The sequence below is a fragment of the Sturnira hondurensis genome, unplaced genomic scaffold (genome assembly GCF_014824575.4).
Source record: "Sturnira hondurensis isolate 20B ecotype Veracruz unplaced genomic scaffold, ASM1482457v3 Scaffold0006413, whole genome shotgun sequence".
In the NCBI taxonomy this organism is placed as follows: domain Eukaryota; kingdom Metazoa; phylum Chordata; class Mammalia; order Chiroptera; family Phyllostomidae; genus Sturnira; species Sturnira hondurensis.
In genome coordinates, this window is record NW_028079044.1 from 13,931,479 (window position 1) to 14,003,567 (window position 72,089).

The following is a 72,089-nucleotide window of genomic DNA, read 5'->3' on the forward strand; positions in this document are numbered from 1 at the left end:
GCCACATGCACACCACAAGCATGTGCAATGTTTCTACCAGGGCGAGAGCTGAGCTAAGTCTGTGGCTCACCCTCCACCTGGGATTCCAGGAACCTCAGCATTCCTGTTGGAGCAAGAGCAGCTCTGTAAGGGAATGACTTTAGAGTCACCTAGAGAATTTTTAGTACAACTGTTGTAGCAGACACCTAAAGAGTAGAGTTCATATGGTGAGAACACCAATGGGTCTCCCTCTTTGAGGAAACCTCTGTTGAATAGATGGATGCTGGCCTCAATCCTGGACCTGGCCGTGCCCAGCAGGCTCATTTCAGGAGCTAATGCCCACTCCCTGGAAGGATCAGAGGACTTATTTGTTCACAAAATTCTTTGGGCAGTTGTGCCTCCCTGGCCTTATCTCAGATGCCAGCGTCACAAGGACCCCTCCACAGGTCCACCACGAGAGCCTGGGCAAAGGCTTTACCTTCACTTGGGTGCTTAAACGAAGAACCAGGAGTAGAAAGACGTTAATTCACTGAATCATTATGGAGGCCTCCAGTGTTGGGGGTGGGGAAGAAGAGGGGAGACACAGATGATTAAGTGTGGGGATGCTGACTTCTCTGTGCTTGTAATTTAGAAGAGTTGTAACAGAAATTCTGAAAACTCAAGTCTTTGTCTCCTGGAGAAGGGTGTACTCACCCCATCATGACTCTCATTTATTATGTGTTAAAACAAATCAGTATGGTTTAACATGTAATCATTAAAAATAATCGTTGTAAAGAATGCCTCATAGCCTTTGTCAGGACTCCTGCGCTGACCGCTTCCCATAAGACACTGCACGATGACGGGTCCTCACCCTGGCACTGCTGTCCTCAGGTGACCTCTGGGGGTGAGGCACGCTGGAGGGGGGTTCCATTCCCAGTCTGCTGTCTGCTAGCTGGGTGGCACTTCCCTGTACTTTCTGGGGTAGGGAAACTGAGGGAGTGGCTTGGGCAGCTCCTCCTGATGACAAAATCCATGGCATTTCAAGAGAGACATTTTGGAAGGAAAAGCTGCTGGCCCAAGGGGAAGAGACTGAGCGCTAGAGAAGGTGACACCTAGATTCCTACCTCCTAAAAAACCTGGCCTTGTCACCTGGAATACTTCACCGGAAGCAAGGCTACTTGCCAAGTCATCAGCTCCCAGACTGAGGTTGTATTGCTCATTACCTAGCAATTATCAATAGTAGAGTCCCCAACATGTAGGTGGTGATCAGTGGCTGGTGAGCAGCAGCACGGTGTGGCCACCAGCCAGGCAGGCAGACTGGGAACAGAATGAGGAACAGAGGTGGAGGTGGGTGCAGTGCTAGCTGGCTCTAGCAGTGCCCACTGGTGCAGGGCTGGATTTGGCCCATGGGCTGTAATTTGCTGGTGTCCACATGCTGCCAGGTAAATGGTGCACCATTAGCAGAGCTAATTAAGAGATTTGATCCAGAATCAGATGAGCTAAGATTTGAATACTGGCTTCCTTGTCTATCAGCGGTGCCATTTGCACAAGTTAATCTCCCCAAGACTCAGTTTCCTCACTGATAATATGATGCTCTTAAAGGTGTCTTTCACAGAGGATTGCTGGGAAAACTAAGTCTTGTAAATCTTGGTGTCTTGTACATTGTCAGGCCCTTGTGATATGTGGGTCGTGTTGTAAAAATGGCTGAAGGTTTGCTGGTTTAGGGGATTCCACGTCAACAGGAAATAATTTATGTGGTAAGATAACTAAACAAATAAAATAGGTTAAGATGGACTTTTATCCAAGTTTTCTTAAATTATTATGGATAATAATTAGGTAATAGTTGAAAAAAATAATGGTTTGGTAGAGATTCCTCAGAGGGCTAAGGACCGAAATATCAGCAATGGAAATCAGAAACTTATTGGCTAAAAATGCCATCCGTATTTTACAACTGCTAAGTAAAGAAATACAACATCTGGTCAGTGTAACACTCCACCTAGAGCCACATCCCATCATCAGAGCCGTCTGATATTACCCATAATAACACTTTACATGGAAGGAACCAAAGGTGAAGTTTCTCTCCGTCCCTACACAAAGTCAGCACTGGGCAGGCCTTCGTGACCCTGGGCGGGGCAGCCACACAAGTGTCGGGAAGGCCCCCAGGGCACAGGGAGGGATCTGAAGCCAGAACTTAATTAAGCCTTGAACCCCAAGCTAGCCTGAACCGGCTGACGTGCTGAACCTCAGAGTCAACCCCGACACCACCGTGCTTTGTTGGCCTCTCATTTGGGGAAGGGATGTGAGGTGGGATGTCATTTGGACACGGAGGCTTCTGTCTCCCTCTTTCACACGAAAGGGCCCTTGTGATAGATCGCATTGGGCCCACCTGTCTGCTCCGGGGAACTCTCCCTGTTTAAGGTGGGCTGTTAGCAACCTAATTCCATCTGCTGCAATCACCCTCTGTAAGCATCGTAAGATGAATTTTTTATTTAAAAAACATGTCTATGATAAGTATCTGAAAGTGAATTATTTATTTTGAAAAAGCCAGGTGGAGGGGAGCAACAGTGCAACCCACGTCGGACCCCAGATGCACTCTCTCTTTGATGCGGCTGTGAAATAGCTTCATTTCCATCAGGCGCATTTGCCCACCATCTTTCAGAATGAACCTAAAATAATAAGATGTCTGTAAACCATTACACACTTTCCTATTTATTATTTTTATCTGATTTGGTACAGCTTAGGAAATGAGATAGTTTATTCTGGAATGGCATCAAAAATGAGAATAACAAATATTTGCACAATGCTCGCTCACTGCCAGGAGCTGTTCTAAGTGCTTCACTTCCAGGCCTCCCAACAAGTTAGCAAAATGCCCACCCAATGGCATTCTGAAAACCCCAAATTAATAATACAGTTATTTGCATATATCAGTATGGAGAGATACGTAAGGTACATTAAGTGGGAAAAAGTCGCGTAAGTATCAATAATATAGGTGGACCAAAGTTCAGGTTTTCAGGGACCGAAGGAGTTCCTGGGACTCAGGACTTTCTGTTTTAAGACCCCAAAAGCTGCAAATGAGGACAAGATGATGAACCCAGATAAGGAGATTCCATGTCTGTAATAATAAAAAAAAATCTAGTCTATCAGTTATGATGTAGTTAGCGGCAAAACAGAGAAAACCCTGGCTTATTTGACCAACAACAAAAATATTTACCATCTTGCCCTTACAGGAAGTCCATAAGCAACATGTCGCGTTGGTCCTCTGACTCTCTCTCAGGGACACCTAGGTGGCAGTGGTTCTGTGCCTCCAATTCAGGAAGGGCAGTGTCCCGCACAGGAGAGGCTGCCTCTGCCTGGTGACCGGAGGAGTCTTTCCCAGAAACCCCCAGCTGACTTCTCCAGTCTTATGGGCCAGAATTTCATCATGTGCCCTTTCTTGATTGGAAGCTTAACTAACAGTTTGAATTTCTTCAACAAAATGGGTTGTTCAGAAGAGAACAAGAGTGGGTGTTGCATAGATAGTCAACCACATCTTTTATGTGTACATTTTTACATATTGAAAATATACATACATTTAAAAATTGTGTGAGAATATACATAATGTTAATGGTTATTTGTGAAAGGGAACTTGTGCTAGTTAAGACATGTCATTTTCTTTAGTTTTTACAATGAGCCTGCAATATTTTCATAACAGGCATTATTTTTTACATTTAAAAATGAAGTCATTCAGCCGTGGCTGGTGTGGCTCAGTGGATTGAGCAACCCATGAACCCGTGAACCAAAAGGTCACCAGTTGGATTCCCAGTCAGAACACACGCCTGGGTTGCAGGCCAGGTCCCCAGTTGGGAGCCTGTGAGAGGCAATGATTGGTGTATCTCTGGCATGTAGATGTTTCTCTCCTTCTCTTTCTCCCTCCCTTCTCCTCTCTCTAAATTTTTTTAAAAGAAAATTGGAGTCACTCAGAATTGAATGCAGGAACTAAGGATTAATTTCACTCAGGACGTGGGCCAGTGTCAGCAGAGAGAGTAAAAGAAGACTGTGCCTGCGGCAGGGAAGCGCCCAAACAGTGAAGCAGACACTGAAAAGCCTCAGATGAACCAGTATCTGCATTGTCGTCAGAGGGGTGACCCAGGGAGTGCACGATGCATAGCTATTTATCTATTTAAAATTTGCAAAGGAAAATTTGTAATTCTGAGTGTATATAAATAGGTTTCTAAATTTTAAATTACATTAACAATTTTAATCTAAGAATAGGGATGATTTAAAGAAATCTTGAGGTAAGTTTTGGGATTTTTTAATGTAAACTGTATCTGTCATTTGGAATGGGGCATTTCTTTGACTTAGGCTAGAATTTCCTATACTGTGCTCCATAGAAATTTAAAATGTATTCCGTGAAAACAAGTGATGGTGACACTTTTTTTCTACCAAAATTTATTGTAGAAAAACATATATTCAAAAAATCAAATAAACAAATGTTGACACTGTAAAAATATAATTTTATAATAATCTACCTAATTTAAATATATAATTAATATTACTACATTATAGTAATTATATTAATTAACCTATCTATATAATACATAATTATAATGTAATTATATTATATAATTAAAATGTAATATATCAATTATATAATATTATTATTATTATATAATAATATTTCAACCATATAATAGAATTACACAATAGTAATTATATAATTGTATTATAGCACATACTTATTGATTATGTAATAGCCCAGAACAGCTGGATTATTAGCACTCTCCAGAGGACACGGGCTCTGTCCTGTGAGGCTGGGGCAGCTGACCTTTATGCTCACGGTGTCCATCCCTGGATGGCCACAGTGTCCACTCTCCCTGCCGTGCTTACCAGCAGAGCCCTGCTTTTGTCCTGGGCGCCCTCACCCAGCCCTGAGACTTGGTTTTCTCAGGTCCTTTGCAGCTAGAGTGCCCACCTAACAGAGTTTGGGTGAGATGTAAGGGAATGTGTAGTAAGGGGACCTCCAGAGAGATGTTTTCCTGGTGAAAGGGAGAGACTGGCTACTTCACACCTTTTGGCTTTTGTTTTTGTCTTTCTTTTGCCCAAAACACATATTTGACACCTGGAGCTACTGCATCCAACTCATGACCATGAGAACAAAAGCCACATGCTGAGGATGGTGACCCAAGGAGCCAAACAAAATTGGGATCTTTGATGACATCATAGTGTCACTGTATCAGCCTTGGCCTGCTCACTGCCACATTCCTTGGTATGAAGGAATAAAGTTAGTTAGTTAAGCCGTATTGTCAGATTCTTGTCACATGCAGCCAAATGTGATCCTATGGCATACCCAAGTATGTCATCTATTGACTGGTCACCATAAATGTCACATACTTTGTCGCCTAATTGTAGCATTTGTTCATGATATTAAGCAACACTTATTCAATATTAAACAATAATTCAACACTAACATGTTTCACTTTGTGGCCAAAATAAGAAAGCTTTAAATGAAAAGCAGGGTCTTGGGGTTCTAAATGGTGTCTGAATCAAACACAGATACAGAATATTTTAAAATGGAGACAAGAGACCTGAGCTTTAACTTAGAAGAAAACAAAATCTAGATGCCTACTGCCCAAGACAAAACAATGACCACTGTTTGGAGAAGCCTAATTTAAGAGGACGCTCCAGTCCTTCGACCCTCTGCTCCCATGCATCTGGACGAGGGGTGACTTTTCACAGCCCACTGTCCTGAAAGCGGAGACTGGAAGCTGTGTCTGGCGTGCCTTTCAGCCACGGCAAGGCTGTTACTAATAGAGATGATTTTAAAAGACGCAAAGTATTTAACACATAAATATATAAAAGACACAAAATATTGTACCAAGGGTATATATTATCAGTATGACTTACCACTGCTGATGTTGACTCGGCTCCTGTGCAGACATAACCATTCCTCATCTACTGCCAAGTGCAATCCCTCTGCCTTTCACGTCAAGACAGGGATCTGGTTCTAGTTCACAACAGTCGTGTCCCCAGTTAACTTGGATTTGAGCAGCCTAAACACAGAGGAGATTCGAAAGGGAGATGTATGACCTTCACACTGGCCCTGGGTGTGGGAGGAGGGTGCAGGGGTAGAGATTAGTCGGGATGATCTGACCGCTCCTGCAGCAGGCCAGACTAGCAGAGAAGGCCTGCTGAGGGCCAAGGTCAGGTGCTGAGCAGGCCACTTGCCCAGTGCTCTTCCTGTTCACTGGTGGTGATCTTTCATGGTGCAGCTTAGCTTTGCCAGCCCCCTCTCTTCTGGAACTGCCTTCCTGTGGGTGGGGTCTCGTTGCCCAACACTGACAGAGGCAGTAGGAGACCAGGAAAGCGAGACCAGAATCCGAGGGGGAGGAAAAAGGAAGTAAGGGATTAGATCGGACAAGTTCACCAGAAAATGTCTAAGCTGCTTCTCTGTTACACTGCAAGGTTTTGCTGGACTCTTCTTTGCAATATTCCAACAAAAATTTAAATTCTTTTTCCTCAGATGGAATTTGGATTTGGAGTGGTATTTCCCCTCCACCCACCTTTATTCTGACACATGAACTCAGGCAAGTGGCTGAACTAGACCACATAAAATAATTTAAAAAGTATGTTATATAATTATTATTTTAGTTAATATTTATTAAACAGTCTACAATGTATCAGGAGCCCTGCTACTTATTGTCATGTACACAGCACATTCTCTGCAATATGATAAGGCTGTTAGCTCTGTTTTCTAAAAGACAAAACAAGGAATGGAAATGGTAAGCGACTTGCCCAAGATCACACAGCTAATAAGTGCCTGGGAAGGATATAAACACAGTCTGACCTCTCACTCTATATGCTGTGCCATTTAGGAAACCACAACCCCATATGGCTACACAGTCCACCAAACCACCACATTATACAGCCGCACTGTCCAACAAGCCCCTCTACAGCCCAGTAGTGTCCGTAGTGCTCCCAGCAACTTGCATGATGGTAGGAATAGGAGGATGAATAAAGCAGAGTGCTGGCCAGAGGACCTCACTGTTGGTTCACTTATTCTCAGAAGTTCCCACGTGTCCAGCAGCAGAATCGGGGTTACTGGGAGAGTTGGCTGTCTAAAGGAGACCTCAAATCAGGATAAAGAAGTTCAGCACGTGGTGACTTTGAGACCAGAAACAAATGGCATGGAATAGGACCATGATCTGAATGGTCAAATGTTGAGTAAGTATTTCAGTCCCAATCCATCAGAAAAGATGTAATCAAGATGAATTGTATGCCAGTCAGAATACTGCTGGCTATGAACAATAGGAGGGGCTAGACATTAGCCTGGAGGCAGGTCCCAGAGCTGGAGCAGCAGGTGCCCGAGGGGCCCCGTGCCATGGCACCCCTCCGAGCCACCGCGAGGAGCAACAAGGGAGGAGGGCAGTTGGTTGTGGTTTTAGCACTCATGGGTGTTATTGCATGGGAAAAAAACACCAGGTGTTACCCGTGTTTTCATTAATATTGAGATTGATTATAAACCTATAAACCTATTTTTTCTAAAACCTGTAAGCTTAACATACAGATTTTATTTACTCATGTCTAGTAATTTCTGTGTTAAAATGAAAATGCTAACTCCCACTTTCCCTTCGATTTATTCTCACTAAGCCTATACATTTGACAGATGCATATCTCCCTAAATGCTGACTGCATGGACTAATCAAGTTCCTTTATTTATTTTTTTTAAGATTTTACTTATTTATCTTTAGAGAGGAAGGAGAGAGGGAGAGAAACAGCAACGTATGGTTGCCTTTTGTGCATCCCCTGCTGGGAACTGGCCTGCAGGGAACCTGCCTGCAACCCAGGTATGTGCCCTGACTGGGAATCGAACCGCGATCTTATGGTTTGCAGGCCCGCGCTCAATCCACTGAGCTACACCAGCCAGGGCTAATCAAGTTCCTTTAGAGATTTCAAACTACAGTCACAAATATGTGATTCTCCCAAGAACTTTAAACACTAAACAGCAGACTTATAAATCTGAGAAGTAAAATCTTCCTCATCAATCAAGTGACTCATAAATCGAAGTCGATTTACAAATTTAATAAATACATCAGATGAACTTCATCACTTAAAGCACCATAAACCACACACCATACCCAAGCAGCACAAAAACTTACAACTTGCTATTGTACTTACTCAAGCACAATTTACACTAAAATACTGATGCTGTCAATTCATTCCTTCATCCTAGAATCACAAATTACTCATGTAACCAAGGGGAACAGAACTTACTTACTGTACCAACTGAGGTACCAACTTACTGTACCAACTTACCGTACCAACTGAGGTCGTGGACTCTGGCTATTGGAGGTTCCCCAGGCCTCTGCCCTTGGTTTCTGGTTTTCTCAATCTGCACTCACTTCCTGGTCATCTCCTCCAGGCCTATGGCTGTAAATGCCCCTGTGTGCCTATGGCTTTCTGTTGTGTCCCCCTATCTGTAGTAGGGATTCATGCTGCTCACCCCTATTTCTGGTTTTTCCTCTTTCTAGGAACACAGGAGAATCGTACTTCCTCATCTCCTGAGGTTAACTGTGGTCACGGACTTATTTCAGCCAAAGAAATATGAGTGGAAGTCATGGGCGACTTCATGATGGAAGCATTTTGTTGAGGGGCTGAGATGCTCTCTTTCTTCCTCTTTACTGAAATAGTCCAGATAGTGGAGCCTCTATTAGTTTGAATTCCAGAGAGAAAATAACATGGAACAGAGACCTACATGTAGGAAATCAACTTTTATTGTATTAATCCAGTGGGATTTTTCAGTTGTTTGTTACTGCAGCCTAGCCTTGCCCATCCTGAGTAATACCCATTGGCCTACACCTCTCTGCTGAATTGCAGACACAGATCCCAGATGTAACTCAACAGCTCCACTGGGATATCTAGACATTTCAAACCTAACAAACACACAACTGAACTTCTTATTATCTTCCTAAAAACCCTGCTGCACTCGACCTTCCCCACCTGGTTGGGATGGCAGTTTCGTCTTTCTAACTACACAGGCCAAAAACCTCAGCTTCATCCTCGTCTCTTTTCTTTCTCTCACCTCCTATATCCAATCCATGAGCAAATACCTTTGGCTCTATTTTCAAAACATATTCAGAACTGGGAAGCCACCACTCCTTCCCTCCTGTGCCGCCACCTTGACCCGAGTCACCATCCTCACTCACTTAGGCAGTTACAATAGCTTTCCAACAGGTCTTGCTGCATCTATTCTAGTATCCCCTTTACAGCTTATTCTTAATGCACCGACCATTTTAAACCAGCCTAGCCACCCTCCAAGCTGTGCAGCAGCTCTCTGTTTCCCTCAGAATAAAAGCCAAAGTCTTATAATGACCCGCAAGGTCCTGCACCACATGGCTCTCTCGACCCCACTCTTAACCCACCTCCTGTTACCCTGCCCTTCATCCATTTCACTCTGGCCACATTGACCTCTTTCTAATCCTTGACCACGCCAGGTACATTTCCAAGTGAGGGCTTCTGCTGAGGCTATGGTTTGTGCCTGGAATATTCTTTATATATATATATTTTTTTAAATAGATTATGCCATTACAGTGTCCCATTTCCCCCTCTTCATTCCCCTCCACCCTGCACACCCCCTCCCACCATTCCCCCCTTTAGTTTATGTCCATGTGTCACAAGTTCTTTAGATTCTGTATTTCCCATACCATTCTTGCCCTCCCCCTGTCTATTTTCTACCTACCATCTATGCTACTTATTCTCTGTACCTTCTCCACCCTTCTCCTCCTCCCACTCCCCTGTCGCTAACCCTCTATGTGATCTCCATTTCTATGGTTCCACTCCTGTTTTAGGTGTCTGCTTAATTTGCTTTCGTTTGAGGTGTGGTTGTTAATAACTGAGGTTGCTGTCTTTTTACTGTTCATATTTTTATCTTCTTTTTCTTAGGTAAGTCCCTTTAGCATTTCATATAATAAGGGCTTGATGATGATGAACTCCTTTAACTTCACCTTATCTGAGAAGCACTTTATCTGTCCTTCCATTCTACATGGAAGGTCTGCTGGATAGAGCAATCTTGGATGTAGGTCCTTGCCTTTCATGACTTGGAATACTTCTTTCCAGCCCCTTCTTGCCTGTAAGGTCTCTTTGGAGAAATCAGCTGACAGTCTGATGGGAACTCCTTTGTAGGTGACTGTCTCCTTATCTCTTGCTGCTTCTAGGATTCTCTCCTTCATTTTAATCTTGGCTAATGTAGTTATGATGTGCCTTGGTGTGTTCCTTCTTGGGTCCAACTTCTTTGGGCCTCTCTGAGCTTCCTGGACTTCCTGGAAGTCTATATCCTTTGCCAGACTGGGGAAGTTCTCCTTTATTATTTGTTCAAATAAGTTTTCCACTTGTTGCTCTTCTTCTTCCCCTTCTGGTACCCCTATAATTCGGATGTTGGAACATTTAAAGACGTCCAGGAAGTTCCTAAGCCTCTTCTCATTTTTTTGAATTCTTGCTTCTTCATTCTTCTCTGTTTGGTCATTTTTTTCTTTCTTCTGGTCCACTCCATTGATTTGAGTCCCAGTTTCCTTTCCATCACTATTGGTTTCTTGTGCATTTCCCTTCATTTCAATTAGTTTAGCCTTCATTTGTTCCTCTAATTTGTGACCAAAGTCAACCAATTCTGTGATCATCCTGATCACCAGTATTTTGAACTGTGCATCTGATAGGTTGGCTATCTCTTGGTCGCTTAGAAGTATTGGCTCTGGGGCTTTGAGCTGTTCTTCTTCTTGAGCCATAATGTTTTGGTTTGTTTGTGCCTGTTATGTATGAGGGGTGGAGCCTTAGGTGTTCACCAGGACAGGGCAACCAAGGTTGCTGAGTTGTGACTCTGTATGTGGGAGTGGGATCAGAGAGGGGCAATTGAGTTTGCTCTGCTCTCTCTAGGATTTTGGTCCCTTCTGCTGCTTCCTGTAAGCTAATTAGGCCCCCCTGGTGCCGGCTCCTGGGTGTGTGGGTCTGTGCACCCTCCAGGACCCTGTGGGTCTCTCCAATGAACTCTCTGTGAGCCTGAGAGCCTCTCCCAGCACCTTGACCCCCGAAAGATTTTCCAGTTGGTGCTTTTAGGCTTTATTTCCCAGCACTGGGGCCTTGGGTTGTGCAGTCTGTCTCACTGTCCGCTTTTTCACCTGGTTTATCCGCGCACAAATGTGTGACCGCAGTCAGCCAGCCCCCATGTGCCCCCACTGGGTCTGCCCATAGCCACCCCACACCTAGGATCTACCAGCTGCTGCCTGCGAGCCAGGGTCAGTCCAGCCACTTTTTCCTGAGCACGACCCCACTCCACCAGCTGCTGACTCCACCCCTCTTATCGGTCTGGATGAATAGTTTGTTGTTGTCGGACTTCTGTACAGTTCAATTTTCTGTCTGTTTTGGTTGCATTTTTGTTACTAAATCTTTGTTGTCTTTAAACTCGGTTGTGCAAGGAGGCACAGTGTTTCCACGTATGCCTCCATCTTGGCCGGAAGTCCTATCTGTGCCTGGAATGTTCTTTCACCAGACAACCTCTTCATCTCCTCCAAGTTTTTACTCAAACTCCACTTTCACAATGGGTCCTACAAAGTTTGAAACTACAAACTACCCACCTCTGGGTTTCCTTATTCTCTTTACCCTCTTCTATTTTTTTCCCCATCATATTTACTGCCTTCTAACCTATTATATAACTTACTTCTTTATTACGCATATTGGGTACTGACTTCTCCTAGCTAAACTGTAAGCTTTATAAGAACAAATATTTTTGTGTTTTTTTATTCACTGTTCTATCCCCAGTGTCTTAAATAGTGCACATAATAGGCATTCAATAAATATTCATTGAAAAACTTGGTTGAGTTGCTGAATACATGAATCACCATGTGGGATGGGCACACAGGATCAGAGTTCTCTTTCTAGGCTGATCTTGTCCCAGGCAAGTATTTGTTGGACTAAGCTGGATTCTCACTGTCTGGGTTTTACTGATGGTGCTTAGATTATGACTAGAATCGGACTGGGGTTGCCACATGCTTGCATTAGCATGAAGAGCATTTTCTGCAAACACTATTTGAAACTCATAATTGTCTTTCCTTGAATGTGCTATATTTTAGTTGCTTCTTTTGAGTATTATTATGTACTCATGTTTTCCACAGAATTTTTTTGTTGTTGTTTTCAATGCTCAGGTTGTCACAGTCTGGCCAATGGGAGTCCCAGAGATCTTGACAAGAAGTTTTGCTTTTTTACAACAATAAGATGTTCTAAACCATTTCTACTTTCCATGCTCCAAAGATAGAGCCCAAAGTCCACAACCCTCCAAGAGTCCCTGGTTCCTTGTGGTGGAAAATAATATTAGAGACCAAATTCTAGCAGCTGTAGGGATCCCCACTAGCTCACCCTGGGAACACCAGCAGGGGCAGCATCACCACTAGAACACTTTATGGACGGGAAGATGTGGAGTGTCTTTAAAAGGTTTCATGAGACAGGGTGCAGTCAGGAAAACAGCAATCACACAGGGGATTTTCACTGGGAGAGAGACAAGGCAGGCAATTGATTACAGAAGTGTTAGCTGGTGCTCTTTTCCTTCCTGACTGCTAGGAGATTGGCTGCCACCATGAATGACACTGTCACTGTCTGGACCAGGAAGTCCACACGACCAACAGACTACCCTGGTGCAAACAAATGGTCCTCAGTGTCCTTCATCCTGGGAAGGCAACAGTCCCTGAGGCAGAAGTTCAGGAAAAACTGGCCAAAATCTATGACACAGATGTCATCTTTGTAATTGGATTCAGAACCCATTTGGGGGGTGGCTGGACAACCGGCTGTGACGCAGACTGTGGTTCCTCAGATTACGCAAAGAAAAATGAACCCAAACACAGACTTGCAAGACGTGGCCTGTATGAGCAGAAGACCTCAAGAAAATAGCAAAAGGAGCACAGGGAGAAGGTGACGAAATTCGAGGGGGCTGCAGAGGTTACTGTTGGTGCTGGAAAAACTGAGCTGGAGACGGGACAGCAGAAGGAGTCACAATTTTTCAGTGACTTTATCTGCGGTGAGTGTGCATGAGAGAATTAATAAACTAAGAACAATTTTTAAAAAGTGTGAGCTGGGGTAGGGACAAAAAAAGGAATGCTGAGGTAAACCAGAGATTACTAACTGAGAGATTAATAACCCAGCATTACCTTTGGGTTGGGGAGCAGAAGGGCAGAGACAGAGTTATTAGAAACCAGGACTTTAGGGGAGGACCCAGCAGGGCAGGCTCCCGGACCTCTCTCCACAGTTCCAGCTCCGTCTCAGAAGAGCTCTGGCTGCTGAGGAAGGTGTGGCCCTGCGGACATGGACGCCCCGCAAGGGGCCGTATAAGGTTGCAGCTGGAACTGCAGAAAGAAGTTAGAAGCTGGAGCTGCAGCTACCTCCCGACAGGAGGTAGAAACAAGAAAGAAGCCCTGCTTTCCTTTCTTCAACCCTCGTGTTTCCCGCCAGTGCCTCCCAGAGCCAAGGAAGCATCTGGCAAGGCGTTGAGGCAAATGTGGCTCAACTCCAACACCACAGAGCAGAGAAGGGGGGTCCTGAAGGGGGGGCCACAACAGTTGGACAACCAGCGCAAAGGCCACGAGGGCACCCAGACTTACAAATTAAAAACCAGCTTCTTCAAGTCTTTTTTAAAAATTCTTTCTCTGTGATAAAATATTGCCTGAGTTACCAGTTTCTTCATGCACCATATCATTTCTTATTAGTTTTAATATGATATGAAATATGTCTGTACATTATATAAACCTGTGTATCTAAATATCAATATAAATTAACGGACAGTATTACACACTAATATGCATTCATATTTTACCCAGAGTCTGGCCTGGATTACTCTCTCTTTCTTTTATTGTGGTAAAATATGTACAACATAAAATTTACCATCCTAACCATTTCTAAGCACACGGATCAGTGGTGTGAAATACATCCACACTGTTGTGCAACCCGCCTCCAGAACTCTTTTCATCTTGAAAAACTGGAAATCTCTACCCGTTAAACAACAACTCACCATCCTTCCTTCCCCATCTTCCGGCAACCACCATTCTATTCTCTGTCTCTACGAATTTGCCTCCTCTAGGTAAATCTGTGGAATCATGCAGGACCTGTCTTTGCAACTGGCTTATTTCACTCAGGATAATGTCTTCAAGGCTCATCCATGTTGTAGCAGGTATCAGAATAGAAAGCTGAGACTCATAGGGGAAAAGGGGATGGACTCACATGAACAAGTATAAAGGACACATGGACAATAACCAAGGGTGGGGGGTGGAAATGGGAGGGAGGCGGGGAGTATGGGGGGGCAGGCAGGGAATATAAGACAGAAAGCTGTACTTGAACAAGAATTAAATAAAAAATTATTTAAAAAAAAATAGAAAGCTTTCCATCATAAGGCTTTTTAAAACTGTTCTGTGTACATACACATGTACCACATTTCATCCCATCATCTTTCAGTGGACACTTGGGGTACCCCTATCGTTTTGGCTGTTGTAAATGATGCTTCTATGAACATGGGGGCACATTTCCTTCCTATTTTTGACCTTCATTCTTAACCATGTCAGACCCAGCACCTTCTTTCATCCTTAAATGAAGCTCATAAATAATATTGCCTACCTGACACATCATTTCGGGAAAATCAGTATAACAAAACAACATACGTTTTGCTGGAGCAAGTACCCAGGAATGATCGCACAGAGAATACAATGACATAATCAAGTGTTTACACATTGCACACAGTTGCCACAGCCACAGCTCCAGGCTGCCCCGGAGCACTGAGTTGGTGATTCAAATACCACAAGTGTTGCTTGGTGGCATTACCTCCTAGTATTGGTAACCAGTACTTAGTGATTTGGAAAAAGTGATCTTTCTTCAATGTCCACAGCAATTGTGATCTTAGAATTGTAGGGGACTTCCACCAAGATGGAGGCATAGGTGGAAACACTGTGCCTTCTCCCACAACCAAGTTTGACTACAACAAAAGTTTTGGAGAACTAGAACACACCCAAAGACCAGAACACGGAATTATACGGAAGTCCGACAGCTACGAACTGTTCAACGGGGACGATAAGAGGCGGAACCAGCAACAGAGCTGGGTCGGCAGGACAGATCCCCCGACCTAGGCGCTAGGCGCTCGGGCAGCCCAAAGCCAGTCGGGGTTCAGGGCAGACTGACTAAGGTCGTACATTCACGCACAGTGAGACGGACCACGCAGGCCCCAGGGGACGAACCCAGTGGTGGAGGGCCGACAGCGGTGGCACACTCGAGTGCAGTGGAACGAAACGTGTGGGCCCGGTGACAGTGGTGGCTGCGGTGCCGGTGGGGGTCGCGGCAGCAGGTGGCGGAGGGAAGCCATTGTCCCTCTTTGACCCCGCCCCCACATACAACGTCACAACCCAGCGACTGAGTTGCCCTGCTCTGGTGAAAACCTAGGGCTCCGATCCTGCTACTTAACAGGCACAACCAGCCCAAAAGATGGCGCAAGAGGAACTCAAAGTCCCAGAGCCAATAACCCTAAGCGACCGGGAAATTGCCAGCCTCTCAGAAGCCCAATTTAAGACACTATTTATCAGGATGCTCACAGAATTGGTAGAGTACAGTCACAAATTAGAGAAACATATGAAGGCTAAACTAATTGAAATGAAGGGAGATGTCCAGGAAACCAATAGTGATGGAAAGGAAACTGGGACTCAAATCAAGGGAGTGAACCAGAAGGAAGAACGAAACATCGGACCAGAAAGGAATGAAGAAATGAGAATTCAAAACAATGAGGAGAGGCTTAGGAACCTCCAGGACATCTTTAAACGTTCCAACATCCGGATTATAGGGGTACCAGAAGGGGGAAAGAAACAGCCACGAGTGGAACACTTATTTGAACAAATAATAAAGGAGAACTTCCCCAGTCTGGCAAAGGAAATAGACTTCCAGGAAATCCAGGAAGCTCAGAGAGTCCCAAAGAAGTTGGACCCAAGAAGGAACACACCAAGGCACATCATAATTACATTAGCCAAGACCAAAATGAAGGAGAGAATCCTAGAAGCAGCAAGGGATAAGGGGACAGTCACCTACAAAGGAGTACCCATCAGACTGTCAGCGGATTTCTCAAAAGAGACCTTACAGGCAAGAAGGGGCTGGAAAGAAGTATTCCAAGTCATGAAATCCAAAGACCTACAGCCAAGATTGCTTTATCCAGCAAAACTTTCATTTAGAATGGAAGGACAGATAAAGTGCTTCTCAGATAAGGTCAAGTTCAAGGAGTTCATCATCACCAAGCCCTTATTATATGAAATGCTAAAGGGACTTATATAAGAAAAAGAAGATGAAAAATATGAACAGTGAAAGGACAGCAAACACACAGATATTAACAACCACACCTAAAACAAAAGCAAACCAAGAGGACAGCTAGATCAGGAGTGGAACCATAGAAATGAAGAACACATGGAGGGTTAGCAACAGGGGGGTGGGAGGAGGAGAAGGGGGAGAAGGCACAGAAAATAGCATAGACAGTAGGTAGAAAATAGATAGGGGGGAGGGCGAGAATAGTGGGGGAAATATAGAATCTAAAGAACTTGAGACATGTGGTTATAAACTAAGGGGGGGAGAATGGTGAGGGAGAGAGTATGCGGGTGGAGGGGAATGAAGGGGGGGAAGAGAACAACTGTAATGGTATAATCAATAAAATATATTTTAAAAAAAGAAATGTAGTGTATACTTATTTTAGGCAAAAAAAAAATGGATACTTCTATGTAAACAGAATTATGTCTTGACTCACATAGTTTTTTTCCAGATGATTTAAAAGAGATCATTCCCCTTATAGGACACCATTTAGGACATTGAAAATTTCCAAAGAACACAGGGTGATTGGTTGTGCAGGATGGTCCAGTGATTTGCAGGACATCTAGCATCTTGGGACCATGCCCACTACATGCCAGTGGCACCCCTCGATCATGATGACAGCCAAATGCCCCTAGACATTTCTAAAATGCCCCCCTAGGAGGCAGTACCTTCCATATTAAGAACTGCCGTTCTATAAGTAAGGAGAATCTCGGTGCCTCTATCAGTTAAGCCTCACCACAGTAACACTGTGTACCAATGGCTGCCATGCGAAGAAAACAAACACAAAAAGCCTCGCAGACTGATCAATCCAATTGGCCAATTACTGTGCTCTGAAATCCACTGCCAAGTTCGTGCCACAGCCATGCTTTACACAGGTTGCTCCCGGCCAATGTGTGAGCACAGTTGGGGACACTTCCTCGGACCTATTTGTGAAAGCCTCGAGACTCTTCTGAGAACTGACTTTGGCTGGAGATGACCGGGCACTCTAATGAACCTCCCTTAGACAGCGCGTCAGCCTAGGACGTTTCTACTCAATCTCCCCGCCCCCTCCCCACGCTTGGGGCAAGATTTGCGTTGCCTTCCGAGCTCACCGCTGCCTCCCTCTTTTCTCTCACATAGGTATTTCCTGGATAAAATCCTTGTATGTTTTATGCTTCTTAGGGGACTTAAACTAACACAGCAACAAAGAACCATAAAACCTCCAAGGCACGCAACGACAACTTTCTATTGCTCACATTCAGGGCGGAGGTGGTTTAACCAGACTGCTCTGTTTATCTTCGCTGGACTTGCCCCCATACCCTGGGCTCACTGGCTGAGAGTTGATCTAGGATGACCTCCGCTGTGATAACGGAGGACGCAGCTGGACTCCACGTGTCTCTCTTGTGCCAGCAGGTCAGCCCAGACCTGCTCTGAGGGCAACAGCACAGGCACAGGAGAAAAGCCCAATCCATGCAGAGGCCTGTTTCACACCTCCGCTCGACTCAGGTCCGCTATGTGCATTGGCTAAAGAAAATCATATGGCCGAGCCCAGGCTGAGCTGGAGGGCCCTGAAAAGTAACCTGACAAAGGGTCAGGACGCAGGGACAGAGGAAGTAGGGGACTATTTCATAATCAGTCACAATGTCCATGTGGTTTTCTTATTAGTAAAGCACCACTCTTCCTTAGTTCTTTTTAACTGTAACTTCTCTTAATTTTTTCTATAATCACAACATTGTAGAGTCACTTATTAATAGTGAGGAAGTCTAAAATTCTGAGTATTTATCAAAAGACTCTGAGTTACCTACATGAGGCTATTTAAATTGAAAAAAGCCCTAGCCAATGTGGCTCAGTTGGTTTGGGAGTCGTCCCATAGACTGAAAAGTCGTGGGTTCCATTCCCAGTCAGAGCACATTCTCAGGTTGCAGGTTTGATCACTGGTCAGGGCGCATGCCTACAAGAAGACAACCAATCTATGTTTCTCTCTCACATCAGTGTTTCTCTCCCTCACTCTCTTCCTCCTTCCTTGCTCTAAAAGCAATGAAAAAAAATGTCCTCAGGTGAAGATAAAAACACAAGTAAATTTTTTTACAAAACTGAAAAAAAAAGACATTACACTCACTGTCAAGTTAAAGCCGTTTGCTCCACCCTGCACGACCCAGTGCTTTTACCTCCTGTGACAAAGATTAGAGCAATTACGGATAACAATCAACATTCTTTGTACCTGAGAGTCATTTACTGAATTTTCAAACTCCTTCCATACAAAAGTACACAAATTAAGCCTCTATTAATTATTAAATAAACCTGAATAAATTCAAAGCTGTCTCTGTGATAACACCACTTACTTGCAGGCCAACATATTTTCTTAAGTAAGAAGAAGAGCTGTCATGTCACAGATGGGCAGCCAGGAATCACCTCCATGCCCGTGGCTGCGGGCGTTGTGTGTGAGCGTCACTGCCACGAGTGTCCCAGAGGAGAGGGAGTGGAGGACCGCAGGTTTAGCCCACATGACCTCTCCCCGCTCCAAGCTTCCAGAACCCGTACTTTTCTGTTAAGTTTGCTCAATTCTATTGTAAAGTAAAGAACAGAGCCTTCCCCTACCTTCCATCATTTGTTGTCTCTTAAAAAAAGTAATGTTTTGTGACCCTGAAAATGTTTTAGCCTACTGAAAAGTTTCAGGCTTTTCAGCCATCTACTCCTCACCCAGTTCCACCAGTCACTAACATCGTGCTTCCCCCATGCATCACTCTTTGTAGTCACAAAAACTTCCCTCCACGGAGCCCCCAAGAGCCGTGCACCAGTACCACATCACTTCACCCCTTACTACTTTTCCATTCTCCCCCAAGGGCAAGGCTATTGTCCCGTTATGCAGAACACTGTTGCCACACCTAAGAAACCCAACATCAAGTTCAACAGAGTGCACATAAAATTTCCCTACTAGTCTCAAAAGTATGCTTTCATTGTCTTTTAATCCAGATTCCACTGCATTTGGTTATCATATCTCATTCATCTGTTAGCTAGAAGAATAAAAAGCATATGGATGCCTGGGTCCTACCCCAGAGTTACAAAAAAATTTTTCCCAGGTTGGAGCCCTCAAATCTATCCTTTTAAAACCCTTTCTAGATGACCCTGATGAGAGTCAAGTTTGGGGACCACTGAATGCTTCTCATAAGGTTAGTTAACTTTGCAGGAGTCCTTGGCTGTTGCCCAAACAGACTTCAGTTAATCCTTGTGCTAGGCGTAATAAATTTGGGGTAGGAGGACTATAACTCATTACAACTGATATTAATTTTTTCTCTATCCTTGCCAATCTCCCTCCCTTCTAATTCCACCTGCTTCTTACCTCTTAGCACTGTTCTTAGTAGAAAGGATTTGATGGACAGGCTTTGAAGGCCTAGCCCTAGGCCTTATCTTGGATTTTTCTAACTCTATTAACTTAATGTCCTTGGAGATACTTTTTGATTTAATAATCTTGGATGGGGAGGAGGCGAGAGGGGAGAACTGGCTTGTTGAAAGGCAGGTTCCTAGGCTCTCTCCAGGCTCAGAATATGCTTTTTAATCAGCTCCCCAGGTAATGCACATTCCCCTCTTCTGTGTTTTACTGTAGGAGCTTTGCGAAGTGATTTACTTTTGCAAAGCAGCTCAGTAAACATCTGGTTGTGTCATTGAACCAAGTCCCACTCTTAGAACCTTTGCCCACAAAACACAGACACCAAAGTAACTCACATTCCCACTTTTTCACGCATGTCTTCCGATGCTCCTATACCTCCAAGTCCTCTCTTAGAAGAAAATGTCAGGCAACAGAGCTTTAGCTCCTTTCTGAAACCATAGAGATAGACACCTTATTTCTGTGTCATCCTGCCTTTTACTCCCACTCTGACTGAATTCCATTTCGTATTGACTCCACGTGTTTTTCCAAGTGTATGCCTGACCATTTGGCTCTAAGGGCATCTTCAGGGCCGCTCTTTGCTTTTCGGCCAGTGGGGGTGGCACTGAAAGGCCTGGAGGGACAGTACGGACGACGACGTCACCAGCACTTTGTTTTCCGTGGGCCACTACCTGCCGCAGTCCGGCCGCAGCTCATCTAAGGGTCCTCAGGTGAGAGTAGGCATCGGCGCTGGGTAACAGGCAACTACACAGCTCAAAGGCAGGTGAAGCACTGTTCCGTTTATTGCAAGTACAAGCTGATTTTTTATATTTTCATTTTTGGCATAGATTAACATTTACAGGTGTACAGCATGATCAGTTAAGCAGAAAAAATCAATACAAAGGTAACCAGGAAAATACGAAAGTTCCCATAGTTTCAGTTATGTTAAACAAAAGTTATTTTGACCAGGAAAACCATTAATCAGACAATTTGAAATAGTTCTATGTATACAGTTTGAATGTCTTATTGTTTATTAAAGTTCTCAGAAATTGTCATGGGCAACAGGTACGCTTAGACCGAGCAGAGGTTAGGAAATTCATTATAAGCCTTTGTAATATCTAACTTAGCTATCTATCTTGCTGTCTAAAATGTTTTTTGTATACTGAGGACTCTGACTCCTTGGTAGTTGTTTCTAAGTGCTTAGTTTGTAATAGCTAACCAGCTTCTTCTGTTTTTATGCCTGTCTAATTCTAACTGATATATATTCCTATTCAAGGTAAAGGAGGGGCTGTTACTCTAACAACTCTTTAACAATCAGGGGCTATTTTCTAAAGGGGTTTTTGCTATTCTATGAGGCAGTTCTGTGGGAATACATATTTTTCCCTGAACTGTTCTTTCTTGGGTGGCTTTCACAGGAACAAATAAGTAAAGTACGATGCCTTAATTCAGCCAGGGTGATATTGCTTAGGACTTGAGCCAACTGTTGTTTTTTCTCTGAGAGTGGTCATTAATTCTAGGAGATTCCAAATGATCAGAAGTGCAAAGGTTAGAATACTAAGAAACAGTAAGAATAAAAGCAACACCATATATCCATTAATGCCACGTCCGTCCTGCTGGAAAACGCTTCTGTGAAGCCGTCATCTCCAAGTCGTGACCGTGTCAACCGACATGGTTAGAAAATGCTTCTGTGAAGCCTTTGTCCCCAAGCCGTGACTGTGTCAGCCGACCTGGTTAGCACTGGACGTGGCAACTACCTACTGAGTTGTCAACCACAGACAGAAAATTGAACTATACAGAAGTCCAACTACAACAAACTATTCATCCAGACCGGTAAGAGGGGTGGAGTCAGCAGCTGGTGGAGTGGGGTCGTGCTCAGGAAAAAGTGGCCAGAAAAAGACCTTCTTTACCACTTTGGATTTTCACTCTACTTGCTCTGTTTGCTAAGTAATCTGATCTACTCGAAAAGCAAATATTATTTTTAAAAAGTTGCATTGCATTCTCTACGAAGCTGTGTTTTGCTAACATGGAAAGAAACTGAAGTTTAATCTTTTTAATATATTTGTTAGTTAAACTGTCTGTTGGCTCAGTAAAGATAAGAAGTGCTCTAGCATCCAAATGTGCCTGTGGTGAAGGACACAATTTTTTTTCAGACCATTCATGGCAGAAAACAATTCCTGCTGATTCTAGTGATGCCACTAGGGATACAGCAACACGATGCGGAAGATATCACACTGTCACCAGATGTGAAGTTAGAACTGAGACACAGAAGGTCAGCATGCACGTATAATAGAGACCCCCCAACAATACACAAGCATATTGGGAGTAATGAACAGTCACTTTGACAAGATAAGAAAAATACCATTCTCATCACCTCATTAGTAAAAAATCCAGAGCACTGCTTCAGTGAGGGAAACTGAGTCTTCGTGATGGACGGTGCAGCCATGGTTTTAAGAACATGACTGAGCAATGCCAGAGCAACTTCCTAACAGAGTCATCCAAAGAGACACGAGAGCAAGGGCACTAGTGGAAGCCGAGACTCCTGTGCTGCTCTGGTCCAGAACGTGTGCACGTTTTAGCTTTAAGGATGTAATTGTGGATCAAAGATGGCTGCACCTTCTTTACTACTCCTCCCTTTCAGAGGTGGAGTCTAATTCTCCTACCCTGAATTCTGGTTGGCTTTAGTGACTCACTTGACCAACAGAATGTGAAAGAAGTGATGTTCTGGAAATTCTGAGGCCAAGCAGAAGAAGTCTTGCAGCTTCCAGCTAGATTTCTTAAAACACTGACTCGGAGGGAAGTTGACCACGAGGTTAAGAAGTCTGACTACACTGAGATCACGATGCGATCTCGATGAGATCACTGTGAGAAACCCAAGGTAGCCAGAGAGGGAGGGGGAGAGGCCAGCCCCAGCTGCTCCAGCCACACTAGACCAGGTGCCAGTTCTATGAATCAAAGATTCACGCTGGATCTCGAAGCCTCCGTAGATGCAACGCAGGAAAGAACCAAGGAATCCAGAGGAGAGCCAGAACTGAGGCCACAGGCACATGGCCCCAGTTCAGCTATCCCAGCCATGTCCTCTCATTAAACCATTAAACCCCAGCCGAGGCTCCAGTCATCATGAAACGGAGGTGAGACCCCCTGCTGTGTCCCCTCTGAATTTCTGGCCTACAAAACATAAAAAGAACATGGCTGGTGTTTTATGCCACTGTTTTTTAGAGTGGTTTGTTATGCAGTAATAGATAACTGGAGCAGATGTTGAAGAGAGAATTTTTATTACTTAGCTATTGCCATAATAATGCAGCATAATATTTGATTTTAAAATTTGGTGAGTTTCAACAGCATTTATTTTTCTCACTCTTGGGTCTGTGCATTGCCTGGGGTGCTCTCCTTTAGGCTGTTCTGGTGCCCAGCTTACAGGAGAGCACCCCAGGCAATGCACAGTGTGACCACTCCCACTTTGTTCTGGTGCCGGGCTGAAGGGGAAACGTGTATTTAGGGCATGCTGGGTCACATGTATGCTGGGTCACATGCATGCAGGAGTCCAAGCACAACTCTGCAAAACCATTTTGACACCTCTGCTTTCTTCATAGCCACTTACTCTACTGGCCAAGTAGGCTGCATGGTCAAGCTCAAAGTCAAAGGGGTAAGTACACTCCCATCCGAGTGAGAAGATGAAGAGAAGAAAGACTTCCTGAACAATACTCCAACCTAGCGAGAGCTTCAAGCACCAGATAACAGTGGTGAAGACAGCGAGTGGTGTTAGACTGGGCTACATTAAGGTATGTCTGTAATTCAGTACTTACGCATCTGGAACCCTGAGAGAACATATACTAAGTGTGTGGGTGAAGGTGTGTAAGTACAGGGATCAATACTTTTATTGTGCAAATATCCACAAACAGGAGGCATGTAAAAACTATGAAAAGGCAAAACAAACATAGTAGAAGAGCAAAAGGAGAGGAATTTATAAAAAGAAAGCAGAAAATGAAACCCTCTACCACTGGTTCGGAGGCCAGGAGCAAACACCTGTTTCCTGGTTTGTCTCACATGTGGGCAGAGCTGCTACAAGGCAGTCAGTCCCTGAAGGAAGCCCCAAGAGACCAGCTCCTCTTTAAGATGAGGTTATGCTTGTTCTATAACAGATACAGTCAGCATGGCATGCGGCAACCTCAAACACTGCTCTCCCACTCCACACCACCCTTGTGTCCACTGAAAGTGCCTGTAATGCAGAGAGTGCCCTGCTCCCAGTTGAGAGTTAACTATTAACACAGCTCTGGGGTGCACAGAAAGGCACAAAAGGCTGTGGGCAGCAAGCAGAGTTGGAGCAAAGGGAATTAAGGAAGACCTCGGGAGAGAAGTGGTTTCTAAACTGGGATTGGATGCAGAGGCAAGATGTGGAAGTAGCACTCAATCCCATTTTCGTTGTGTATATAGAGGTCACAAGGCTGGAGAGTGAGCTGAGGTCAGATCGTGGTGGGTCTTGGATGCCAGGGTGAAAAGCATATTCTTAATTCACTGGGAGCCACTGGAAGCTTTTGAACAAGAAGTGGCATGAAGGAGTTGTCTTCCAGCATTGTTCTTTCCTGATCCTTTAGTAACAAAACTTCAATCTTTAAAAATTTTCTTATTGTATTTTTTCCATTACATTTAACCACCTTATTCCCCCATCCAGCACCTCCTACCAAAACCCCTCGATTTTTAACTGGGTATAAGCCTGTGCAAAATAAAGATTATATTTCCTAATATCTCTTGCAGCTAGGAGTGGTCATATGACTAAATTTTGGTTAATGACGTACCAAGGAAACAGTGTATACAACTTTTAGGAAGTGTTCTTAAAGCAAGAGGGAATTATTCCTTTTTTCCCCTGTTAGATGGAAGCAGAATCTAATCCTAACATGTAAATTATTTATTAGGAAGATTGGTCTGAGGCAAGCAAAGTGTAAGATGGTTAAAACAAGAGGAGCGTTGGAGATGGGGAGACTAGGAGAACAATTCCATGGCCAAGATAAGAAGTGAGGAAACAAAAACTGTGCCAAGGATGGTAGCAGTGGAAACGCATGGGAGGAATAGATGGGAATACAGTGTCTGTGGAGTTTGGTAATTGATGAGAGGAGACACTACGGAAGGAAGAAGATTCAAGGTCACTTTGAGATTTTAAGCAAAAGTGACTAAAGGTCAATGATGTTGGTAACAGAAACAGAGAACTCAGGAAAAACAAGCAGGCTCAAAGAAGGCCACCAGGAGGTCAGTTTTTGACTGGTGAGTTGGGGTGCCTGTGGACTGTCAGGTGTAGATGTAAAGCAGGCAATTGGAAGCTCATCTCTGGAGCATGACTTGAGAGTCCTTGCACAAAAACAACCGTCAAACAGAGGGAGTTGTTGGTTGGCAAAATAGTACATCGCTAGGATTTCCTCCTTCTTCTGTGCACAGAGACAAACACACTGCATCCTTCAAAACCAGATAAAAATATGAACAGCTCTTCACATGACATGTCCACCCTGCCCCCAAAATAACCCCTATAAGCTCCAGCCAATGACTGGCTGTCTGGCTTCAAGTAATGCAAACCCTCACTACCTCAAAATTTGGACAACTCCTTAAAGTTCCTTAAGAAGCCATTTTGATTTGCACAGATCTCTGTCATGCCATGTGTTTAAGTGACTCCTTTACAGCCAGACATCTATAGAGAAATTACCTTCCTCTTTAATTCAGGTTAACCACGTGTAAGAAGACTTCCCTTTCACAAACGTCTTGAAAGAACAATTCTTTTCAAAAACAGAATGAGAAAATACACAAATCTAATAAATGTGACAAAGTAAAACGATTCTACAGAGCTTTCTCCTATATCTGCTGAGACCAGACAAATGTTAAATAAAAGCTGGAATAAGCCCTGGCTGGTGTAGCTCGGTGGATTGAGCACGGGCCTGCGAACCACACGATTCGGTTGGATTCCCAGTCAGGGCACATGCCTGGGTTGAGGCCAGTTCCCAGCAGGGGACTCACGAGAGGCAACCATACATTGATGTTTCTCTCCTTCTCTCCTTCCTTTCCTCTCCAAAAGATAAACAAATAAAATCTTATAAATAAATAAACAAAAGCTGGAATAAAAAGGGTGTGAATTCAACATGAACAGTAAGGAACCGTCTTCACAGGCTGGCTGAAGAGCGGTCCGCACTGTATCCTCGAGACCGCTGGGGGACGGAAGAGGTTCAGATGCAGTGATTTGTGTAATTCACCTGAGGTCGTGTGGTAGAAAGGCACCTGGAAAAGGGGTGAGAGCTGTTTCCTCTAGAAGAGTTTTGCATCTTTACTGCAGAGGAACTCAACCTACCCTCTTTGGAGTGCGCAGTGGCGAGGCCAGGCCCTGGGTTTCGTGGCACCGCGGACCCGAGTTCTATTTAGAGGTGTCAGACCCATTAATGAGCATCCGATAAAGCTTTTCTGATTCATCTATTCATCCATCCCTCGATCAATCCATCCACCCTTTGTCTCTGACCCAGGGCCTGCGCTGGGCACCCCGGCGTGCTACAGCGCGTGCAACCCCACAGGACTTTCTGGGAGGAGGGGATTTTATGCAGGAGGACACGGCGGGAAGACAACCCTGGGGCCCCTCACCGAGCTGTGGCCCCTTCGCAAAAGAGATTAGTAAATTGTCGGGCCGACTCAGGGCGGGGCGGTGCCAAAGCACCAAGCCTGGAGGAAACCCTTCCCCTCCCCTAATCTAGACAAGGAACTCAGCTGCGTTCCACATTCTTCACGCCCCTCGGCCGGCCCAGAGGCCATGGCTGGTGCCCACGAGCCGGAGCCGTCCCTCAGACCGCGCCTCCCAGCGGCGGCCTTAAGCCTCTGTCCGTGGGGGTGGGAGGCGGCAACAGGCGCAAGGATTGGCCGGCTCCACCTGCGCCCCGCCGACTCCGGCAGCGCCCCCAAACCGGTCTCTGTTCCCAACGCTACTGGGGCCGGGAATAGGGGTTTAGGGAGCTAGGGCGGGGGGCGGGGGGGGTGCACGGTTCCTGGGCGCTGATTGGCCAGAACCGCTGGGGGCGGGCCAGAGGATGTGGAGAGATTGAGCCCAGACCGATCCCGCCTTTGCGGCACCTTGCTCACAGGAGGCCCCGGCGTTGCATCATCTTCAGCCCGCGGCTGCTGTAGGAACGCTAGTCGTGCTGCGATCCACTTAGTCTGAGGCTTCAGCCCGCTCTCCAGCGCCCAGACTGGGAGTCTCCCGAGGGCCGGCTCCCAGAACACGCCCGGCACGGCTAGTGAACCTCGCCAGCACCGCCTGAGCCATTCATTGAGAGCCCAGCCTTTTATTAGAGCCCAAGTCCCTTATCTCCTTCAGCTCCGAGTCGCGGGCAGCGCCATGGAGAAGAGCAGCGAGACGGAGAAGAGCACCGAGACAAACGGCTACCTAGACAGCACCCAGGCTGGGCCTGCAGCGGGGCCTGGAGCGCCCGGGACCGCTGCAGGACGCGCACGGCGCTGCACCGGTTTCCTGAGGCACCACGCGCTGGTGCTGCTCACTGTATCCGGCGTGGTGGCAGGCGCGGGCCTGGGCGCGGCGCTGCGCTGGCTCGGGCTTAACCGCACGCAGGTCACCTATCTGGCCTTCCCCGGCGAGATGCTGCTACGCATGCTGCGCATGATTATCCTGCCGCTGGTGGTTTGCAGTCTGGTGTCGGGCGCAGCCTCTCTGGATGCCAGCTCTCTCGGGCGCCTGGGCGGCATCGCCATCGCCTACTTCGGCCTCACCACGCTAAGCGCCTCGGCGCTCGCGGTCGTTTTGGCGTTCATCATCAAGCCTGGGTCTGGCGCTAAGGATCTTCAGTCCAGAGACTTTGGCCTGGAGGAGTCGGGCCCCACTCCGGTCCCTAAAGAGACAGTGGATTCTTTCCTCGACCTGGCCAGGTAACGATCCCCCAAATCAATGTAGATCCCCCAAATCAATGTCAGCTCTCCAATACACTCCCTTTTATTCCTAAACACACACCTTCATACACTCCTGAGAGTTTATTCTAATGAGCTACTGGTGGCCTTTAACATTTTTAAAATATCAAAGTAACATCTGGAGCCTTTGCGTGCTGACCACACCTTTTCAAACATCAGTCTTGCCGCACCAGACAATCTAAAGGAGCGGGGCCACATCATTTAGCAAAAGACAGTCCTACCGTTTGGTGTGAGTGTGCAGTAGGGCAGAGGCTGTGGTCTTACCTGTACTTTACTCCTTACACCCTGGCTCTGTTCTAACCATTCCTGGATGTCTTCACCCCATTTTCTCCCCCACAGTGCCTGAAAGCTTCTGTGAGCATTTGTTAAACTTTGCCTGTTAGGCCATCCTGGCCTGTATTATGTGGCCCTCTCTGTTTCAGCCCATCCGCTGAGAGGTAGCTGGCAGTTTTTTTTGAACAGTTGTTAGAGAACCCAAGGATAATAAGGCTCGGTTTAGTTGTGCAGGCCCATTGCCCAGGCAAGCCTCTCATGGGGCTTGGGACAGGTTGCCCTCCACCCCACAGTCAGGACCACTGTGGGGTATTGTGAGCTTCAAGAGGCTTTATTTGTGGGAAGGTGAGAGTTCTTGAGGAGAGGGAAAGAGCAGCCCTTCACTTAGCTTCGCCTGCTTTCTCTGACTCTTAAAAGTTGGCTTTCATTCCTTGAGACATAGTGTAGTTTCTGTGGATTGCCCAAATCAGCCTCTCCTGATTTCTCCATTAGCCCAGAGTTCACAAATGGAAAATTGCGGGCTGGAGGCATGTACTGACCTGGCCGAGTGCAGTTGAATGGGAAGCTCAGCTGGCTCCCACTCCAGGTTTCCAACTGGGAGCCTTAGAGAGCTGTGTTTTGTCTCAAGTCACTGAGGTAGAGCTCCTCATTGCTAAGGCTGTGAAAATCAGCAAACCCTGGGCAAAGTGACTTGACTTCCTGCTGTTTCCATTTCTCCCTCTGGAAAATGTGACGACTGTCTACGGCTTAAGAGAAAGAGTGTTCATTTGAAACTACAGCAACAACCACCAAAAAAGTCGAAGGCATTGAAAAATAAAAATCTCTGATGAGGCAGACCAGAAAGTTCTTATCCAAACTTCATACTCAAAAGGCAGGTAGAGGTGGACGATTAGAATTTTGCTGACATGATCATCTTTGTTTAGTGTCAGGCAGATTGATATTTGGAGTCTTTAGAGATCCTTAAAGTTTGAGAACTCACTTAGGTGGGTGTTGAAAACGGTCTAATGAGGTTGGGAGTGCCTTTGGCTCTTCAGTATATCTGTCAGCTGTCCCGGGAGAGGAGTCAGTTATGGGGGTTAAAAAATTCTTGTTTGCAGGGATCAGTGGCCCAGAGAGGAGGTGTGGATGCACAGCTCTGACGTGCTGGTTGTACCCCCATAGAGAGGCTCAGTAGCATTCTCATCTCCAAGAGAGGGGCAGTGGCCAAAAAACAGGGGGTGAGGGTTACCTTATTACCATTAACCCCAGAAGAGATCTCTCATTTCCTGATCATGGCTATCTAGGTTTAGATCCAAGCCCCTTTAGCTCCTGCTTCTGAAGTGAATGGTGACCCAGCATCATGACTTAGTGGTCAGTGTAGGTGCAGGCTTTTCAGTGACTCGGGCTGCAGATACAAGGAAGAACTAAAAGAACCTTTGTCATGGCTTGTTGGGGATAGGTAATGTTTCATAATGCTTCCAACAGCCAACCACATTTAATCCAGCAGCTCACGGATAAAGGTAGCGTATATGATCCTCTTTTACCGACTGAGGAAATTGAGCCATAAAGAGATTAATGATTTGCACTAAGTCACAGAGTAGTTTATCAAAAGAGGAATTAGTAGAACCAGGGGTCTCTGTGCCCCCCAGTTCAGGGCTGTCTTTCTCCCACTCTCCTGTCCCCCAAGTCAACTTGCCATACTAATGACATCAGCTGCTAGTCTGGTTTCACCGTCTCAGAATTGTTTGCTGTGATCCAAAAAAGGAACTAGATAAAGTTTTCATTGGGTCAAGACAGATGCCCACTTCCTCTAAAAGAAGGAGATGACCCCCCCTTTGATGAAGGACAGCGTGTGTGCAGCTGCTCAGACTTGGCTTTCATGTTGAGCAGCTTGTGCGAGGGAGCAGTCTTGAGCCACGTGGAAATATTTCCTGGGTCTGGGAATACTCTGGGTGACAATTTTCAAATTGCTTACATCAAAGAAACCTCACAGATGCTGATTTTTTTGTGACTCTGGGCGTGTTTCTTGGCAAAGGCAGGGTACAGCCCTGGTTCCTGCCCACAACTTAAACACCTAGAAGGAGTGGGGAAAGTCTGTAAGGACCAAGTGCAGTGCAGGCTTTGCTAAAGTCCATGACCTTTCCTGGTCGTGGAGTGCCTCCAAGTCCCACAGGTTCTCTCTGCCACAACTTCTAATTTGTTTTTTTCAAGATGTAATTACGAGTCAGACATGAAGCCAGTAGATATTCGGTGTGCCTTTTAGAAAATTCAGAATGCCATTGTCAAGTGATTTGATTTCCTACCACACAATGGATGAGAAATAACAAAGCAGAGGGGGAAGTAGGTGTGAGGTGCTGGCACTGGGAGCCTGCCTTTTGAGAGCTGAGAAGTAACAGTGGATAGCAACTGTCAGGGGGCAGCGTGACAGACAGTCTCCTCCCCAGCAGCCTGAAGCTTTTATGCCTGAGGACCTGGAACAACACAGGACTCTCACAACTGGGTGCGACCCAGGTGATTGAGTCGTGACTTTCCATCCAAAATGAAATAGTTTGGGCACCAAAGAGACAGAAACAGCTTACCAGGAATCTAGTCGTTGTGGACATTCTTCGTCCCTAACAATGCTTATTGATGAGGGGTCCTAGGGCACACCCGTAACTTTCTGTGCCCTGGCTTCCTCATCTTCATGATGGGGATCCTGATCGTACCTACCTCACAGCATTGTTTGGGGGTTAAATGAGCTTTGTCTGTAAAGCTCTTAGAACAGGACGAGCTAGCCGAATGTTCTTGCATGTAAATGGAGCAATATTACAGAGCGAACGAGGTTTCCCCATTCACAGGTAATGGGGATGTCCTACTTTTATAGTTTGAAATACATGAGAGTAGATGAGGAATACAAGAATGCTGGGGGAACTCAAGTCCTACAGCTGACATAGTCTTAAGGTATATTGGGAACCACGGGGAGGGGCCTGGAGAAAAAGAAATGAACAGTGACTGACTATTTCGAAGTAACAGGATCAACACTATGGGAAATTTGGAAATGGAGAAAAGTCAAAACTAAACCCTGAAAAGCCTTGCATTCTGAATTGGGGCAGAAATCCTCATATGTTCTCTGCGGTTTCTTTTCTCCCTGCATTGCCTGTTTCTGGTCTCCAAAGTTGACCTCAGCTGTAAATGGATAGGACTGAGGCAGCTGGCCTCTAGACATTTACCAGGATGCTAAAATTTGTCGTTTTCAAATGGAAAACCGGAGACTTACCTGCAAGGAGGCAGGAAGGGACATCTGGGCTGAGGCTCTGCACTGGCAGCCAGAAGAAAGGCCCAGCCGTTGTCGTCTGCAGAAGTCTAGCAGGCTGCTGCCACTGGCCCACCCAGCACAACTGCGGTTTTGCCTGTTGCCCGATTTTCAAAGTTATGTTTTCTCTTGTGCTAGTTTTATCAGCGGTGGAGTGTGCTGTGAGCCTTTCCCTTCATCAAGAGAGGCGCGAGAGACTTACTTTCCTTCCCAGGCTGCAAAGAACCCACTTCTTCAGTAGGTACCATGAAACCCACTGGAGACTGAGATCCAACATGGGTCCCTAGATCACAGTCAAGAGAGTGACTAGTGAAAAATTCTCTTAGCTGTTGGCCGTGGCAGGTTGTTTTGTCCATGCCAGCGTATCTCTCTCTATTCTATTGGCAAGATGAAGACTCTTAGCAAACCAACAAGGACCCAAATTAACGGAGGTTTCTCAGCCAAACTGCTCACTAAAATGGTAGCTTATAATTTTTTAAAAAGGTTTTAACTCGGCACCATTCCTTCTACTACCCATGAGACTGCCTGAATAGTTCAGGCCCTGAAGAGAACATGCACCCAGAGAGGCAGCGTGGGTAGTGATTAAGAGGAGACACTGATGTCAGTTACCTAGTTTTGAATCCAGCTCTACCCCTTACTAGCTGTGTGGACCAGTCATTTAGCTTCTTGATGCTTCAGTTTCATTTTCTGTAAAATGAAGCTAGAAATGATATGTACTACCTAGACTTGTCATAAGGAATAAGTGAGTTAATATTTGAGTGCCTTGCTAGTGTTCTGGTGTGTCTCGGCCTCTCAGGCTACTGCACATTGAGAATGAGTGCTGTTCTCAGCCTTATTTCCTAAAAGGTCCCCCACCGCAGGGGCCCAGCAATTGCCTTTCAAGTTGGAATCTAAAACTGGGTGTGGGCCTTAAGAAGAGGGTTGATTACCCCCACACCCGCCCCCTGCCGGCACAGTAGTGTGACCCCAGCCCTGCCTCAGCTCCCAGCCTCTGGGGGGCACCAAGATCAGAAGGAGCGCGCCTCTGTTGGCCGACTCTGACAATAAACACAAGGAAGAACAAATGTTAGATGTAGGTGGCGTGAGCTATATCCTGTGCTGAAGAGTCTTTGAAATTTTCATAAATTTAGTAAAGAATTTTTGAACTTAAAGGAAATACTCTGGAACAAAGAATATATACCTAAGCAAAAGTAAATTGTTTTACATTCTTCTCACGTAGAACAGGGAAATGCTACCACCCTTCACAATAGAATGAGAATAATGAATAGTAGCAGATGTAGAAAGAAGGAACCTTAGGGAGTTTCTCATCCTGTGAGCGGCATGAGTCTTTATAGTACCGCTAACTAAAGCTCTGTGGTTTTTGTTTTATTGTTTTTGAGAGAGGGAAAGGGAGGGAGAAATAGAGGACACATTGATGTGTGAGTGAAACATCAGCTGGTTGCTTCTTGCGAGCCCCCAACTTTGTACCTGGCCCCCAACCCAGGTAGGTGCCCTGACTTGGAATCAAACTGGCAATGTTGCAGTTCACAGGACAGTCAACCTACTGAGCCACACCAGCCAGGGCCACCCCAGTTTTGTTGTTCGTTTTAAGTGATGTGTCCGGAGACTGCTATAGCACTGGGAAGGCCTGTCCATTCATTCTCTGCCACTTTGTTCTGATTTGCATCTCTAGATTTAGTAACGTGGCTTTAGCATTTTTGCCAGTGTTTTTGGCTTTAACCCACTGTAAGAAATACACTTTTTGGAAACCAAGCTCTGGCCAGTTTTATTAAAGAAAATTTTTGCATGATTTACTTCTCACCAGTCTGGTTGGCATGCTTCTAACGATGTCAGAAATCACTTGGATCAATGACAGCCAGTGTGCATACTCTGTCTTATTTTCCACATACTGGGCCCAGTTTGCTATTACTGCACTGTAGCGGTGGACACCAGTCTTGGCCAACCTGGCCTAGCAGGCTGTTTCAGAGTTCCTCAAGGCTGGGCGGTTTGGCGAGGATGACCAGTTTTGCTTTGCCTTCTCCGATCATCCTCAGAATTTGCTTGTACCCTGGCACATACTTTCCACATTTCATAACAATTTGGAGCCTAGAGTTGAGCAACTCCAGCAACTCCTTCATCTTCCTTGAGGCCAGCATCTTCCTGCCTTAGGTGCAGCACGGCCGGGCCCCCAGCCGAGAGCAGCCACCGAGATGGCCGGGGAACAAGAAAGAAGACATACATTTAAAATGATGGCATCTATGGGGGGGGGGGGCATGGTGAGGGGAAAATGGGGGCAACTGTACTTGAACAATAATAAAAGAAAAGAAAATAATCATCTATGTATATGCACCCTGAGCCTCCCATACTCAGTATGAAACAACGACATCTCAAAACAACATTCGAAATGCTGATAGTTTCCATTCTGTCTAATGTAGTGTATCTTTTATAAAATGCTGGTTAGAGCCATTACATTTAATTTCACAGACTACTAATGTTTAAGAAACTTTGGTCTAATGTATATCTGGTATTATTTAATTCAACTAAATTTCTCAGGATCCAATAACGGAAAGGGGAAGTATTTGAGAATCAAGGAAGATTTCGGAGGTGAGGCGCGCCCTAACAGCCGGTGAAGCCGAGTGCCCTGCCGCAGCGTGCGTTTGGTCCTCCTGCTTCCTGGACTCTGGGTCTCAGTACCGCACAGCTGCACTGTCTAATAAGGCAGACACTAGCCACCGTAGCTATTTACATTTAAATATTTAAATTGTCAATGTAAACAAAAGTTAAAATTCAGATCCTCTGTTACACTAGCCATATTTCATTCGCTCCATAGCCATATGACTACACCATATGAGACGGCACAATACAGAAAGTTCTCTCTCACGGTGTTGGTCCAACCGTCACGTGAATGCCAGATGCATCAGCTTGATGTCTCAGGGCCTTGGGGACACCATGTGCTGAATGAGGGGGTTGAACTTGGTCACCACTAAGATCCCTTCCAGCTGAAATGTTTTTTTATTTTGAAAACCCACACAGATAGTGTGTGGAAGTGAGGAGTTGGGGGGAAATGCCTGAAGTCAGAGCTCTGGGGAGCAAAACTAATGTGACAGGCAGCTGATCCCTGGGAGCTCAGGAGTAGGAAGAATCCAGATTTCACAGCAGCATCTGTGTCTGAAAGGAGAGAGGGTTAAGGCGAGTGCAGAGAGAACAAAGCAGCAGGACTGACACTGCCCGTGTATCTGTGTATCCCCCATGTATCTGTGACACATGATAGAGCTACCGTAATCAAGACAGTGTGGTATGGCAAAGCAACAGGCAATAGATCAATGGAACAGAATAGACAGCCAGAGACGTACTCTTGTAAGTACGTATAGTCTCTACTGATCTTTGACAAGGGAGTAAAGGCAGTACAATCACAAAAAGATCATCTTTTCAGCAAATGGTGCCGGGACAGCTGGACATCCTTGTGCAAAAAAAAAGGAATCTGGACACAGACCTTGCACCCTTCACAAAAATGAACTCAAAATGGATCACAGACCTAAATGTAAAAGGTGAAACTATGAAACTAGAAGATAGCATAGGAGAAAACCTAGGTGACTTCAGGGATGGTGATGACTTTTTAGATGCAATACCACAGTCTCTCGGACGTTTTGCTTTACTCCCACAGCCTCAGTTCCTCGCCCCTAATTATGGGTGGGAGGTCCTTGGCGACCGGAGGGACAAAGGGAAATGAATTTGTGGGTGCATGAGCTTCAACTCACAGCCCCCAGGCAATCCCTTACCAGGGAACACTATCAGAGAGCTGAGCTATATAACCTAAAGAAAGTTCAGGCATCCTATTGAGTGTTTTTTTTTCCTTTGCAGTTAGCACTGAATTTTTTAAACCTTTTAAGCATTTTGGCGTATGATTTACACACAGTGGAATGCACCCATTTTAGGTATAAAGGCCAGTGAGTTCTGACACATAGAGAGCTCATTTAACCGTTAACACAGTCCAGAAGCTGAATAGTCCTGTCACCTGTGACCCCTCCCAGCATTCCCTGCTCTCCACCCCTAGCCCCAGGAAGTTCTGGATAGAAAGTTTTGCTTTCTGTCACTACAGATTAGTCTTGCTTTTACTGGAGTTTCATGTTAATGGAATCACTCAGCATGTACTTTTCTTTGTCTGGCTTCTTTTGCTCAGCACAATGTTGTTGAGATTATCCGGGTTGCATATATCAGTAGCTGAGTTCTTTTTATTGCCCATGAGGATTTATCATAATGTGTCCCTTCATCTGTTTATGGACATTTGAGTTTGGGGCTCCTTTGAATAAGACTGTTAAACATACAGGTCTTTTTTACAGACATGTATTTTCATTTCTCTTGGGTAAATATCCAGGAATGAAATTGCTGGGTCATATGGTAAGTGTATGTTTAGTTTTCTAAGTAACTGCCAAAGCACATTGTTTTTTCTTAGGAAGCTGGTATTTTTGGCGGGAGTTGTTGTTTTGCCTCTAGTATTGTCTGTACCTCTGTTCCCACCGGATTTTGTAGACTAGATACCGTAGACTGTCTGAAAACAGGTTGTGTCCATGGCTGCTTGGTCTAGAAGTTCTGGGATAGGGTCAGGGTCCATTCTGGGTGAGACAGTATTGGGGTATAGCTTACGCTAAAGAGAACAGGCAGGCCAGCAGCAGGGTTTAAACAAACAGTGTGTGCTCTTTGGAAGATAGTGCATTCCAGGGTTGTGGGAAAGGCTGTGGGTGTGCCAACTGAGGAATCTGCTGATCCCTAAAGGATGCAAGCTACTTCCAAGGGAAGTTGTTCCTCACGGGGAAGATGGAGGACCTTTAACCCAACTCGTTCCTTAACTTCCCTGCCCTCTTAGGAAGAGAACCCAGCTCAGTCCTGGACTGTTGAGAGTTGTCATCCCGTGCATGTAAAACAGGGAAATCTTGGCTCAGAACCTGTTTCTGCTTCTAAATAGTATAGCAAATGGAAATGAGATACCCAACCTATGTCACAAGGTTGACATAGCTAAGAAAGGTGCTTTGTAATGGAAATCATAGGCAAACGCAAGTTGCTATTCATCTCTATGCTAAGGAATAGTCAATACACATGCCTAGTCTTTTTCTACCTTTTCTTTAAAGTAAATATGCTTGATAGGACTCATATTTCTGATCACCATTTTGTAAAGGTGAATTCAACTGAAGATCGCATTTTGTCTGCTTAAATGCAGGTGTGTATTAGCTGGTATTCTCTAAACGCGCTCAAAGCCACCTGGTTTCATAGACAGAGTAGGTTCGGAAAACGCCGTGCTGCAGTCTCTGCTTGCTGGCTGTCTTGCAGATGCACCCAGGATGCAATAAAGTTGTTTTTCATCTTTTTAATCTTGTTGGCTAAGATATTAGTTATCTAGTGCACAAATTTAATGAGTTACTAAAACTAGCAGCTTAAAATCACACGTGTTAATTATTTCACATAGGATCATGAATCTCAGCATTGCTTAGCTGAGTCTTCTGCTTTAGAATCTCTCACAAAGCTGCCATCAAGGTGTCGGCCACAGCTGGGGTCTCCTCCAAAGGCTCAGCGGGGATGGATTCATCTCCATCCAGCAGGGATGGATTCACTTCTGAGGTCACACGGTTGTTGGCAGAATTTGGGTCCTTGAAGTTTAGACTGGCACCTCAGTTCCTGGTTGGCTGTTGGCCAGAGGCCACCCTGTCTCTCACCATAACGGCCTGCCCAGCATGGCAGCTTGTTCCATCAAACGTACAAGCCCAGAGGCAGTAAAGAGAGTCTTCTCGACTTCTGGCCAAGATGGAGGCATAGGTGGAAACACTGTGCCTCCTCGCACAACCAAGTTTAAAGACAACAAAGTTTTAGTGACAAAAACGCAACCAAAACACAGAAAATTGAACTATACAGAAGTCCAACAACAACAAACTACTCAGCCAGACTGGTAAGCAGGGCAGAATCAGTGGCTGGCAGAGTGGGGTCACGCAGGAAAAATTGGCCAGACTGACCCAGTCGTGCAGGTGGTGGTTGGCAGATCCCAGGTGTGGGATTGCAACAGGCAGACCCAGTGGGGGCTCAAGGCAGCTGGCTGACCGTGCTCGCACATTCGCGTGCAGGTAGATCGGGCGAAGGAGCAAGCGGTGAGACAGACCATGAGGGCTCCAGCGGCGGAAAGCAGCAGGGGGGACCACCATTGCCCCTCTTTGACCCTGCACCCACATACAGCGTCACAACCCAGCAACCTTGGTTGCCCCGTCCTGGTGAACACCTAAGGCTTCGCTCCTCATACATAACAGGCACAGACAAACCAAAACATTATGGCTCAAGAAGAAGAACGGCTCAAAGCTCCAGAGCCAATACTTCTAAGTGACCAAGAGATAGCCAACCTATCAGATGTACAGTTCAAAATACTGGTGACCAGGATGCTCACAGAACTGGTTGATTTTAGTCACAAATTAGAGGAACAAATGAGAGCCAAACTAATTGAAATGAAGGGAAATGCACAGGAAACCAATACTGATGGAAAGGAAACTGGGACTCAAATCAAGGGAGTGAACCAGAAGGAAGAAAAAATTACCAAACAGAAAAGTATGAAGAAACAAGAATTCAAAAAAATGAGAAGAGGCTTAGGAACCTTCAGAACATCTTTAAACGTTCCAACATCTGAATTATAGGGGTACCAGAAGGGGAAGAGGAGGAGCGACAAGTGGAAAATTGTTTGAACAAATTATTTGAACTTATTTGAACAAATAATAAAGGAGAACTTCCCCAATCTGGCAAAGGAAATAGACTTCCAGGAAATCCAGGAAGCTCAAAGAGTCCCAAAGAAGTTGGACCCAAGAAGGAACACACCAAGGCACATCATAACTACATTAGCCAAGATTAAAATGAAGGAGAGAATCCTAGAAGCAGCAAGAGATAAGGGGACAGTCACCTACAAAGGAGTTCCCATCAGACTGTCAGCTGATTTCTCCAAAGAGACCTTACAGGCAAGAAGGGGCTGGAAAGAAGTATTTCAAGTCATGAAAGACAAAGACCTACATCCAAGATTGCTCTATCCAGCAGAGCTTTCATTTGGAATGGAAGGGCAGATAAAGTGCTTCTCAGATAAGGTCAAGTTCAAGGAGTTCATTATCACCAAGCCCTTATTATATGAAATGTTAAAGGAACTTATCTAAGAAAAAGAAGACAAAATATGAACAGTGAAAGGACAGCAAACTCACAGTTATTAACAACCACACCTAAAACAAAAGCAAACTAAGAGGACAGCTAAATCAGGAGCAGAACCATAGAAATGAAGGACACATGGAGGGTTAGCCACAGGGGAGTGGGAGGAGGAGAGAGGGGAGAAGATACAGAAAATAAGTAGCATAGATGGTAGGTAGAAAATAGACAGCGGGGAGGGCAAGAATAGTAGGGGAAATATAGAATCTAATGAACTTGAGACACATGGACATAAACTACAGGGGGCAATGGTGGGGGGGTGGAGGGTGGAGGGGAATGAAGGGGAGAAATAGGACAACTGTAATGGCATAATCAATAAAATATTTTTTTAAAAAAGAGTCTTCTCACAAGATGTAAGCAAGTGATATCCCATTACCTTTGCTCTGTTCTTTTTTCCCCTATCCTCACCAAAGGACATTTTTTTCATTGCTTTTTGAGAGGGGCTCCAACCTGCAACCTAGTTATGGGCCCTGACCAGGAATCGAACCTGCCACCTTTAGGTTACAGGATGCCACTCCAACTGAGCCACACTAGTCAGGGTCCTTAGCATGATTCTTTTGGCTAAATTAAGCAAGTCATAGGCCCTGTCCATACTCAAGGGGAGGGTATTACACACAGATGTGGCTTCCAGCAGGACATCTTAGAATCTGCTGCCAAGGTGGGTTACAGTCAGACCTGCCTCCCTCCAAAATCAAATGTAATGCAAACAGTTCCCTAGTGATTCTAGCATTAGGTAAACAAACCAGCCATAGGAGTAAGAATTAGTGCACACACTTGGCACAAATTGCAAAGGATGGTCCATAGCTGTTTACTCTTCTAGATTTATTCTTGTAGGAAGTGGGTAGAATAAATGGAGTGTTGGTGGGATCTTCTCGTATTTCAAGACCAGAACCCAGCACAGAGCCTGACCAAAAGGAGACCCTAAGTAAAAACTGTTTGCATGAATAGACTTTGGTTTTAAAATATAGCTTAACTTGATCAGCACCACTGCCATGCTTTTTAACATGAAATAATATTAATAAATAGGATTTACCTAGATACATAATTTCAAAACATTAACATGACTTAACTGTAATATAAAAGACAAAAGAGTAATTTATAAAAATAATGTGTTTTAGCCCTGGCTGGTGTGGCTCAGTGGATTGAGGGCAGGCCTGTGAACAAAGGACACTGGTTCAATTCCCAGTCAGGGAAGACGCCTGGGTTGTGGGCCAGGCCCCCAGTAGGGGGCACGTGAGAGGCAACCACACATTGATGTTTCTCTACTTCTCTTTCTCCCTCCTTTCTCTCTCTAAAAACTAACTAAATAAAATCTTTTTTAAAAAAGTGTATTAATAGGTATGTATATGCTATAAAACAAATGGTTAGGTGCTTGCTTCTGAATTTAGACATTAATGATAGAGCTATAAATACAGTCTGGTACTTACTAACGTGTGCAATTAAGGACTCAAATCCTACAGTTTTCTATGGATGATGTGATTTTTTCCAGAAAGATGAACAATTCTTGGAAATATTCTGAACAAAACAAAAAGTAATACCCATATTTGACACAGTAGTTGCAGTCCTAGAAAACTCTGTATACAGTGGTACCTCGCAACTTGTTAATTCTTTCTGGAACTCTCAGCCAGTGCCAGAACCAATGAGTACCAAATGATGAAGCATTTTCTCTATCGGGGCAGCATTGTGACTCATACAAGTTCTAGTAAGTGTGGTGAGTCCAGAGCAAGCGCTAAGTGCTGAAACATTTGTTTCCTCACCCAAATGCAATGAGTACAATGTTTGACACGTTCTGGAGCCTATGAGTACCAAGGTATGACTGTATGTTTTAATTATGCAAAAACTACCTTGTTTGGAGGTTAGTTTAGGCTTGGGGAATTATAAGGTTTCATCTGCAGGTATGTCATATAGGATATCAAAACACATGAGGGCCTTGAGACCATTTATTGTATGGGACTTGGCTTAACTCTTAGCAGAATGAATGGCTGGGACCTGGCACTTTCGCCTACACACAACTCCCCCAGTTCCAGGAATGCCCACTCCATCCCAATTATTGCCACAATGAAAACACTCCCATGGATTCCACTAGGGGGCAGCACCACTCCCCATTGGAAACCACAGGAATAGGGTTTAGCCTCTTGGGGAAAGGAAAGTAATGCAGTTATTCTGGTTTGGTTGAACACAGGTAAGCCCAAATATCAGGGAGTACCAGGAGGGGGAAGAGATTAAAACTGGTGCACTCAGGTATCTTCTGTGCCACAGGAGCCAAGGCATAGTTGGGTGTTTGGACAAGCAGAAGACCACAGTGATTGCTGGAGGTGGACCGCGGAGGAGTGCCATTATGCTGGGCTGTCAGAATGGACATCTTAAAGTGGATACTTTGAATGCTGAATTTTCAGAATACTGATGAAATGTTTCCTTTTCCAACAGAAACTTGTTCCCCTCAAATCTTGTGGTTGCAGCTTTTCGAACGGTAAGGCTTGGTGCTTTGCTAAAAATGTGACATTTTGATGGGAGTGGGGGGATGCGTAAATTCCTGCTATAGAGTTAGGTAAGGTGGAACAGGGAGTGGTAGTGTTGTCGACAAAACCTGGTAACATTGGGCTAAGTTGTACAGATGGGCCTCTGGAATAAAACAAACAAAAAACTCAGTGTTTTTCTAAAATATCCTAGTGGCTCCAACATCTTTTTCATGTCACCTGAGAAATACCCTCAAGTCACATTTGGGGGTTCTCTTAAGTATTTTAGAATATTTTAAATTACAATTTTATCTATTTTTCTGACTATAAAAGTAATGTATGCTCATTGCAAAAAAATTTTAATGAAATTCAAAAAAGTAGAAGAAAATAAAATAAAAATCACCCTTGTCCACCACCTACAGCTACCCGTGAACATTTCAATATACGCCCATCAGATCCGTTTTTTCTATGTGGCCCACATGTTTTAAAAAACATTAAACCATTGAATGTGGGAGGTGGGGGCAGGTAGGGCAGGGGAGAGTAATGGTGGAAAAATGGGAACAACTGTAACTGAACAACAATAAAAAAAATTTTTAAATCATACTACACATACTGTTAGTATGTATACATACTTCACATAGCTTTTGCAAACTCTTTGTTTAAGCAGCATATTGTGAAGATTTTCTCATGTTAGGAAATACCCTCTGCACAGCGTTGTTGCCTGTGCTCCACCGTATCAGTGTACCATAACTTCACTCCACTGGTCTCTTAGGAATGGGCTTTCAGGTTGTTTCTAGTTTTTCCCTAATTTTAGCAGCAGTGCCAGTAACCCGTGGCCGTGCTTTACACAGAGAAGAAATATAAAGGTCTAGAGGAGATTGACTAATCTGATGGTTCTTTTTAAGCAAAGACTTTTCTGTTTCTACTTAGAGCCTTTTTCTTCTTAAAAAATAACATCTACATATAAGCACAGCTGTGGCTTGTGTATATAACATGAGGTAGGAGAAAAAGAAAAGATTTCTCTCTCCTTCTCCCTCTCCAATCAATCAATAATTTTTTTAAAGTCCTGGCCAGATAGCTCAGTTGGTTAGAGCATGGTCCCTATATGCCAAGGTTGTGTGTTCAATCCCCATTCAGGGCACACACAAGAACCAACCAATGAATGCATATATATGTGGAACAGCAAATTAATATCTCCCTCTCCCTTTGTGTGTGTGTATGTGTGTGTGTCTCTCCTTCCTTTCCTCCCTCTCTCTCTCTAAAATCAATCAATAAAGAAAAAATTTTTAAAGAGAAGACCAGGTTTATGGGGTTTCAGTGCCTGTCACCTGTGAAGTAGGTTTTGTTTTCCCTTGATCACAGGGCCACTAAACAGCTCTGCCTGTCTGACAGCTCAGTAAATGAGAGCCGAGGGAGACCAGAGCTCCTCGCAGGCTCGCACAAAGCAGGCCTCTGTGTCTGTACCTCCGAACGGGCTGCACTTGATGGTTCAGAATCCAGGTGTGCATAGAAAGAGGTCAGGAAGGGCATTTCAAAACAGATTGCCCTTGACAGTACATGCTGCCGCAGGGAGAGACACCTTTGTGCATTGTGCAGAAGTGTGTGAGGTCAACTGTAGGGCCAAGGCTGGAGAGGTGTTTTACTTCTGAGCGGTGGGTCTCCCACAAGACTCCTCCAGGAACCCATCTTGCCTGACATTCTTTGCTTTGGAGGGTGGAAGCTTGGGACATTCAGAAACCGAGTCTAAAAAGCAGTCACACTCATACAAGCTCTGGAACGAAGTGGAGCATAAGTAAATGGATCAAAATAAAATGATGAATTGAAAAGTGGACTTGGGCATTATGGAATTAATACCAAGGTTCTCGAAATAATATGAACAGTCAGCTGTTTGAAATATCAAACTACCAGCATGAAATTGGACAGACCAACAAACCATTGTCCAAGGGACATGAAGTTATCCCTGTGTCCTGGGGTCCCTAAATAACCCGGAGGCCTCTTAAGGCACATGATGACTTGGTCTTAAGTTGCTTTTGTATAGTTTTCAGAGACCCTGGTCAGGCCGACCAATTGAGCAGTGCCCCCAACACTCGGAGTGAGTAATGCCAGAATAGCAAAAGGCCCGGCCATCCTCCTGTTCCTCTGGGTCCCGCTTCCCCTGTGAACTGACAGTGGGTTTTTCTTTCTCTCACTCGCAGTATGCAACGGATTATAAAGAGGTGGCCTCCGGCAACAACACTGGAAACACAACCATTGAAAAGGTAAAGCTCTTTGTGAAATCACTGGTGACAAATACTTACAAAGCAAATAACGCTTCTTAATTGACGGAGCATACACAGCACAGCTTTTTCTCAGCAGGGCTGAAAACTTTGGGCTTTGGGTGGACGATTCAAAGTACACAAGCTGTTGTTGGGTTTGCTCCTTCGGTTATTCACCAACGTGGCCATGGCCAGTGTCTACAGCTTTGGATCTATATCATCGAATTGGAACTAATGTCCTCTTCAAAAATGTTTTGTAACACCCCTTCTACTAGCCTAATATATAATTAACAGGTGATTTAACAGGCACATAGAAATTGTTTTAGGGGCTTAACTTAGTCTAGCCATTGTTCGTTCACACATATTTTTTGAGTGCCAATTGTTTGCCAGACACTGGGCCAGGTCACGAGAGCAGAAAGGGACAAGGGACCTCCAGGATTATTCAGCCCGGCCACAGAATGTCATGTGCAAAAGGAGTTACTTTGCTCTTTTCCTGCTCCCACGCATATACCTCCCCGGAGCTGAGGGGCACTGAGCGCTACCAGCCTTTCTTTGATTGAAGGAAAAGTTCTACTTAAAAAAAAAAGGCTGCTAATTTAGTCCAGTTCACTTCATCTTGCAGATGAAGAACCTGAAGCCCAGATAAGTTATTTAATATCAGAGCTGGGACTAGAACTATGGTAAAATGCTCTTTCTGGTTTTTACCCTGCTGATGTACATTTCATGTTCAGACTTTCATACCGTGTTTTGATGGAATTAAGTGACTGTCTAATATATGCTTTCAGTGGTGAGATTCAACGTCTCTGGAAAAAATAAAGAATACATTTTATCCGTACATTTAAAGTCAGTGATTTAGGAACAAATACCCTAAAAATACCCCTGCCAATCCTGAAACATCTCTTGGGAAATTTGTCGGCTAGGTGACCATAGTAACAGCCTAGCAACCGAGCGTCTGTTGACATTTAGGAGGTGAATCATTGACTCTTGATCTGAAGGAACTTTTCACCAACCAGCTCTCCTTTTAAAAGCAGCATTTGAAGTCATAGTCCAAACCTCTGCTTAAATATCCAGTAGCGCGGAGCTCACTGCTTTCTGCTCCAACCTATACCGATTCTGAGCAGCTCTCAGAGTTGACACCTAGGTGAAATTCTTGTTGACTTTCTGTATTGTTAGACTCCATCCTCCCTTGGCTTTCCTACCCCTTGATTTGTGAAATCACTAGAGGTCAAAGAAAATAGGAGCCTTTTCTCCACCTGGGCAGAGTGTTTTAGTCCAGTGGAGACACAAGGCAGACGGGCCTCTAGGTCTCATCCATCTGTTGTAAACTCGGACCCCATGTTTACTCTTATCCTGCAGGTCCCCGTTGGCTCTGAGATCGAAGGGATGAACATTTTAGGACTGGTCCTTTTTGCCCTGGTGTTAGGAGTGGCCTTAAAGAAACTCGGCCCTGAAGGAGAAGAGCTTATCCGTTTCTTCAATGCCTTCAACGAGGCGACGATGGTGATGGTATCATGGATTATGTGGTGAGTAATGCCCACCCCACCTCCCGTCTCCTACTCCCCCCGCTATTTCTCCTGCTGTCCAGAAAGGAACCCCACTCTGCTGTTCTAGGTCACCCCCGGGTCACCGCCTAACGCAGGGCTCTGTATTGTGGTTGATGTGACCTGGGTGTGGTACACGCCTGGGTCCTGGTACAGGGTGTGACGGAGGTGGTGGCAGTTTCTCCTCTTGTCCAGGACCTCAGGCGTGTACCACAGTTACCAGTTATTTCCTCTGCACCCACGGTGGCGGCTCTGGTTCTGTCATCAGAGACCTATATGTGGGTTCCCACCATCACCCCATTTTATATGCAATGCCCCTATTGTCTTGTGGAGCAATGAATCCCATGTTTGCTCTCTGCCGTGTAAAATAAGGCTTATTTAACTTAAAACGATAGACCTTGAGCTTCAAAGAGCCCCTTCCCATCATATTTCACAACATGAAAGACAGATCCATCCTCGCCCTGTGCATATAGAAATTTGGAATTGTCTTTTTTTACATTAATGTTTCTGTATATAATAGCAGTGAAAGTGTAATTGTTTAATTAAAAATTATTGGATTGAGCCTGGCTAGTGTAGCTCAGTGGATTGAGCGCGGGTCTGCGAACCAAAGGATCACGGTTCGATCCCCAGTCAGGGCCCATGCCTGGGTTGCAGGCCAGTTCCCAGCAGGGGACTCACGAGAGGCAACCATACATTGATATTTCTCTTCCTCTCTCCTTCCCTCCCCCTCTAAAGATAAATAAATAAATAAATCTTTAAAAAATATATTGGATTGATTTTTGGCTAAAAGGTAAAAATTTGGCCTGATCCCTCAAAGTACCTTCCCAGAAAGTATTCCAGTTCAAGTGGCAGTCCCTCATCAGCTTCATCCTGCCGTTTTACTCAAGCCAAACTTCTGTGGCCAAACCTATCTGTTACTGAGAATCTCGCTTGTCCTTTCATACACAAAGCATTTTCCTCATTGTCAACCCTTAAATATCCCAGAACTTCTCTTTCTTGTGGCACCTGGACTGCTTTTAGGAGAGAATCCTGAAATTGGGTGGGGAAGCTTGTGACTAGGTGGGAGGCCAAGTCCAAAGACCCCAGTGGTGTTTATTTTGCTCAACCACACATTCTAGTCTGACTGTTACCACTGCAAACATGAAACTGCATTCATATGACTCTTGATCTTGGGAGAGAAATAATTACAGAAGGAAAAAGTGTTTTCATCACAGTTCAGGTTCTTTTCCTGGGTTTGTTTGTTGTTGTTGTTTTTGTCTAAGATTCCCTGCTGAGTCCTGGCCACGTGGCTCAGTTGGTTGGAGCATCACCCCTGACACCAAAAGGTGGCGAGTTCAATCCCTGGTCAGGGTGTGTGGGGGAGGCAGCCGATCCGTGTGTCTCACATCAGTGCTTCTATCTCTTGCCCCTCCCCATTCTTCTCTCTCTAAAATCAATAAGCGTATCTTCAAGTGAGGACTTTAAAAAATAAATAAACAAAATCTCCTGCTGAGTATCTAACTGCAATGGGAGATCTTTGGCCTAGAAAGTGCATCCCACACAGAACTGGAGTTTCAAGTGTCTTAACCGGTTAAAGGATCTCAACCAGGTGGGGAGGGGTCTCCAGCAGCAGCTTTTTTGGCTTTTGTCCTTCACCACTGCCTACTCCAATATCAAAGCGCCTGCCTCACCTGCACTATTCACAGAAGTAACTGCTCAGTGGATTAAACACAGGGTCAGCAAACTTTGCAGACTATATGATCTCTCAATCAACTACTTAATTCTGCCACTGTGGGGCAGAAGCAATCATAGACAATTTGGGATTGAACGAGTCTGGCTAGGTTTCAATAAAACTTGTAGTGCCAACCCATGCATTAAACTCTCTAGGGAGGAAGCAGAAAGAAGGAAAAAGTCCTCTAAAAGTATTAGAAGAAAATGTTGGGGTAGGAAAAAGTAAGAGTAAACAAAATACAAAAATTGAAAGTCATAGGAAGCTGCTAAATTTGACTACATCAAAATATAAAACATTTGCATGCAAAGATACCTTAAACATAGTGGAAAGACAAAGCATTTATTGGAAAAGAATGGTATGCATTTGCATATGCATGCCTGTGCACATATGGGTATATGCCCGTATACATGGTCTCAAAGCACTAGTATCCAAAGGACTAGTACCAGCTCACAAACTGTTTTTCTATCGGCAATTAGACTTATAGGGAAATTGAGCATAAGTATTTAGAAACTTTTATGATGATTTTATATTGCTGCAACATCCAAATACATGATCATTTTTCCAATATTTTATTTTTAAGGTCTTTTATAAGAATATTGGTCCACGACCTACCTGGATAGAAATTAACCAGTCTTTTACCAAAGGTAGTTTGAGAAACACTAATATAGACTTCTGATTACTGAAAAAAGAAGAAAGACTGAATGAGCTATTAGAAAATAGAAAAGGTATGTGAGCAAGCAATTCATAGAGGAGGAAACCGGAATAACCAGGTTATTCAGGGACATGAAAAGTGTGGTTTCGTTGGGCATTGGTAAGAGTGAGGATAGAGTTTCTCAACAGCAGCACTGCTGAGTGTGGGCTGGATCATTCTTTGTCGTAAGGGGCTGCCTTGTGCACGGTGGAATACTTCGTGCTATCTCTGGCCTCTAATTCACTAGGTGCCATAGCACCCCCCCCCCCAAAGCTGTGACAACCAAAGCTGCCTCCAGACTGCCGCACATCCCTGGGGCAAAGTCATGCTTGGACGGGAACCAGTGGTGCAGGGAAAGGATTATTCTCCTGTACAGCTGGTGGGAATGTGAACTGGCACGGCCACTTTGGAGAGCCATTTGTTAGTACCTGCTAAAATTTAAAACATGCACCCCTCATAACTCAGCACTCCCACTCTTTGGTGTCTCCGCCTGGAGCACAAAGGCCTGTCCGCAGTGTTGTTTTTCATGATGGAAATCTGGGAGCAATTTAAATGTCCATCAGCCAAGCAACAGCAAAGTAATCTGTAGTATTTGGGTTCTGAGGATAATATTTTTAAATAATAAAGTAAAAGTAGCAATAGCCAAATGTCCACTGACAACTAGATGAACCGAATGTGGTATATACATACAATTGAATATTATTCATCTGTAAGAGGGAATGAAGTTCTAGCACGTGCTACAACATGCATGGACCTTAAAGACATGCTAAGTGAAATAAGTCAGACACAGAAGTGCAAATATTACTGTACAATTCCATTTATAAGCAGCACCTGTAACAGTCAAATTCATAGAGACAGGAAGTAGAACAGTGGTCACCAGGACAGGGGGCGGGGCTGTGGGGGTCAGGGCTTGATGAGCACAGAGTTTCAGGCTGGGGTGAGGAGACAGTTCTGGGGACGGGCAGCGGTGACAGTTGCACAACAATATGAAAGTACTTAGTGCCACTAAAATGTGCACTTCAAGTGATTAAAATGGTAAATTTTATGTTATTCATATTAACCATAATAAAAAACGTACAGATGTAGATGTCTATGTATTTATATGAAAAGATCTCAAAAGATATAATGTGGTGTTAAAAATAAACATACAAATTTAAATACATACCTGTGTATCCAAATGCATAGAAAATGTGCCCTGACCACGTGGCTCAGGTGGTTAGAATATCATCCTGATACACCAAGGTTGCAGGTTTGATCCCTGGTCAGGGCTCGTGCCTGGTGCGGGCCAGGTCCCTGTTGGGGATGTGCAAAAGGCAACTGATCGATGTTTCCCTCCCTCTCTTTCTCCTTCCCTTCCCCTCTTNAATGTGGTGTTAAAAATAAACATACAAATTTAAATACATACCTGTGTATCCAAATGCATAGAAAATGTGCCCTGACCACGTGGCTCAGGTGGTTAGAATATCATCCTGATACACCAAGGTTGCAGGTTTGATCCCTGGTCAGGGCTCGTGCCTGGGGTGCGGGCCAGGTCCCTGCTGGGGACGTGCAAAAGGCAACTGATCGATGTTTCCCTCCCTCTCTTTCTCCTTCCCTTCCCCTCTTTCTAAAAAAATCTTTAAAAAAAAAGAACCAACAAATCCATAAGTGCATGGAACAAGTCTCTCTCTGTCTCTCTCTCTCTCTCTCCCTCCCACCCCTCTCTTTCTCTCTGTTTGTAATCAATTTAAAAGATGAATAAATGTATAGAAAGTAGGAGTGGTTATCTGAGGAGGGGTCTGGCTTGAGGGTGATAGTACAAAAGAGGATTTCGGTCTAATCAGTAGTTTTGTGAAAGGAGAATATATTCATGTGTTACTGTGGAATTTAAAATTAATAACACTGGTAAGAAAACTCAAGAAAGCAGTGACATTGGCTTTCTCTGGGGAAGGAGACTGATCGGAGCTTGGAGGACAGAGGCAGAAGGGAGACATTACACTGCCCACTCTGTGCAAATATTGGGTGAAATTTGAACTATGTGACGTTAGTATCTATGTAATTAAAATTTACTCCCCCCCAAAAAATTTGCCCAAAACATCAATGGTTAAAAATTCTTCCTCAATATATATTAAATTCAAGACAACTGACTTTTGTTCTTTGAGGCTCCCCTAGTTTACTCCTTCCCTTCCTTCTCGTCCTGCCAGTAAAAAAAATCTTCACATTCCAGGAATGTCCCCATAGCGGCATTGTTTGTGGCTTTTTCCCACGGAATCATGTTTTCCAAATTGCAAAGAACTTAAAACCTTGCAAAGTCCCAGCTTTGTCTCAGTTCTGTGAAATAGGTGTTAGTCTTTTGTGTTTCTAAGTTCTCAGAACAAAGTGCATTCCCAGAGGCTTTGATCTTGAATGTTCTTTGCCTTCCACTTGGGAGCCCCTATGGTTAGTCACCTCCATCTCTTAAGGACATAGTATATCCAAGGGGAAAGAAGTCTGGGTTCTGCTCCTGACTCCATAGTGATGGATCCTGTGTATTTTACTCAGTTTCATAGCCTGTAAAATGGATCCATCCCTTTCCATTCCTTAGGGTCATTCTAGGGGGAGAGGAAGACTGCCTGTTTGAGAATCGCTGTGTTGGGTCAGGAAGGGTCTGTGTCTCCCAGCCTCTCCATCACATCACCCTTAATGACAAGGGCCCTGTGCTCATGCCCTAGGTATGTGCCCGTGGGCATCATGTTCCTGGTTGGAAGCAAGATTGTGGAAATGAAGGACATCGTCTCGCTAGTGACCAGCCTTGGGAAATATATCTTTACATCGATATTGGGCCATTTTATCCATGGAGGAATTGTTCTACCACTTATTTATTTTGTTTTCACACGAAAAAACCCATTCAGGTTCCTCCTGGGCCTCCTCACACCGTTTGCGACAGCATTTGCCACCTGCTCCAGGTGAGTGGGTTTCCGGTGCCCTCGATGGCTAGGAGCTATGTTGACATGAAACCAGGTGAGCCCAATGGTAGACGCACAGCTGGAATCTTAGCATAATCTGATTCTTTAAAAACTCTAAATTAGTCTTACCTTAGTTTTTGTGTGACCAGCCCCACAACTCTTACAGAGCTGGGATGGTCAGAATGAGGGGTTGCCTCCTTTCCTCCTTCTGGCTCCTTGGTGGTCACCTTGATCACAGTTTAGCCCACAGGAACTGTGGGTCCTCGCCCTAATTAATTAGACCTTTGCCTGAGTAAAACAGCCACTTAACTCAAAATGCATTGTAGGGAAGTTTCTAGAAGAATACCTGTTCAGATCTCCCGCTTGATACATGAATTAGAAAACAAGACCAAGGAAGGCATCGTGATGAGGAGTGGATGTTCAGTTCTCTAAGATTATTTAATTTAGCACAAAGGATGCATCTAGTCGTTCCTGGAAGTCTTTCCCCCGCAAAATGGACTTTCCAGATACATTAAAGAAAGCTCTCAAAGGGCGGCAGCCCACTGTTTCGTTCTCACGTTTGGATTTTGCCTCTACTGCCTGTTTCCTCACACCCTGAAGGACCATTCGTAGGACAAGGTGGTGGTGGGAACTGGGAAGAACTGGGAAGGCCAGTTTCTTTGGCGGAGACAGAAACAAACCTACTTCTCAGCTGCACCCTCGCCCACTGCGCAGCCCGCAGAGGCAACTGGAAAGAACAGGGCTCCTTTATTCAGCTGTCTACGAACACAGTTACTCTTCCCAAATTCTCAGAGCCATTTCTGCATCTTGGCCTAAAAGGAGGAAAGATCACCGTTTGCCTTATACTTCAGAGGGGAAATTCAGGAGGAGAGACGCACACATGGAGTCAGCTGCTCTCTGTTCTCTCGAGAGAACACCTTGTACCACACAAGGTGTGTGTGGCTCTTGAGAAATTTGAAACAGGTGTATCCAGGTAAATAATGTAACAGGCAAATCCAGGGAGTCAGATTTTGAATACTTTGGGAGTTGACAAAACCCCATGTTGTGACAGAAACTTTGAAACAATTCTGATTTTTCTTTTACTTCAAGGAGAGAAAGCCAGAAACTAGGATGGTGCTAATAGTTGCATTCGGGGGTGTGAGCTGAGAGTAATGTTACCCTTGGAAGGACTGTCTTCATGGTTGGTTGTTTCTCTCCAGCTCAGCAACCCTTCCCTCCATGATAAAGTGTATTGAAGAAAACAATGGTGTGGACAAGAGAATCAGCAGGTTCATTCTCCCCATTGGGGCCACCGTGAACATGGACGGGGCAGCCATCTTCCAGTGTGTGGCCGCGGTGTTCATTGCCCAGCTCAACAAAATAGAGCTGAAAGCAGGACAGATTTTCACAATTCTGTAAGTTCATTACTCGTTCCTTCCTCTTCAGGGTTGGGTCACCACGTGAGGTATTCCTTGAGATCTCCTTTGAAAAACCTCATCATCGCCAGTCTCACCAGGACTCGGCTGTCTCGTTTATGAAACGAGGAAAGCGCGGATTCATTACTTGGAGAGAGTGGCTCATCTGGCAGAATCTAGGGTCATGCGGTTTTCGGTTTCCAAGCCAAGGCTGCCATGTCCTGCATGTCTCTGTGTCCCACCCCCAGGCTCTGTGCTAATGACTGACCCTGCTGTGTCATCCCGTAGAGTGACAGCCACAGCGTCCAGTGTTGGAGCGGCAGGTGTGCCAGCTGGAGGGGTCCTCACTATTGCCATCATCCTGGAGGCCATTGGGCTGCCCACTCACGACCTCTCTCTGATCCTGGCTGTGGACTGGATTGTGTAAGTAGCGAGTCCTAAGGGCATCAAACAAAACAAACTCTGCTGAGCCCCCAGGAGCTTGGCACGCCACTGGGCCTGAGGCAGGTGGGGAAACCTCAGACGTGCTTGTAAAGGAGCCCACAGGTGAGCGGACAAGACAAAATTTAGCACTGGGGAAAACTAAACGATATGAGGCTCATGAACAGTCATGAAACATCATTACCAAAAACTTGCTTAGAGCATCACTTGTTTTGTGACCCAGGCTCACGGGTCACAAAAATCTGCAAATTGTTGGCTACGTGGGAATCGCAGGGATGCGAGGATGATAGCCCTTGACCTGAGGGGAGAGAAGATGAAGCCAGCTAATGGGAATGCCTTGGCTTGGGCTCAGGAGAGCAAGTGTTAGGAGGTGTGATCCAGACTGCTTTTGGCAGGGCTCCTGTACAGACACAAAACGCTGCCTGCGCATTGATCCCTTGAGTTACACAACACCGTTTTCAGGTATGAACAATACCTGTTTTATAGGGAAGGTTAGCTGAGATACTAAAGCTGGACAGTAGAGTGTATGGATAAGAAAATGAGCCCTAGAGCCTGGGGACCTGGGTTCAAGTCCCAGCTTTGCCATTTACTAGTCATGAGATAGGACTGTGCTGTGCTTTCTCTGCTCACCTGTGAAATGGGAACGATAATAGGACCTACGCCAGAGTTGTGGTGGAGATTGGGTTTGCAGATGCACAGCACGTGGAAGAGTTCCAGGCACGTGGGAAAGCATTCGGTGAGCATCGGGGAAGCCATAGCTCAGCGTGAGGAAACCTCCACGCTGCAGCTTGGCACCAGGCTCAGCTCTGCTCGCAGTGGTGGGAAGGGTGGGTGGCTCCCAGCATTTTCTCTTAGCCCTGGAAACTTCAAGGGGCTTCTCAGAATCCTTACGGCTCCTCAGAGCAATGAGGGTGAAACATGCGGGAGACCTGCCTGGTTCAGAAAATCATCAGAGAGAACTCAGTTCCTGAGCTGGTGAGTTAGACACGACCTAAGTCAAGGGTCAGGGGTCAGAGGTCTATCTCCTTGCTCGTCTGTTTGGGGAAGGCAGGCATTTAATGGGTGCTCAGCCCAGAACAGGGAACGAGGGCAGCAGATGGGCTCCCCAACGAGCCTTCCATCTCTCCGTGGCCTCTGACTCCAGGGCAGTGGCCTCAGGCAAGCTCACTTTTTTTTTCCATTGAAAATGGGCACAATACCTCCTCTGAGCTCCAGGGAGGGAGGATGGTTATTGGGCTAATCTGTGGGAAGAAGCTTCCAGAAGGACAGTGCTGTTTTCTGTGAAGTGGCATTGCCGACGGCCGTGGAATGCATAGGAAGATCGATATTCAGTAGAGACTCAGTGTTGACATGAGAAGGAAGAAAAACAGCTGGACACAAAACCATGTCTACACTCTCGTCCATCCCCGTTAGACGTGATTTTTGGATGATGGTGTCTGTTACACCTAAAGTACATGCACAGAAAGAGGACTGGGGAGAAATGATCAAATGTCAGTACTGATTCACCCAAGAGCTGTGAAGTGTGGGTGGGGACTTCTTCTCTTCCTTATACTTACCTTTCCCCCCCCCAGTTTTCAAAATGAGTGTCTATTACCCTCATAAGAAAAAAATATTTAAAGAAAGCATTTGAGTAAAGTGAGGCCCTCTGCCCGTAGCAGCATGCTCACCAGGAAACAGCAGGGCCTCAGCTGCTCCGCGGCCCTCAGCCTCCAGTGACGGGGCTGCCCCGAGGCAGTTCCAGGGGGTGTGGGCTGTAACACCTACCTTTCTTTTCCCACCAGGGACCGTACCACCACCGTGGTGAATGTGGAAGGGGATGCCCTGGGTGCAGGCATTCTCCACCACCTGAATCAGAAGGCGGTGAAGAGAGGGGAGCAGGTACTGAGTGAGGTGAAAGTGGAAGCTGTCCCCAACTGCAAGTCAGAAGAGGAGACGTCACCTCTGGTGACACACCAGAACCCCGCTGGCCCTACTGCCAGCAGCTCGGAACTGGAATCCAAGGAGTCCGTTCTGTGATGGGGCTGGGCTTTGGGCTTGCCTGCCAGGGGTGGTTACCCACCCTATGCGCCCAGCCACCGGACACAGGCACTGCCCACCACCCTCACCGACTTGAGCCTCCTGGGCAATGCATTTGCCCAGTCACTGGTTTGAGGATCACTTTTCAGCACAGGCATTGGGCTCCCCGGCCAGCACTGCTTCCTGAGGACTGGGACACTCTGACATTCAGTTTGATCCCGAAACTGTGTGTGCATGAGGCTCTGTTTGAAACACGCCCTCCAGCTGCCAGGCTGGTGGAAATACCCGGTTCATGGAGACCTGATGAGAAAATGCAGAGGCACCCTTCATTGCACCCAGTCAACTCTGCTTGGCTGCTTTCCGGGCAAACGTAAGGGGTTTGCAGTCATCTGTCACATTGCCTTGTGAACCGTACAAATTGGAAAAATTCCCAAATTCTTAGCCTTGGCTGAAATTCGCTGAGCTGGGGCTCGAGGTGTTAAGAGTTTGTGCTACAGCTGGGTGCACTGGGTTCTGGTTCAGGGGTTGCTGGTGGGCGGCAGGTGCTGCCCATCGTTGGTTTAGAAATAATCGGGTCGGTGTTAGCAATGCTAGGGCTGCTGGGTTCTGTGATCAGTAGTATTAAGTAACGATGTAAATTCTGAGGTCAAAGAAAGGAAGCGGAGTGCAGCCTGCAGGGGAGAGGGAAGCGACCTAACCAGGACAGGATACACACATGCAACTGTCCCCATTCTCGTCGCAGCCTTGGGGAAGTTTTCAGCCTCCATGACCCAGGCCTCTGACAACACCCTAGCGTTTTCCCCACCCACTCTGACTTGGCAACAGGACAGAGAGATGCCTTGGCTTCTGGGGAGGCGTGACGTGGCCATTACATTCAGGACCCTGGTTGGCTTATCGGTCAATTCAACTAGCCCTCCCTAAAATACTGCATTCTGGCAAAAGCAAAAATAAAAAATAAAAGTTAAAGTTAAAAAATGCAAACCCACACACTAACTGGGGTGGGCTGCCCCCGTTTCCAGGTCCCCAGATCCCCTGGTTTTTGGCTGATCTTGGATGTGGTTTCCTTTCCTGCCAGTGTATCAGAGTTTGAAATTATAGGACAGACACCCATGTTCCTCCAGATACCTACTGGCTTGGTTTGAGTCGAAGTGAGGGGCCTTATAGAGAAGACCAGTGTGACCAGTGACGGAGAAGACCTAAAAGGCACAAGACTGCCACGTCACAGAGGCTGTTGGTGTGGATCCGTGGTGTGGCCTGCAGCAAGTGCTGGGGCCTCACTTTACCCCATCCATAAAATGGGACCAATGCCACCTGCCTCTTACCTACCTCAGAGGGATTTGGTCAGGCAAACTGAGTGAATTTGTGGAGACAGCCATTTCACTTCTTGGATATCAAGTGCTGACACCCCCGTGCTCTTACTTTTTACCGAAGTGATTCCTTTTTCCACAGAGGCGTCGCTCTCCAGGTGAAGACAGCTTTTATGAGCAGGACTTGTGCTCTGTGTGCTTTAGCCACTTTCATCATGCCCTTCTCTTTGTAGCTCCTTGGTAGCATCAAAGGCAGCCTCTTCCTGATGTCCTGCAAGTGTTCTAACCACCTCGCCTTTCATTGCATTTCTGGGCACCCGACCTCCCTGTGACTCCCAGACCCAGGCACTGTTCGTGCCACCCCATCGAAGCTCCCAAACTTCACCCCTCGTTCATGTCTTTGTCTTCCCCATTGCTATGGTGTGGCTGTCACCCAGGCCCTGCAGAAGGGGAGCGCTCCATTAAGATGTGAGTCCCATTCTGATGCGTATGGGCAGATGGGACAGAGACGGTCATGCTTCTCCACTTAAAAACCAGCGGCCCGTGTCTTAGGAGGGCAGGGTGCTAAAGAGCCATGCACACAGAGCCGGCCCAGCTCCCTCCAGATCTTTACACCTGTCGAGCCAGTCCCATGTCCTGTAGAGACTGAGGGGCCAGGAACTGAGCTGAGAGGTGCCTGGAAACGTTACGCTCTGACTGGAGCTTGCGGATGCCCTTCTGTTTTCGGAGGAGGAAACAGTCCCATTGATTCCCCACTGCAGTGCACGTTCACTGCTTTTCAGGCTTTGGTGTATTTCATCTTTTCCCCTTCTACACATACATGGCTGTGTGTGCACACACAGGTACATATGTATGCGCGTGTATATATTGTTTTAGCTCCAATCCAAGCAAGTTTGAGTTGGGATAGAGGTGAATGAACTGCAAGTTGTGTTACTTTGGCATCAGATTTTCCTGTTTCTAGTGATGAGTTTCACAAAACGCAGAAATTAGAGCAAAGCAGTAAGACACCTGGTCTCTGCTGGACCCGCAAATGCAGCGCGGAGAGTGCCGAGGCCTGAAGAAACATTCTTCCTCCTAAAATCCCGACGTGATCGCTGCCCCTCCCCCTGGGGGGCGGGGAGGGGGGGAGAAGGTGCTGTTGTTCTGTTCCTCAGTCCATGGGAGGAATCAGACCAGGAGTGATCAGTGGGGGGATATCCACGTTTCCCGTATCTGGAGGTCTCTCCCTCACTATTCTCATCACACACCGTACATACTGTTCAAGTGCTGTTCATCTCTGACTGTTTTGTATGCATGACATTTGCCTTAAACACAGCGGTCTTAAAAAATGAATACAGTATTTCTACTAGGATCCACATGTTCCTTTATTCCGTTCTGTGTTATGTTGATGGAGGTCTTCCTCCACAGGAAGTGACCTGTGGTGATTGAATTGAATTTTTTACTACCTTTTAACCAGCATGACCCCCTGAGGCAGGGTGGGCCCCCTCAGGTGGGCAAAGCTGCTGTGGGACCATCGCTGATTTGGCTTACAGCAGGTGATGCCCAGCTGTTGCTGGATGCCTCCCATTCAACACTAGCAGGTCTCTTGCAAAAAAAATGAGTAGTTTTATCCTGGATGGTGGCTCAGTTAGTTGGAGCATCATCCTATAGACCAAAGGATGTGGTTTCAATCCCCAGTCAGGGTGCATTTGAGAGGCAACTGATCAATGTTTCTCTCTCAAATTGATCTCTCTCTCTCTCTCTGTCTGTCTCAAATCATTTTAAAAAATCCTCTGATGAGGATCAAGGGAAAAGTGAGCAGTTTTGCCATATAACTCCATAAAGTTAAGTCTTGTTAGGACAATTAGGTCAATCGGCTTTAAGTGAGCATCTGTTGTTAAGCCAAGAGCCAAGCTCCGTAGAATTGTTCAGAAAGTCCCTACATCAGTGTGTTGCAACCATTCGAGGATGGACAGGTTCATGAGATTTGGGCAGATGGAAGAATATTCATGGAGCCGTTGGGAGGTCTGACATGCGTTTACTCAAGGGTGGGCAATCTACACACGCTGCAAGCTGTGTGTCCCCCTGCATGTCCCTGCATGTCACCTGTCCCCCTGCGTGGCACCCAGCAGGAAGCTCCTACCCCTTTAAATACTACATTCAAACAAAGCCAGCAAGATGCCAACAGATATTATGCAAAAGAGCTTCCTACTACACATGCGAGCCCACTCAAGGCTATGGGAACAGTTTATTAGACCCAGTCTCAAAGTTATGAGAACACTGCTTATCAGGCCCTTTCTCAAGCTTGTGGGAAACTGCCTCCCTTAGCTACCCAGACATCTGGGTGAGGGAGCCAGACTACCTCCATTCACCCTACAATCAGGCAGTCTCATGCCTCTACCATCATACCCAGCCCATTCTTTTATAGAATCTCATTTTCAGTGACACCACATTCCAGCACAATTCAGAAATTTAGGAGCCTCTTGCAATAAAATTATCCTACAAGCTCACACTAGAAGCATAGTTTCCACTCCCTGGGGCTCTAACGAAACAAGTCCCTGTTCTAATCTGGACATTTCCATCTCTTCATATTATACAGAAACCAGTTTTAATTTCTGGGCAAGGGATGAGGAAGGAGTTTGCCCCGCCCGATCAAGGACCTGATGGGGCCTGTTACTAGGGAAATTTGGGTTCCCACCTTGGAGTGTGGCTGCCCTGATTCTCTGTTATGGACAGTGTTTAGAAGCGGAAATTAGTATTCAGTGTTGAGCCCTCGTAGCCATATCAAGAGGAACAATTCTAGAAGCTGCCTCTTCCAACTGATCATCAGTAAGAGCATGATCTGTGAGGTCACCTGAACCTGTTCAGAGAAGTTTCTGATGACACCTGTGAATGGCATGAACCATGTAGCAAGGAGCGGTGCACACTGTCTGGGGTCCAGTTCCAGACTGACGCTTCTTGCTGGCGACCCTGGGCACAATAACCTCTCTGTGCCCCAGTCTCCTCATCTTTAAGATGACAATAATAATCGTACCAATGGCATAGGATATTGTGAAGAATGGAAGAGGTAAGATACGTAAAGTGCTCAGAAAAGCACCCGGCACGTGGAGCATGCTCAGTCGCCATTCATTGGCTCTCCAATCAAACACAGAGTGGCGGGAAAGTTTCCCGACCAGCCTGTGCCCCTTTGTGTTCGGGCCCAATAAGTGGCATGCTCAGGTTTGATCCCTCTTCCCCTTGGAGAGGCGGAGAGGAAGATGTGTTTCAATCCCTGGCTCCCTTGCTGATCTATGCTCATGCAGTACAGGAATGTCTGTTCTAAAAGCATTTGGACAACTGCTTTAACTGGGCCTTGCAAAAAATTGTCAGGATACACTTGAATGTCCTTATTCACAAAAGAAGCCCTCCACTCAAGGTTTCCTCTCCTCAGCAATGTCCTCCCAATTTGCAATTCTGGGTGGAGGCAGCTTCCAGCAATAGCCTGCCTTCTGAAGAGGAATTGGCTCTCCAGGCCCGAGTTCAACCCCTTTTATCCCACTCAGGGGAGGCAAGGGCAGACTGGGGTGTGGAGGGCCCTTTCTGCCTCCCAGTCTCAGGGCCTTCCACCTGCAGGCCCCGGCACTCCGGGCTCTCAGTGAGTGAAAAAACACAGTGAGAGGGAAACGTCCATTTGGAAGAAGACTGCCTTCTTTCAAAGGAAAGCAGCCACGATTCCTCACCAATTTTTCATGTTTTTCAGAGAGTTGGAGCTGAGTATCCTAAAATCTATCAAATCCGGGTCCCAAACCTGTTTTTTTTTTGTTTCAGGAACAATATATCCATGTTGGGCTAGATTTTAGCAGATTTAGGGTTATCTGGAGGACAACCCAATCCTGAGATGCCAGCTTTGGGATTCTTGGGGTGGTCTGTAACAGGTGAAGTTGCCTCGGCTCCTAGGGTACAACGGTCCCCAGGCTCTGTCTTCAGGGAGAAAGACAGCCACGCACAAAGCTCAGGCGTGTTCCTTCTTTGAAAAGATGGTTTCAGGGGCGTTCTGAAGTCAGTAAAGATTCAGGGTCTCTCCGCTCTTCTTTAGATAATAACTTCATTGAGATATAATCCACACACCATAAAATTCACCCTTTTAAAATGAATAATTCAGTAGTTTTTAGACTATTCAGACTTGTGCAACCACCCATGATCTAATTCTAGAAGAGTTTTATAACCCCTAAAAGAACCCAGGACCTTTGGTAACCACTCACCTACCCTCTGTCTCTATGGGTTTGCCTGTCCTGGGCATCTCATACATACACTTCGGTGTTTCTTTTTCCAAGTACCTCCCAGATGAAGAGAACTGATATGCAAAAATAATCACTGCCCACCTTCCTACTATACTCATCCTCCCCCCCACCCACACACACACAGAAAGGGCACCCTATAAGATTAATCACCAAATACAGACTCAATTATTTTAGCCTGTTGGGCCAAAAAGGGGTAGGGGGGTGGTTAACCAGAATGCTCAGAACACTTACATAATTTGAAGGGCCTCCTCCTCAAACATGCATAAGTGATGAAGGTCTATGTATCTAGACCACAAGCTAAGTTAAACTGTGGCCTTGATCCAGGCGACTGATTCAGCTAACCTCCCGCTGACCACACTGTGCACTTCCCGGGGAAGCACCGTACAGTCGCGTTCTGTGCGAGGGCTGCTCCCAGAGCTGAGCAGTGCACCGCCTTCACTGCTGCACACCGCAGCCCTGACCTCTGGAGGTAAGCTGCAGTGAAAAGACTTGCCTCACGCTCAAATATGGGTGCCCCGTAAATCTTTTTTCCTCCTAATAGGTGGAGGCTAATGAGTCTCAAAGGTAATAGGGTCACTATGAGGTCAAGAGGCACCTCCTTAATCAACATCACTGCTCAAGTTGGTTTTCCTGAGCATGCCTGTCAGGAGGCATCTGGGTTTGTCGTTAGGCACTTTGTAGCATCATTGCACCTTTTGCCATCTCTCTAGTCCACTGTGCAGCCTGGGCGGGGTAGTCGGAGGGCTCACAGGCCTCCTCCTCCTTTCCAGCCACAACACTAAGAGAACCAATCTCATGAAGAAAGGGCAGCCCCAGGACCCTGTGAGGGGTGGTTCACTGCATTCAGTCTTTTCAGAAACACAAGAGAGCAATGGCCATGACTGAAAGAAGCCAGACACCAAAGATTGCGATGCTATATGTACTATTACTTCATTTATACAACAAAACTGGCCTGTGGGGTTAGAAGTCAATTTAGTAACTTTCTTCAGGTGGAGAGAGGGGGCAGCGGTTGGGAGAGGGACAAGAGAGACCTCTAGAAATGCCAGCTAGTTCTATTTCTTCATCTGGATGAGTGTTCACTTTGCCGTAATTCATTACGTTATACCCACGTTTCCCTTACGGGAGCGATACTTCATGAGGGAAACACCCAGTCACCTTGGGTGACCATGTCTTTCCTCAGGTGTCCTATGGCCCATTGGAAATTCTCTCAGCTGATTTCATCTTGATCGTCTAAACTTTAGATTCTAAACCAGGGGTCAGCCAATCATGGACCACGGGTCAAGTCCAGCCCACTGCTTGTTTTTGGATGGCCCTTGGGCACTGCTCCAAAAGAATAGCACTGTGAGCCACAGAGACCCATTAGGGTGGCCTCCTCCACTGAAGTCAGGGCTGACGTACCCACGAGGCACAGAACAAACAAACTTTGGCTTCTTTCTTTGACTATTGTCTACAGGACAGGGCAAACTATATTTACTAAGTGCCTGTCCTTCTTATTATCTACAGTGACCCCCTGAAGCCCCCAAGCTACATTACCTCATCCCTAGCTCAGGACCTCTTATATACTTCAATCCCCCTTTCTACCTCTGAACCTCTCTTGCATCTGGGGTTTCTGACTCTCTTGTGTATGCGGAGTCCCCATACATGCATATATATATATATATATTAAATTTGGTTGTTTTCTCTTGTTAATCTGTCTCATGTCTATTTGATTATTAGAGCAGCCAGAGGAAACTTGAGGACAGAGAGAAGTGGGTTCCTCCCCCATGTGTTCATACCCTTGTCCAGCTCCCATCCGCAGCGAACAGGCCCGACCTGTGTAAAGGAGATAGTCTTTGAACAGGAAGCTGGCCTCCAGCCTCAAATGCTACTTATTAGAAAAACCTATGTTGTTACTTCATCTTAAATCCTCAGATGCCCACAGAGATGGAACATAAAGTCATAACCACAAGAATAAGTAGGGCAAATTAGAAAACCTCACCCAGTGGTTCTCAACCTTAAGGGCTCGGTAGAATCACCCAAGTTTAAATAAAATGCCTTAGCCCTACCCACAGAGATTCTGATTTAATGATTTGATCAGCCTAGTTTGTGGCCTGGTTATTTATGGTTTTTTTTAAAGTCCCAGGTACTTCTATTGTGCAGTCAAGGCTGTGAACCCCTGAGCTAGTACAATACTATATTCATAAGAAATGTATATTTTGTCATTCAGGTGACCAAAATATATTTCTCATATATATTTGGTCTCTGTCCACAGTTCCTGACTCACATCTCTCAAAATCCTTGGAATTTCCTCATCAACAAGAGTAATGGAGGCATCTGTCATCAATATTTGGCCTCTTGTACTCAGGTCCTAAAATTGCTTCAGAGTCATAAAGGTAAAATGGCTCCTTATATGGCATCATTTAATGGTTACTTCTAACCAGTTCCTTTCAACCACAAGGGAATGTATGTTAACGAGGTGGCTTGTAGAAAGTGCCTAAGGAGGGGGCCGGTTGTCAGGGAAGTTAACAATGTGACTGGAAGGTTGGAACTTTCGGTCCCAGCCCCTAACTCCTGGGAAAGAAACTGGAGGTCGAATTAATTGCCATAATTCAATCAATCATGCCGATGTAATGAAACCTCCATAAAACCCCAGAAGGACGAGGTTCAGAGTTACCAGGTTGGTGAACCGGTGGAGGTTTGGGAAGAGCGACACTTTCAGACAGAGAGCTAAGGCTTCTCGACCTTGACCTATGTACCCCTTCCCTCTGGCGGTCCCTAAGTTACACCCTTTTGGAATAACCAGTAACCTAGTGAGTAAACGGGGTCTCTGAGTTCTGTGGGCCCCTCTAGCAAACTCATCAAACCCAAGTGGAGGGTTGTGCGAACCCCTGGTGTACAGCCAGTTAGTCAGAAGCACAGGTGACAACCTACCTGAGCTTGCAATTGGCATCTTAAGGGCAGGCAGTCTTGTAGGACTGAGCCCTTAACCTGCGCACTCTGAGGATCTCTCCAGGTAGTGTCAGAACTGAGTTGAATCACAGGACACCTGGCCAGTGTTGAAGAATGGCTGTGCTGTGTGGGGGTCCCCCACACACTGGAGTTTGGTTTTGGAGTCACAGTCAGCCGCTTTACGTCCTTGCTGAGCACAGGCGCCTCCTCTCACTGTCTAGTGGGTGCATCTGTGGGTGGATTTCAGTGCCATATTCATCTTTCCTGCCTTCTGCCCTTTTGTACAATAAAAGCACACTACCCTGGTATTGTTATATTTAAAGCTGGCAGTGCCATTCACATGAGGGAGTACATTAGAGGGAGCGTCACTGCGTGCCCTTGGCCGAGGAGCACCCTCAGGGCATGCCACGCTGTGCACTCTGGATCAGTGCGCACCTGTGCATTGCTTTTCCGTTTTGAGTTCTGCAAGTCAGTGTGTTTACTTCCTCGTGGTGTTTGTGTTCTCACGGTGATAGCTGTCAAAAAACATCCAAGCAACAGTGCCACGAGGCAGCCTTTTGTGAACAGGAAACCACTGGCCCTACAAAAATGATAAGGAGGAGTACGAGGCTGGGTGTCAAAATAAACACCTTCAAGGAACTGGAAGAGGAGTCAGGGCAAAAATCAGCCATCAGGTAAAACTTGCTGGCGCCCCTCTGATAAACACCAGAGCTCATGAGAGAAGAAATCACACCCGTGAACAGTAACTAGAAGAGAGTATGTATAATGGGAGACAGGTGACACTTCAGGGGATTGGAAGAGAATAATGTCAAACAGAGCTCCTTGAGCCCAGGCTGAAGAGCTTTGATTTGGAGAGAGTAGTCTATTGATAAGAGTTCCAAGTTGCAGACAACACAATCCACTCTAGATATGAAAAGCAAAAGTGTTGATTACAGGGTATTAGTAAGGAGCATACAGAATTTCTGAGGATACGGGAACAGGTGGGCTGTAGTGGCCATGAACAATGCAGCTAAGAGTTCTGAGTTCAGGAAGAACTGTACTAACTGAAGCCCTACTGTTGCTACAGCCTACCACCCCCCACCTGGGACCAGGTAGTGGGACTCTCCGCCAAGCTACTGCAACCTGACCTCCTAGTGTAGCTCTGCCCTAGGGTCCTCACTTCCACCTTCCCGGCCTCGCCTTCTGAGTTTTACACCGGTGACTCTGTTGGGCAGAGCTCCAGGGAAGTCCAGGAAAATTGGCTTCTAGTTCTCCAGGCTTTAAACAGCTCAGGAAAGCAGAGGAGCTGGAACGGGGCTTGAGGGGCCAACGGGCAAGGTCTGCCGCAGCTCCAGTTTGCAGGACACCTCCCCTGTTCCAGACAAGGGCTGGATTCCCCTAAACACCCGTCGTGCGACGAATGCAAACTTTCACGAGTGAATAAATACTTCAAACCCTCTCATAAGGCTGTGCTCCCGCCCATAGACCTCTCCTGTGGTGTCCGCATCTTAGTTCAGCAGTATTTGTTTTATAGCTACGTGAGTATTTTATTGCACTTGCCCTTGTTCTGTTTTTTTCCTCTCACATGAGAAGAAAACAGAGAAGTGAGAGTAATGACATTTGTGATAAGAAGCCTAAGTCTCATACATTTAATAAAACTGAAACAAAGGTTAGAATATCAGTAGTACCCAAAGCAATCAACCCACTACCTCAGAGACCCTTACTAGGAAAAGAACAACTGCCTCTTCACATGTAAGGAACAGGCTTAAACTGCTAAAACTCTTATTATTAATTTTTTAAGAGACAGATTTCTGTTTTTATTTTTTGATAAAGATTTTATTTATTTACTTTTAGAGAAAAGGAAAGGGAGGGAGAAAGAGAGGAAGAGAAACATCAATGTGTGGTTGCCTCTCATGTGTCTCCTACTGGGGACCTGGCCTGCAACCCAGGCATGTGCCCTGACTGGGAATCAAACCAGTGACCCTTTGTTTCACAGTCCTATGCTCAATCCACTGAGCTACAGCAGCCAGGGCTAAAACGCTATTACTGAAAAATGTGTTTAATGGACAAAGTGTCATTAGGAATTTCATAGCCTTGTTTGCCTAATATTTAACTTCTGCGTATTCTCACTTGGATGTGTTTTCCAGACTCCACTAATGTATAAAATGATGTGTCACTCGACAGAGAAAGAGAAGCAAGAGAACAGGTGTGCAGGGGAGAAGGGGGAAGAGCCATACATAAAGTCCACACATATTGCCACCCATGCCCCCAATTCCTCAACACTCACACTTTTGGCCAATCAGCGCAGCCCAGCTCCTCCTCGGGTACCAACACCATGCCCAGCGAGGCAGCATGCCCAAGCCCACAAAAGACCACAGTCCTTGCTCCCACTCTTGCCACGGTAGACCCGCGGCCACCTTGTCTGCCTGGGCATGAGATGAAGAGGGCAAGGGAAGGGCAGCTGGCACCTGAACAGAAGGCCCCCTTCTCCTCACCGTGAGGAGGGGTTAGGAGGAGGGGTGTATGTGGTTCTCGGGCCAGGCTCAATCCACTGAGCCACACCAGCCAGGACAACACAGAGGTGGGCGTTGATCCCGAGTACACTTCCTCCCTTCTCGGCCTTCTCCTTTCCCCGTGTCATTTCCATCAGAGTGACTGTGGTGACTTCTAAAAGAGCAGAGAATCTTACATTGCTGACAAAGGCACTACATGTCCCACAACAGCCTTTTGTGAACAGCAAACCACTGGTCCCGCAGCTAAAAATACTGAAAGAGAGAGAGGGAGGGGGAGGGGGAGGGAGGGGGAGAGAGAGAGAGAAATCATTAGGGACTCTCCAAATAACAAAAGCTGTTGTAATTAGAGACCAATGGAGTCATCACTGGAGCTAGGGGGCCACCCTGTGGCTAAGTGTCCAAAAATGAGGCCCAGGGTTTTTTTCTCCACACCATTCTGCACTTACCACATTTTGGACCATAAGACACACCTAGGTTTTAGAAGAGAAAAATGGGGAAAAATTTTTGAAGCAAAAAAATGTGGTAGAATATTTACTAACATAAATAACATAATATTTCACAAATGTAAATAGAACTCAACAGCAGGATTCACAACCATCATTCCTCCCAAATTTAGGGGAAAAACATGCATCTTATAGTCTGAAAAATACAGTAATCTTCATCCAAAGAAACAATAGCAACAATAGGACAAATTTGCCAAATTTCTGCTCAGAATGGTCAATTGACCTTCCAGGCTGGAACATTTAGGCCAAAGCATATACCTGGATCAGCATGAGTAGCATCCTTAGGCACTTACTAGAAACACAAATTTTTTAGGCCCAATCCAGACCCTCTAGGGTCTGAATCAGAAACTCTAGGAAAGGGACCAGCCATCCGAGTTGCACAAACCCTCCAGTGATTCTGATTCCAGGTAAAGGCTGAGAACCACCAGTTTGGACCAACTGGGTAAAATATCATCTCCCTGAGCCGGGCTAGTATAACACATCTATATTCATTATAGAACTCATGCATTCATTTGGAAACTATGGTATTTCATTTATTCAACAAATATTTATTGTATGTTTAAAAACCAGCAAGAAAACCTATGTGATTTGAGCAAAAGAGCTGAGCAACAGAATGGGGGAAATGAGTTCCGAGAGGCCGGCGGGGGCCAGGCTGTGTAGACAAGCAGACCGTGATGAGGACTGGTGCTTCGTGGGAGCCCCTGGAGGGTACTGCGCAGGGCAGAACTGTGATAAGCCTGTCTTCTTACAGATCGCCCCCTAGCAGATAGAAAACAGTCAGTGGTGGAAGTAGGAGACCAGACGCTAAAATGGAGCTCAGGAGAGGGAACATGGCGACTTGAATTGGGTGTCACAGGGACATAGTGAGATAGCTGGATTCAGGACAGATTTAGAAGGTAATTCAAAGGTAATTGGTGGGATTTATGAATGGATTGAATGCCACGAGATGAGGTGGATGAGACTGGATGCCAACAGGAATCTAGGATGACTCCAGTTTTTCTGCCTGAACAAAACTGTATTTAGTGAGAAATAATTGAAAGTCTACCAAAGGTACACTTAAGATATATCTCATAGGAAAAGAGTAAATGTTTTAGTGGGAAAGACCAATGAAGTGACAATTATGGGTTGTTTTCTCCTTCCATACAATTTAACTAATTCTTTGCTTTAGTCAAAATATTTCTTCTGCTTTTATAAAAATCTGTTTTAATTTCCATAAGTACCTTGGAATTTTGCAGATAATACTTTCACACACTGGTATCTACAATGAAGGTAGGGGTTGTACTTAAGGTAATCAAGGGTGATGCTGCGTACTAGAAGCAGAACTAGAACTGGTTTACAACCCTCTGCTTTTGTTCTTCCTGTGGTACAAATTAGCAGCAATTACGTGCACCTGCAAACATACCTCTTCACATATTATAGAGCCATGCCCCCACTTAATTCAGCGGCCAGACTCTTGGCAACCTCAACCATTTGGAACTCAGGTATGAATCCCCAAACTCTACTCAGCAGCTTAAGTGATGTGTCTAAAATTAAGGTTAATGGTTTAATAAGGTTAATTATTTGATTTCCTCTGGCTTCCTTCCATGCTTCCCAGGTTTAATCCAATCCACTATACGGCTACTGAATGCCAACTGCGCCCAGGACATGCTGTCAGACTGCGATGAGGATTGTAAAATACTTAGCAGCGAGCACGTTACCATTATGTGTATTTGGAGGGGGTGCGATATGCTGCCAGCAACAAGAAGGAGGAAACGGGAAGGAAAGTCACCAGTTAGAATAAAAGAATAAAAGTGTCAGAGCTTGAATTACACTAATAACACCAGATAATTAAATTGCCTCCTAAGCTGTATTACAATGAACACAATGCAAAAAAAAAAGGTAAGTTGTAACTCAATTTCCTATGACAGGGAATGATATAAGACATTTAGAAAAGCTTAATCAAAAATAATTGGCATTTAATTTATTAAAGTCATGTTTGATTGTCTGAATGATGAATTAAATCTAGACTTTCTAATTTCCATAACAATGAATAGAATATTATTGTAAATGTGCCTGCAAAGCTCTATTGAGGAAGAGTTTGAAAGCCGATCTTGACTGCCCAGGCAGACCGTTCCTTCGGGTCCTCTCACTCTGCTGGAGACGTGGCGCTGGGCGTGGAGGAAATAATTGCTAAAATCTTATTGCTGCTATTTCACATTCTTTTTTAAAACCTTTCTGTTATGGAAAAACTCAAATAAACAGAATGGCATAAAGAACCTTTATGTATTCAGCACACACGGCCCAGTCCCATTTCACTGATACCCTCCCACATTCCCTCCTGCATTATTTTGAAGCATATCCCAGACAGCATAGATTTTTATCCACAAGTATTTCAGTACATATGCTAACAGATAAGGACTCTAAAAAATTGCCCCAATTCCATGATTGTATCTGAAAAATTAGCAGTACTTCTTTTTTTAATTTTTTTAAATTTTATTTATATTTAGAAGGGAAGGGAAGGAGAGAAATATCAATGTATGGTTGCTTTTGGTGCATCCCCTGCCAGGAAGTAGCCTGCAACCCAGGCATGTGCCCTGACGGGGAATCGAACCGGATCTACTGGTTCGCAGACCCGTGCTCAATCCACTGAGCTACACCAGCCAGGGCAATACTTCTTTCATATAATGAACTATCTACTCAGAGTTCAAATGTTCAACTGTTCTTCAAGTTATAACTTTTCAAAGGTTTATTCAAGTTAAGATCTATATCAAGTCAACACGGCAATTGACTGGTATGTCTCTTCGTCCCTCCGGACCCATCCTGCACCCCTGCCCCATTAACCTTTTTTTCATTGAAATTAACTTGATACAGCAGAATATTTGGCCTGGAGAGCTTCTCACACTCTGGATTTTACTGCTTACAATTCTATGGCAGTATTGTTTAATGTGTTCTCTCTCTTTCCCTTTGAGTTTATTATAATTTGGTTGTTGGAACCAGAGGCTCGTTCAGAATCGGGTTCGACGTCCATGCACAAGTACTTCCTGGGCAGTGGCGCAGTCTTCCAGCAGGGGGCTCTTTGTGTCTGGTTGATTCTCTTTTTCTTGTGACAGCAGGTGCTGGTATTCCATACGTAGATCTTGTATTACCTTAGGGCTCATCAGATGGTGACGGTCTGAGCCCATCATTCCTTATACAGCATTTAAACAAAGAAGAGACCCTTCGTTTACTGTGTGGTTACTCAGTGGTAGAGTTTTTACAGAAAACCAGGATAAATGCTTGACTCTTTCTTTGTTTATCAGTGTTTGAAATACTGAGTTGACTTTAAATACAATTGATATGCTTTAATCCACTGCAGTTTTTCTTCTTATTGATGCTGAAATTATTCCATTTTTGGCCAGTGCAAGGGTCCTCAAACTGGCTCCTGGGGCCTCGTGGTGTGACCCAAGTCACCTCTGAAAGCTTCCTTATTCTCTAACATGACACGATCTCTAGGCTCATCTCATGTACTTCCTGGAGCCAAACACTTCTCTAAGGACTTGGTGGGAAATGGTACTTTGAGATGTATTTATCATGTTGTAATTTTATGATATTTTGACATCTCGGGGAGCCTTGCTTACTGGGATGAGACTGCCCCTCCCAGAGCTAGGTAATTCCCAAAATAATAAACAACTCACCTGCAAACATATCTTTCATATGCAACCACCCAATCCTGAGTTCATACTCCCAACTATATCCTTCCCCTAACTCTCACACACCAAGCCAATATTCCCCCTGCCCTAAATCAACCCAGGGCCAGGTACCAGACAACTAGAGCCCACCCGAATAGCCTAGAGCCCACCGACATTATTCAGACTATCCAATCCTAAACTGTTCACCCTACCCAGCCTTGCGTCTCCCACAGAAAACACAGTAAAGTCCCTGCTGCGTGCTGTCTCCTCACTTCTGCCTGATGACAAAACCCGGTGCTTCCCCACATGGCCCTGCATGGCGTGGCATTCTCCTTCTCTTAAGAAGTGTCGGTAATAAGTCTTCTTTCTGTGGCATGACCTCTTCCTGTCATCACTCAGTCACCTCCGTAAGTTAGTGTCCTGTGGGTACATTTTAGTACGTGAGACCACAGGCTGGAAGCTAGGAGTGCTCACTGCTACAGGGTTGGTCATTATTTCCAGGTCCCTTCCACAGACAGAGCCAGGAAATACATCCTGAATTCACGCTGAGAGCCCTCATCAATTCCAAATCAATTCTAGGGAGATTTTACTGGACCGCTCTCATTTCCATGTCTCCTTTCTCCCACACTGAGAATATGGCTCTCATTTACTCTGGGAATGACAGAATTACAATTTCACATACCACAGCAAACACACAACAATCTCAGAATATGGCTTCTGCTAGCAAAACTATGGTTATTTTACACAGTGTAATACTTGTGTTTCCGCAGTTCCTTTTGTTCTCAGGGCATATCCGCCAGGGATGTATACTGAAATGACTGTGTTTTACAGTCACTTACTCGAGTTCCTTCTCTGGGTAGTTATCCCCAAAGCTGGTTTGTTTGTTGTGTTTATTTTTAGAAATGGCTTCAACACTTCTGAATGTTATTTTATAATTATACAAACTATTTCCATGGTCAAATCTACAAACGAAGGCATGTTCAAAGAAGCGTGGCTTCTATCCCGGTCCTCATCATAAATATTTGTATTTGACAGAATATAAAGGACACGTGGACAAAAACTAATGGGGTGGAACTGGGAAGGAGGGGAGGGCTGGGGGGAGGGCTGGGATGGGAGTAAAAGACAGAAAACTGTACTTGAACAACAATTCAATAAATTAATTTAAATAAATAAATAAATGTTTATATTTAATGTGGTTGCATACTCTAGACTCCTTGCCCTACCTTGCTTTTCTCACTGCACTGTGGGTACTAGAGATTACTCTACGGAAGCATTCAGAGATGCCCTTCGTTCCTGCTACCTGGACAGCTGTGAACTATGAGTGAGTGCTGGTTTGCTGAGGTGTCAGAGCTGTGCTGAGTGCTTCACACAGCTAATCCCGTGTCGCCCTCAGAACGGCCCTGTGAGATTGGCACTATTGTAACTGCCATTTTACAAAGGGAAACGAAGGTTAGTCATTCCTCCAAAGTCACCCTGCTGAAAAGCAGTGAGTAATCTTTTGAGATAGAGGAAATGGATGCATTTTGTATCTACATCACCCACCTATTTCTTTATTTCTAGTTAGACGTGGAGATAGAGAACCTGTTTATACCAGTTTATTAGCAGACAGCAGGGTCCCAGGGTGCTCAGAAGCCCTGTCCAGTTTGTAAACAAGGATTCACGCAGGAGTTTCCGGGATGCACAGCAGGGAGAAAATCAAAATAGGCACAAAGTAACTCAAAACCCATTTTTAAAAGCGATTCTAGCGTGTGAAAAAACATCCAGTGTAGACTAACTATAAAAATGATATAAATGGTAACTGGGAATCAGCGAGAAATTGAAGTAGGTGTTAACATCCCAAAAGTCATTTGGGGATTATAGATTCTTTGCACACAAAAGCAGAGGCATGTCCATTGACGTGCTCCATCTCCTTCTCCACTTTGTTGTGTTGTTCTTTGTTTGTTTGTTTGTTTTTCTCACAGTAGAGTCTCTTTCTGCCAGCAGCTGCTGCTCGCCCCTCCCCCGGGGCAGGTGAGGCAGGTTCTAGAGAAAGGGGAAGGACTGGCTGGGGGCCTGGGATGACACCCCAAATGGTGTCTGTCTCAGGCCTTACAATGTTTTGCATTCTAGTTACTTGTATGTTTATTTTCACCTGTTTTTTAGACTGCAACCTCATGAGACATTTACTACTTTCTCAGTTCAGATATAGCCACATTGGGGGGTTAGGGTCCCAACATACGGATTTAGGGAGGGGGACACGTATGTTCAATTTCTAACAGTGCGATTCCCATTATCTTCATGCTCTGTAGGTAACAGAGGTTTACTGTGCCCCAGCAATCTCTGCAGGAAAGACCCACGCCTTCGGTTGGACATTCCCTGTTCAACTGTTTCCATATCCTCATTGTTTTAAAGTGGGGGTTGGGGAAGAGGTTTTGTAATACATGCCCAAGAAATCGCTTGGATTCTGTTAAGTGTTCCCTTTTTTTAAAGTCCACTTTCAGAAACAGAAAAGGACTTCTAGTTCTCAGGAGACCCAGTGTGCAGTGGGCTCTGCACCTGGTCAGACACACCAGTGGCCGTCTGGGAAGGAAAGCTTCCCTGACCAGGGCAAAGCCTAAAACCCCATGGTGGGAAAGAGAACCGGATGCCCTACCACACGCTACAGCCCCGGCCAGCCAGCCGTACAAGTCAGGGAGCTGCTGGAAGGCAGAGTCCAGCCCAGAAGAGCTGCCCCTGATGTTCTGCAGGTAAACACTGCACTCCCACCCTGACTCAGTCAAGTCTAAGAAGCTCTTTGCAACACAATGGACTCCATTTTGTGGTCACACTTGAGAATTGCAGCATTGCCCCGGTTTACTCCCAAAGACAGCACCTCTCCTTCCTAGTCCTTCTCGTACCTCTAGGCAGCGGTCCCCAACCTTTTTTGGCACCAGGGACCAGTTTCATGGAAGACAATTTTTCCACGGACTGGGGGTGGGGGCTGGTTTCAGGATGATTCAGGCGGACGACATTTAAGCTCACCTTCTGCTGAGCAGCCTCGTTCCTAACAGGCCCAGACTGGTACCAGTCTGCAGCCCAGAGTTTGGGAATCCCTGCCTCTAGGTCTCTTAAAAAAGAGAAGTACACACAGATGAAGTCTACTGCATGGAATCTCATACTGACATCTTAAACACCGCTGATCTGAAATCATGTACATCCTTTATCCTTTAAGTCTCTCCTCTTAT

The 72,089-nt window shown here is 45.4% G+C and overlaps 1 protein-coding gene and 1 pseudogene across 1 annotated transcript; both read left to right on the top strand.

Moving 5' to 3' along the window:
- The first annotated feature begins 12,553 nt into the window (after positions 1-12,553).
- On the top strand, positions 12,554-17,447 carry LOC118988443 (40S ribosomal protein S24-like; annotated as a pseudogene).
- Positions 17,448-26,690: 9,243 nt separating this feature from the next.
- SLC1A4 (solute carrier family 1 member 4) lies at positions 26,691-56,408 on the top strand. Its single transcript, XM_037048043.1, has 8 exons — positions 26,691-27,541; positions 40,749-40,791; positions 42,973-43,035; positions 44,389-44,555; positions 49,666-49,899; positions 51,099-51,293; positions 51,582-51,716; positions 53,516-56,408. The coding sequence occupies exons 1-8, from the start codon at positions 26,997-26,999 to the stop codon at positions 53,748-53,750; spliced, it is 1,617 nt and encodes a 538-aa protein (XP_036903938.1). The 5' UTR covers positions 26,691-26,996; the 3' UTR covers positions 53,751-56,408.
- The last annotated feature ends 15,681 nt before the right edge of the window (positions 56,409-72,089 follow it).

What these genes read in the sequence shown, in the direction of transcription:
- SLC1A4 (XM_037048043.1), top strand. Translation starts at nt 26,997, where the DNA reads ATGGAGAAGAGCAGCGAGACGGAGAAGAGCACCGAGACAAACGGCTAC. An exon ending in TGGTTGCAGCTTTTCGAACG is followed by an intron (nt 40,792 to 42,972) that starts GTAAGGCTTGGT and finishes TCTCACTCGCAG; the next exon opens with TATGCAACGGATTATAAAGA. An exon ending in GCATTTGCCACCTGCTCCAG is followed by an intron (nt 49,900 to 51,098) that starts GTGAGTGGGTTT and finishes GTTTCTCTCCAG; the next exon opens with CTCAGCAACCCTTCCCTCCA.